The 72,089-nt window shown below is 42.8% G+C and overlaps 2 protein-coding genes across 2 annotated transcripts in view; one reads left to right on the top strand and one right to left on the bottom strand.

The window, feature by feature from the left end:
- The window catches only part of LOC124483949 (probable E3 ubiquitin-protein ligase HERC1), a 36,414-nt gene extending 32,580 nt beyond the window's left edge, over positions 1–3,834 (top strand). Inside the window, 7 exon segments of the mRNA XM_047044547.1 lie at positions 1–45; positions 260–425; positions 534–610; positions 711–963; positions 1,162–1,314; positions 1,526–1,831; positions 1,991–3,834. The exon segment at positions 1–45 is cut by the window's left edge and continues 125 nt beyond it. Of these exon segments, the coding sequence (XP_046900503.1) occupies positions 1–45; positions 260–425; positions 534–610; positions 711–963; positions 1,162–1,314; positions 1,526–1,831; positions 1,991–2,176 (1,186 nt within the window). The 3' untranslated portion in view covers positions 2,177–3,834.
- A 16,680-nt stretch (positions 3,835–20,514) lies between these two features.
- Positions 20,515–71,093, bottom strand: LOC124484773 (potassium/sodium hyperpolarization-activated cyclic nucleotide-gated channel 1). The gene is made up of 8 exons (XM_047045866.1): positions 70,635–71,093; positions 64,979–65,402; positions 48,300–48,461; positions 42,139–42,357; positions 38,077–38,223; positions 35,904–36,144; positions 31,712–31,876; positions 20,515–25,323 (listed from the first exon to the last, which is right to left on the bottom strand). Exons 1-8 carry the CDS (start codon positions 70,988–70,990, stop codon positions 24,281–24,283), a joined length of 2,757 nt encoding a protein of 918 aa, XP_046901822.1. The 5' UTR covers positions 70,991–71,093; the 3' UTR covers positions 20,515–24,280.
- Positions 71,094–72,089: the final 996 nt, after the last annotated feature.

The following is a 72,089-nucleotide window of genomic DNA, read 5'->3' as shown; positions in this document are numbered from 1 at the left end:
CAAGACCTACGGACCCCAGATCACCGTCAAGAGGATCTCCACCAGGTACATGGACCACACCCAAAGCTCCCGTGTCCCGTAAACCCTGGGTTCCACACCCCCCTGGGTCCTACACACCTGGGTCCTGCAACTTGGGTCCAATAAGCCGGGTCCTACTGTACAACCCCTTACATCCCTGGTTTCACACTGCTTATTCTGTTCATGTCTACCTGATCCCATCTCTGTAATCCCTCTGCATCCGTGCCTCCCCTCCCACCAGGGGCCGCTCCAGCAAGCCCATCTTTGTGCAGATCGCCAGGCAAGTGGTGAGCCTCAATCCCCTGGAGCTGCGCCTGCCGTCCCGGGCCTGGAAGGTGAAGCTGGTGGGGGAGGGGGCCGACGACGCGGGCGGGGTGTTTGACGACACCATCACGGAGATGTGCCAGGTAGGTGGAAGGCCCGGCCGATAGGGCCGAGGCTGTCGGATCGTTCATCGACCGGTGAGTCCATCTGAAATGTGTCGGACGTAATCCTATGACTGTTTCTGTGCCCAGGAGTTGGAGTCGGGCGTGGTCGACTTGCTCATCCACACCCCCAACACCTCCACTGATGTAGGCAGCAACACTGACAGGTACTGTAGCCTCTCGAGTCCACGACCCAAACCCAGATCCGCCCTGCCTGTAATTTTGAGGTTTTTTTTGATTGGCTGAAATCTGCCACCTCTGCAATAGGTTCCTGCTGAACCCTGGGGCAGTGTCTGAAGAGTACATGGTCCAGTTCCGCTTCCTGGGGATCCTGATGGCGGTGGCCATCCGCACCAAGAAGCCCCTGGACCTGCACCTGGCCCCATGGGTGTGGAAGCAGCTGTGCTCCATCCCCCTGGGCGGCGCCGACCTGGAGGAGGTGGACCTGCTCACCTACCGCTCCCTGCTAGGCATCCTGCACCTGGACAACACGGGCATCACAGAGGACAACTTCCCTGTGGTGAGAGAAAGGGAGAGAAAGGCTAGGGTCGCTAGGACGAGAGCAGCTTGCAAGTAGAAACTAGACCAGAAAGGAAGGTTTCTGTTTTTTAATCTTTGTTTCTGTTCCCCATCTCCTTTGCCATCTTCTCCCCTCTTCCGTAACTCCTCTCCATGGCCTCTCTGTCTCTCTCTCTCTTTCCTCCATACGCACCTGCAGATGATTCCCCTGGACTCGTTTGTGGCCCACAGCGCTGATGGGACGCTGGTGCCGGTGGTCCCTGGAGGCCAGCACATCTCCTTGACCTTCTCCAACAGGACAGAGTACGTGGAGAGGGCTCTGGAGTACAGGCTGCACGAGATGGACAGACAGGTAGCAGGCTTGCAATGTTCCATGGCGTTGGGTGTTGTCCTCCTTCATGTTTTTGTTGTTGTGGCCCCCATGGTTGTCATACACACGACTGCCTGACATCATCTTTTTACCCATTTGCACCTCTGCCATTTGCCCCACCCCTATCTCTGCGGGCCCAGATGTACCGGCTGTTTACCTGAGCAAACCAAGCTGTTGTTGCCATGTCCTGCAGGTGGCAGCAGTGAGAGAAGGCATGTCCACCATCATCCCCGTGCCCCTCCTCTCCCTACTCACGGCTCGGCAGCTGGAGCAGCTGGTCTGCGGCTTGCCGGAGGTCTCCGTGGAGATGCTGAAGAAGGTGGTGCGCTACCGTGACATCACCGATGGCCACCAGCTGATTGGTTGGCTGTGGCAGAGCCTTGAGGAGTTCACCAATGAGGAGAGGGTGCTCTTCCTGCGCTTCGTATCGGGCAGGTCCAGGCTGCCGTCCAACCCTGCCGACATCACTCAGAAGTTCCAGATCATCAAGGTGGACAGGGTAAGACCTTGTCTAGCGACACTCGCACGGTTTCATAAGCCACGGACGCCCGAGGACCAATCACAACCCCCAAAAAGGATACTTGGTACCACAAGAAAACATGACGGATCTTGAATCTGAGCTTTTAATATATTGCCTCTTTTCTTCCCCCCCTCCCAGCCCATCAATGGTCTCCCCACCGCCCAGACGTGCTTCTTCCAGCTGCGCCTACCTCCCTACACCAGCCAGGCCATACTAGCCGAGCGCCTACGCTACTCCATCCACAACTGTCCCTCTATAGACATGGATAACTACATGCTGTCAAGGAACACAGAGCCTGCGGAGGGCTCCGACACTGAGTACTGACTCTAGCTGACACACAGGAACAGGTCAACATGGCTCCCATTACTTGAAAGCACAAGCTTGCAGGTTGTCTTTTTTGTTGTTGTTGACTCCTCTCTTGTTTTCCTTATTATTGTTGTTAATATTATTATTAATAATAATGTTTTGGTGCAATATTCCTCTCACTGAGCACTCTGCCAGTGAGGTGACAACGAACTCGAGGGCGTTCTGATGGGACCCCTCCCTCCCAACTGTGCTCTGGTTGTCAACATACCTTTTTGTTGCTGTTACTAAGCATTTTAATAAAGGATTCAAGCCGTTTCTGCATGGTACAGAGTTCTATAGACTTTGTTCAAGGTCTTTTTTTTGTTTTATCAAGACGGTGCATACTCTCCTGAAACATTTATTTAAGGAAAACTGCACTAAGACATCGCCTGAAATGGCAAGAATTACTAAACCTGCTGGAGGAAATGTGATTCTATCAGTGCTACTATTGTGTATAGAAAAGCTGTGAATAATGACTGTCCTTTATTTCCATGGTTGGCATGACCTGACATAATGTCAGGTTCTAGACTACAGTACTGTGGTACTATGTCCTTGGCAGACGTAGAAAACAAAGCATACACCCATTTCTTTTTTGTCTGGTTTATACTGACCTTGTCAGGCTGCAGGCTTTAGAACTCAATGTCAGAGTGACATGCCTGCGGTATGGAAGTGTCAATCAAGCAATCATGTGACTGACACCAATGTCGGCGAGAGTGAGGCAGTGTTGACACACTGATAATGGGTCGAATCCCGATGGAATTTATTTTGACTGTTTGCGGTGTGTCGGATTTACGTAAGTTTGTAATTGAAACAGTGGATTTGCTAAAGCGGTGCAAACTCACTGGGCTGCACTGAGAGTCAAATCAGGTGCACCTTGACGGATGTGACAGACGAGTCAGTGCTGTTGCTGACATTAGGTGTGGAAGCCAACGAGCCTCAATCCATGTGAAGGGACACACATACATTACAAACACAATGTATTCTGACCTGTACTATGAATGTATGTCCAGCAATGCCACGCACATATGCACTCAACAGATTATCTTTTGCCAAAACTGTACTGTACTGTATAATTCTTTGTAGCTACGTGATCAATGGGTTTTGGCATTTCTGGCAGTTGTGAAAAGTATGGTGAAACAACAAATGCTTTCCCCCTACAAGGATGGGGGGATATGAGACGTATTTGAACACAAAGGTCAAGCTATAGGCTACCTATAGATTAGACTCTGCAGGCTTAGTATACCATTCAGTTTATTATTTGAAAGCTTGGTTTCAAACATGCGTGGAGATGAGAGACCCAGCCACCTCCTTCTGTATTGAGGCTTCAATGACTGTGCTGTGTGCTGTGTGCTTTATTATATAGTGTACAATTGAGTTTTGATATTTAAGCATTATCAGGTGTTTTCCCAGGAAGGTTTTGGAAATGTTTTCTTTCTGCTTTTTTTTCTCTTTCTCTTTTTTTTTTTTTTTTTTTTACTCAATGATTCGATGCTCCTGACAGAGAAACTGGATCTTTACATAACAGTGGAATGGATTGTTTTGGTTGTTGTGATGTAAAGTGTGACACACTTTAGAACATGTGTACACTTGCTTGTGCAGAACAAATATATATATTAAAGTGGAATTCTGACTTAAAACTGAAATTTGCTCTCCTTGCTCTCCCCCAACATTAGTGTAACATGAGGTTTCATTGTTGTTTTGAATCTGAATGCAATTGGGTATTATGATCATCACAGCATCAAAAGGATACAACCTCAGGGCAGCTAAGAATGCTCCAGTTCAATTCAGGGATACCTGTTTGATTGAATGTTTTTCTAAAGAGAATTATTGGCAAAAATCTTGTTTTGTTGGGCCGTATTAAACTTTTTCTTTTTTTAATATTTAAGGAATTCGATGCAGCTTTCCTGACTGGCTGTACGAAAATTTTAGTGTTCGGTTACTGCCTGAAAATGTTCCACAAAACTCGATCTGACAAGACCTCTCTGACAAGTTGGCCCCTGCAGTCCGGGATTCACAGCAGGACTCCAAGATGAACCGTAGAAGCCTCACGGAACACAATCAATGACCATGATGAACAACGGATCCTCTCTCCCTCATCCATGGCTCTCCAGTACTCCAACACGTCACCTCTCCATATGTAAGTGATTGAGTCAAATGGAATTGCTGCATCCTTTCCCCACCATGTGTAACCTCCACTCTCCTTGCAGACTAAATGATGCTCTGGTGCACGTCTCAGATCCATGGCCCCCTGTGATGGGATCACACTGATGAATGGGCCTGGCAATGAACCAATGAGAGGAGCAGAGCATGACAGAGGTGATGGCTCCTTGACTCAACACTTAGAATCATGGGTATGGGCAGGTAGTTAATACTGGGATGCATGACTAGTAATAGGTAATAGGTAATGTCTCCTCTACTGTACACTGCTCCACACTATGTAGACAATCACAGTTTGAAAATGTGGGAATGAAACATAGTACTGTGTATCAAACGGGCTCTTCTTTGATTTGTACATACTGGATTTGATCATATTTTAACCACAAAAGCTTTGTAAAACTTGTCAAAATGTTGCTATCAAATATCTAACACACACACACACATATGAGGGTAATGCGAAGTATAGCCATCAATAGCTTGCTCTTAATTCAATTCGTCTGAGTCTGATGGTATTTGAGGAAGCACGGTCAATAGTATGTCTGTGATTTGTCAGTGTGAAAAAGGTGTGCCATGACCTTATTACCCCCCCCCCCCCCCATGCAGTAGATGAAGCATGCTCTTACGGAAGATTCAGCTTGAATTCACAGGTCCATTTTCACAGTATGAATTGCTCTGTCCATCGATCACCTTAATTACAGCGTAACATTAAGAAAGTTAAAAAATAAATAATGTCAACAATGTATGTATGTCAAGGTGGATTGTAGTTAGGTGAGTTCAGCTATCAGCTTCATTCAGGGGCAAAGGTTAAAAGTATTTGAGTGGAGAAGCTTATTGTGTATATTTATATATATATATATATATACCACAGGGGTACTGGATAGTTATGTAGCTGTGAATGACCTTTCATCTCAACAAATAATCTGCCCCCAATGCACTGTGTGTGTGCATGTGTGTCGAGGGAGGAAGCTACGAGTTTTTGCTGGTTTGAAATTATTCAATAAAGATGGAGGTTTCTTTGTCCTTCCTGAGATAATGGAGGATTTAAACTTGATCCCGCACGTCAAAGGTTGTGTAATAGGCTATGAGAAGAATGAAAAAACAGCAGATGAGATGGCGTGCCCACTGCCCTCTAAAGATTAAAGTAGCCAACAGCTGGGGCAGCGTGCACACACACACACACTCAAAACCCTGGTATTACGCAAATGAATTATTAAGTCCAAACTTTTCATCTTATTTAGACCAGTAGCAGAACAGGGTAATGGGCTGACCTCAGATGAGCTTTGTTCTCTGAGGATCTGGACGGTCTATATTCCCATCTGTCCTCTCCTCCATAGTTATACACAAGACTGCCCTTCTAACTGCTGCATTACACATCAGGCGACTGATGTTGTCTAAGACTATTGACAAGGTGTGTGTTGCTGTGTGACCTTGACGGCCCAGTGCATGCAGTGGTTATCTCTACTGATGTTGATGGTCACTAATGCAAAATATGCATCTTCTGGTGTTTCGCTGATCGTGGCTTGATTTGAGAACCCGACAATATGAATAAAGTATTGAATAAACTGAGAAGGCTGAAAACACACCAAGTTGTGTTTTCATCACTGGCCACTGGAGGGCAGTAAAGTTATTGTGTCTGTGTATGGTGCTGTGACTCTCGGCAGGGTTTGTAGATGCAGATATACTGAATGCAATGGGAATGAAGAGACAGCTCCATAGCTCTGCACAGAACAAATATGTTATAGTGGACATGTTGGTTTGATCTTCAAGGCCGAGGGGAATTGCCAGGCATATGTCAAAAACAGAATGTAAGATGTTCCCTGATTCACACTGCTTTTGAATACATAACCAGTAGACCCCCACCTCACATTTTCTCTCTCTGTCTTTTTCCATTTCCCTCTCTCGCTCTCTTCATCCATCTGCCTGTAACCCCTCCTCCCTTGCTCCACCCCTCTCTCTCTCTGCCGGTCCCTGTGTCTCCCGCCCGCCCACCCTCACACACACATGCCCATCTCTAAGCCTGCCTTCCCCCTACCGTTCCTGCAGAGTTGATGATGCAGGTGAGTGACAGGCACACTGACCTCTGACACTCTGGTTCCCCCCTGTCAGCCAATCTGATATTGACAAATGAGATGCCTACAGCAGGCTCAGTTGATGTTTCAAAGCAATAAGTCTCATCATTTGATCTGTCCTTTGAACATGTATATCCTAAATTAGGTTGTGGCTGTGATTTCAGGAGAGTGTATTGACACCTTGGTAATTCGCTTGTGTAGGTCAACTTACTTTACCTTTGAAAGTTTAGTAATATATAGCATCATTAACATCAAAGCAGCTTGAGAAATGATTCCATTTTAATTTGCCTCTGAAAAAAATATGAAGGTTATTTACTTTAATGTTGTATCCCTGGGTAGATATATCTTGGCCAGAGAGATCAGTAAGTATATTCTGGATACTTGTAAGAGTGACTTTTAAACAATTAAATGTAGCATTCATCTTGAGAAACCATCAGTACAGAAGAAATCCCTCAACTACAAAATGCAGTTGTAGTTGTCTAGTGCTCTGCTACAGCACACACACATACACACCCACACACTCAGTCACGTTGTTATTATGAACTGCACACCGTTCTGTAGCAACAAACAGCCTGCTGTGGGGCCCTTGGGACTAACCAGCGAGGGCCGCTGGGAAGCCTGGTCATGGCCCTGGATTTGGGGCTCCTAAGTCTGGCGGCAAAGGCCCTCAGGGACTGCTCCTGTCCTTTCATGTGGGTCAGCTGATTGTTGGTGCTGCTAGCAGATGGTGAGACAGTGTGAACTCATACATAGGGAGCCTGCCAACAGTGAAAAGGAGCTGTCCATCCCCCTCCCTCTGTCCAGGTTTCAAACCCTCCCTGTTCCCTTCTCCCCAGGGGTCCACACCTGTGTAGGTCTAACAAGACGTGATGGGTTTAAGCGAGATGCCAAGACACATTCCCGAGCCAGTCTGGCGGATGATTTTTTAAAACATTTTCGTTGTATTATGTCTTTCCAAATGTTCGAAAGTACATTTGTTGCGATGAGAGAGGTTGTGTCTGGCCATAGACTTGATCTGTGTTTTCAGCCGGCCCTGCTGATGTCAAAGACCTTGGATTCAAACACTGAGATGACAGCTGGAAATGACATGATAAACTGATTGAACATCACGGACATGCAGGTTAGAACTTGAGGATTTGGACGGCCTTGCTTCTGCGTTTAGCGGCTGAACTTGTGGAGAGGCACCGACACCTGTCATCCTCTGGGACCGTTGGGAATCCCCCTCCAAAACAAAAATGATTGTCTATTATTATCTCTCCTTCCCTGTATCCATCATTCTTTCTCTCTCCGTCTTCTGCGGGACATCCTTCTGTTTATCTCCATCCCTCCTTGGCTCGTGGACCATGTTGTTTCGCTCTGCACCCCATCCTTCCTTTGTCTTCTTCTGCCCCATCTCTCCCCTGCTCCTCTTAGTGTTTTTCCCTGGGCGCTGGGTCCCACTGTGCTGTAATCAGGATCCCGCGCCAACGCTGATACGCCTCATCATCATTTATATTAGTTCTGAAGCATTACACAGAATTGGCCTGCAGTTTCAGTCTGTAAATGAACCTATTCATCATTACTAGTCCTTATTGTTTAGTGAAGGTGGGGGGGGGGGGTTTGCATTACATCAGGCCTTATTTCCCTATGTTGTCACTGCCTTTGTGATTTCTGCAATGAGAAGCTTTATTGACCACCCCCCAAGCATACACACACAGCAATTAGTTAAAAATTATGTTTCAGGAAACTTGCTGGTTCACTAGGTCCTGCATTTGTTAGACTATTGCTTTAAACTGGAAATGTTCTTTGATTGGTGTGTATTGAATGTGTACTGTTGTACAGTACACTGTTGTGTACTGTGGTACTCTTCTGTGATTACTCTTGGCAGGGACACATACAGACTACAGTACATTGCTTTTGGGTGCTTTGGTTTCCTGTGCGTCCTTTTAAATTGCTCCAGCTGGGATGCGTGCCCATAAAAGCTGGTCGTTAGCCAGTCCTGTTTGTGACCAGCAAGGAAGCGGGCAGGGCTAGCATTTTTTTTCTTTCTGTGGGACTGTGGTTTCAAATAGGGCTTGTTGACACACCTACACTGCAGCAGTGGGGCTGCATATGCACTCTGACCTCCTGTGTATCCCATCCAAACATCCATCCTTCCATTCATCCTTCCATTCATCCTTCCATTCATCCATCCATTCACCCTTTCATTCATCCTTCCATTAATCCTTCCATTCATCCATCCATTCATCCATCCATTCTGAAATATTTTTTTTTTTTTTAAGTGTTTGTGCTTCAAAACATAGTGACTACCGTATTTTGAGTCATCAATGGGGACATTGTATAGTTGGTGCTACAATCTAACAGTCAGCAGTTAACAGAGGCTGTGGCTGGGTAATATCTTCAAGGTCACACGGTGTGCTGTTTGATTGGTGTGACACCAGCTGTGGGTTCGTAACAGCCAATCCTTCATCTGGGTCTGTCCTGACCCTGCCTATCTGTCTTTACAGTGTGATGTAACCGCTGTACTGCCTTTGAAGAGAAAAAACATTAGCTAATCACATCATATGAATTTCGCTTTTCTCTCTATACAGCCATGGGGGCCAACATTGGCAACTCTCAGAGAAGCTGCCAGCTAATTCTAATGTTTTATTCCAAAATAATCTCATAATCTTTTTTCAAAATGCTTATTGGTGGCAAGTATAAACCTTTAGCTTTTAAACCTTTAGCTTTTAAATACTATGTAAAAAAAACACACAATTACTAAATTAGAGTCATCTTTTTAACTTGACTGACTGAAGGCCAGTACGGAGAGATGTTTCCCTTCACATACAAGCTGTCACATAACCATTGTATATAGGCTCAGGACAGTCAACTACAGAATGATTGGCACCCCTTGGCAAAAATGAGTATAAAGTGTTATGAAAACAGTAACCTTTTAGTAATTCATGTTAATGTCACATTTGAAACATGAGAACAATCCAATCTTCAATTTAACTAAATTTATTTTGAGAGAAAAAAATCTGTCATCAAGAAATTCATATTTTAAGTGAAACCATGTGTGCCACAATTTGTTGGCACTCCTACATCTAATACTTTGTACAAACTCCCTTTGCCAATAAAACAGCACCAAGTCTTTTCCTTATATCTATTACTGTAAGGTTGGAGAATACAGAGCTAGGAGTCTGAGACATTCTCTCCAGATAGTTTTGCCTCTCTTACCATTCTCCTCACTATGCATGGGGGCAAATAAACATGGGTCCTCTTCCAGGTACATTTGTAAATCCCAGTTGCTTTGAACTTTTGGAGTATTGCCCTCATGTTAGATGAAAAAATGTTTGTGTATAATATACTTTCTCTGTCTCCTGTAATTTTAACACATTTTAATTGTATGATACAAAAATGCTCAACTATCGCTCTCCCATTCTCTATCCAAAAGAAAATGTTCTTGACACATGAACACACACAGTGAACACCCTAGAGTCTCCCCTTCCTGTCCTGTGGAGCCTCCAATGATGCACATGCCCCAAACAAAGATTAAAAACCACTGCTTTCAGATCTGGAGAAACTCACAGGGTCCCTACAGGCTAACCTTAATCCCAGATTATAACTGACATCTGCCGACACATTGATGGGGCAATATTGATCTCGGAATCTGCAATTGACTGGGGAAGTCAAAATCCATGTTTTTTTTTACATTGGGAGATGCAGTCGTTTGTTCTGTTCCAGAACAACAGCTGTGTGTTCTCTACCTTCGAGTTCTGGGACTGACGCATGTGGTGGAAAGACAGATGTGATTCGCTATGCAGCGTGGGGGTAAATAATATGATCCCTATTATTGTTATAGAAACTCTAAAAGGGTCCATATGGGATTTGTTAAATCTAGGTTTTAAACGTGGTTGGATTGTTTAACGTTATGCAGCAGGATTTAGGTGTCACGTGCTGGCAGGACTTTAGATCTGGTCAACCCCCATCATTAATTTCACATCGGACCAGCATACAGTTTGTTACCATGATGAGTCATGAGTCAAGAGTCCATACGGAATGCAACACACATGCACAGTAACTACATTTAAAAACTCAAAATGTATTTACTGTCCTCAAATTTAAATAAATTATTAAGTTCTTCATGACACAATTTTTGTTAAACATAAGGTATCATACAAGAGTCTCTCCAAATCAATATATTATTGATTATTATTATTATATTTTAATAATATTATATTTTAATATTATTATTATAATAATAATTATTATTATTATTATATTTTTACCAGAGTTTTTTTTAATTAATTTTTTATAGTCAGCATTATCATGGACTTAATGTAAACCCTAATGCTGGGAAAAGGCAATATATATGAATTCAAATCCCTTTCTTATCTCTTCCCATGGATGAAATGTGCATAGTACACTTTTAGTCTGTCACATACAGAGAAAACTCTGTTTGTGCTAACAACACGTCTGACATATGGAACATTAGAATCTGTTTTGCTGGGAAAAGAGGCATGAATGAAAATTATGAAACAAGTATGTTTTCTTGTATGAAACAAGATTCATTCAAATGTTACTATATGTGAGGGATTGTTCTGTTTGGTTTACTGTAATCCACAGTCCACCAGTGTCCCAAATTGTGCAACCAAAATGTGTTGAATGTCATTCAGATACAGTCATATAACTCACTGTATCTGTTAATTGTGTGTGTTGCACAGTGCAATTACAAATGCCACTGGGGCAGTTCACAAAACAATGATATATTTTGTTGCCTCTTTTAGTCTCTCAAAAACATCAATAGTTTGTTTGTCAAGGAGTGTGTTAAGGATGCACATCAATGTTCACTGTTGTTGCCAACATTATTTTTAGCCACAATAACAGTGGTAGCGGCTTGCTTCAGGGACAACGGATTACTTCTTTTATTTCAACACTCAACTCCAGCTGTAGGCTACTAACCCCAACAATGCAGCTCAAAAGACCGGAATGCAATGAGACCGATGAGGCTAGCTTATTTTAATCAGGATAGCTATTCATCTTTCTTAATGATTGACTTTCTGGTAACCCTCCATGTGCTTGGCCTTTTATCATTTTAATGGAGAAAATATATTCCAAAAAGATTACAAGTTTTCATTTCTTGAATTAATTGGAAGGTCATTAACTACAATTAATGGATTTAGAGGCTGTTAACTAGGATGGGCTGGGAGGGGGTGATTGCATATCAAAGTCACGTGACAAATGTCTAAACTGTCCCCAGGCATTCTCCAGTTAGAGAGCAGCACTTGATCCAATGCATCTGCTGACGTGTGTGGCTATATGTCACTGTTCCGCTTCCGACCCTCTGCATCTTCTGTTTCAGTGCTTACGGGAACAGAGTACATCTGCTCTGATTCCAACTGACCTTTCTGGAAGTGTTGGCCTGCATTTCCACAGCACCGTCTGTTCACTGCATGAGCAGACAGCTTCTGGGACAACATTAGCATCGAAGAGTTCAAATGGATTTAAGTAGGACTGGGACCTGGATAAGGAAAGTACCTTATTCAGTTAAGGGATAATCTGACCAGCGAGACCTCTTACGAAGACCAAGATGATGTAGAACCACAGAACTAAGCAGATCCACAATCATCCCTTGTGTTGTCGACTAAGCTACCATTAAAAGTATAATTCAGGATGACGTTACAGTGATATTTTTACATACAGGGAACCATCTTTTTAATAATTGTAATGGTCACAGTCACCAGAAGGCTTGTGGTTCCTAGATCCTCGTAAAGCCTTTACAATCCTTCATAGGGGGCGGGGGAAGGGCGGGCTGGTATTTGTATCTGAGTGTTGTCCAGTGATGGCTGTGGTTCTGATCTCCTTTCTCTCCATATTGATGTCTATTAGACAGTTAAGAGTCAAGGCTAAAAGACAGCCATGGTGCTCTAGTCCAACCCAGGGGCAAAGGTGTAATTGATGTATTAAATCTGAGCCAGAGAACACAATGTGCTGAACGAAGAAGCTGGCAGACTGATTGTCAGCTGAGGGCTGTCACCATGTGAACCATTATAGCTCAGTGTTTCGTAGGCTGAGAGTAAGATAGACTCAGCAATACTAAGAAGGGCATTTGATTTGTGAAGATTGTACTATAGGAGCTGGGGAGGACTGTAATGCAATGAGTAGGTAGGTAGGTAGTGAGTCAGGTGGTTGAGCGGTAAGGGAGTCGGGCTAGTAATCTGAAGGTTGTCAGTTCGATTCCCGGCTGTGTCAAAAATGACCATGTGTCCTTGGGCATGGCACTTCACCATACTTGCCTCGGGGGAATGTTCCTGTAATTACTGTAAGTCGCACTGGATAAGAGCGTCTGCTAAATGACTAAATGTAATGTAAATATTCATATATCCATATCCTTTGGACATCATCCATACTTGTCCCTCTTTTTCTCTGCATTGTACTCCATTGCGTCCTTCTCTGTCCCCCTTGCTCCCCCACCTTTCTCTAAGCATACCTCACTTTAGCACCTGATAGATTCACATGAATGGGGACGCTGAGGTCCTTGGACAGATTGTGTGTTTGTAAGTAGGTGTGCTTCTGAGAATGTGTGTTTTGGTGTCTTTGTGTGTTTTGGATTTTTGCGAGTACAGCAGGCTAACAAGGAGTCTCGGACCTCTCTTGAGCAGTGTCAGTGAAGGGCGCCTGTAGTCACAGTGGAGGTTAAGTGTTCTGGTGAGGCAAGGTGGGAAGGCCAGAGTGACTCACTAATCATCCCAACCTGCTGCAAAAACCAATACGTCCATGTAGTAGGGACTTTATTGAACCCCAAAGGGAAATTGTGGACTTGCCAAAATGATGCTTTCATCCAGGGAAAGACTTGGCATGTCATCCAAGCACTGCACGTCGTGAGCTCAACACTATGTGGCCAAAGTTGGACCCTCCCAAGTGTCACTAAAAAGCTTAATGTTCTCTACTCTTTTGGAGGCTCCACCATGCTCAATGAAAATGTTATGACATATGACAGCCTGCTTGTTCCTCATGGTTCCTTTTGGAAATAATAAATACTTTTTGTTCTCTGTGATCCTGTCCCTCTCTGTGTTTGGGTCCACCTTGGGCACTTACGCTGCCACATGACTCCTTACTCTTTCAAGTGCACCTTGGCCCCACTACCCACATCACTTGTCATTAACGATGCATTGGAACTTGACTCGATGATGCGCCGCATCGCAGCTTGTGTGAATGCACCATACGACTCTCAGGAATAAAAGCTGGTACTGTAGAGATTGCACTACATCAGCCTGCATATCTGAACACGCAAGTTTGGGTGATATTACCATTTCAACAACCCTAGGAGACCAACAAAGGAAGAAAATAAAAAATGTTAGCTTCCTAATTTTTCCCTGCAGAGATCTCACTCCGCTAATCTTGATTGACTTGTCTGTTACAGACTTCATTATCAGGCTCAGATCAGAGTCCCTCATTCCCTGCTGTGCCCTTTGAAGATGCTGTTTAAGCCTCCACCATCTGCTGGCTGTGTTACCTCCACTCTTGGAGACCATCATAGAGAAAGCTGCGGCATGGGTGGACCCCGACTCACCTATTTCATAGACGTAACATTCACAAAAGAGCAGCTTAGCATTCAGTGGAACATGCACAAAAACAAGAGCATAAATAACTCTGTTGGCTACTACTCCATAAAGCTTAGTGCAAGTTCAGTCATACAAGCATCTCGCTATAAACTCCCCCCCCCCCCCCCCCACGCTACGCACGCTCTCTCCTTTTCCTCTTCCTCATTGCCTGGGGTGTCATCGGGGTTTCAGTGTTCGATTGTCTGCTCCCTTCTATCCAATTAGCACAGTGACATGCCTTCTCAGCTAGCCTATCGTACTGCTGCCGTGCCTTTAAATATTTTTTTTCTCCCTGCTTAGTTTGTCCATGCTATCCCTACACCAGTGGTTCCCAACCCTGGTCCTCGGGACCCCCTGTCCTGCATGTTTTAGATGTTTCCCTGCTCAAACACACCTGATTCAAATGAATGGTCGTTAAAAGGCTTCTGCAGAGCTGGATAACAACCTATTCATTTGAATCAGGTGTGTTGGAGCAGGGAAACATCCAAAACATGCAGAACAGGGGGCCCGAGGACCAGGATTGGACACCCCTGCCCTACACCTTCCGTCGCCACCCCTCACCTCCCCGTCTCCAAGGAGAGTAAAGCTTGGATATATTATTTTTCACACTCTTCTAATGTACACCTACAGCACAGTATGCTACATTTCCTGTATCATATCCATGCAACCTTGCACCATAAATTATTGGAGAATAAGTGAATCCACTTCCTAGATGCAGCTTTCTGTATGCCCCCCCTGTTTTTGTTTTTGCCCTGTCATTGTCTTCACCTGTGTCTCGTTGAGTGGTTTCAGTTCTCGTTAGTCTCATTGTGTCCACCTGTGTCTTGTTTGGTTCTGTGTATTTAGGTTCCTGTTTTGTGTCCAGTCTTTGTCTTTCCCTCACCCGATGTTGTTGTGAGTACCTTGTCTGTTTTCCCAGTTTGAATAAACCTTTTTTTTTTATGTAATGCCTGGCTACTGTCCTGCGTTTGGGTCCTCCCCTACCACTCAATGTAACAGAGTGTGCATGTCCGTGTGCTCAACACAAATGTAACGGAAATGCAGCATCCGGCAGCTGCAGCTGGATACAAGCTCTGCATTCTAATGCAGGTCCTCTGCTTTCTCTCTGCCCTTCCTCCCTACCTCCCTCCACTTTCCCTCTCCCTCCCACCCTCCCTCTCTCCACCCTCCCACCCTCCCTCTCTCCACCTTTCCTCTCTCCACCCTCCCTCTCCCCGTTCGTTCACGGCACCCACCGACAGCAGAGAGAATGATTCATCAGGGCTCAGCAGACACCGGGCAAACACAATGACTGTCTGACTGAGGAGAGGCTAGGATGGAAAGAAACACTGGGTGCATGAGAAAGTCGATGAGACAGAGGTGAGACAGTGCTGAGGAGGGAGAGCCCACACAGGGCTCACACAGCTGCAGATCAATCTGCAGAATGGAACACCATGGCAAATAAAAAGGTTGAAAGGATGCAAGGTTCTGGCTGGTCCAAATGACTCTGAAACAATTGATCATGTTGCTGTAGAGTAATTATGACTGGCTCATTGTGGTGTGACCTTGTATCCACTACTAAGAATTGTAGGACGCAAGTCAAGAAATGCCACCTGAGCAAATCGAGTCAAGCTCAAATAGGTTTGACACCTTTTGTCATTATTGTGGTTGTTGCTGTGTTTTGATCTCTGGAGATACATGTGCAAAGTCAATAATTTAAAGGAATTAGAGAAATATGTGTGTGTTGTAATAGAATAATGATACGAGTGTATAGAATAGTTGTCCAGGGTTTGACCTTTAGGACTTAAGAGACATTCCCCTTCAAGATTAAATGTGATATGCAAACCATCGCCATCTCTGAATTTCACCTATTGGACTTGTGATACAAAACTCTGCAGTGTATCGCTTACAGTATTGCTTACAGTATCGTTTACAGCCAGGGTTATTATCTGTAATCGTATTGCAACAGAAAATTTGGTACCTTTATTTTGACATAATTCTTTGAGGGAAGGGATATTTTGATTAAGTACAGTATGATCTCCAAGAAACCTTATGCATTGTAAAACATTGTGGTGTAAATGACTTTGTAATAAATGTTATAAAATACAGGGGCAAACTTAAACACACTAAAGATTTTATCACAGGCAAGCTGTTTCAAGCCAATTAATAAACTCAATGAGGGGCACGAGTGGAATAACTAATTAAACACCACACAGTGAAGCAACCCATGAATTCCATCTGCATGTGGTTTGGTATAAAGTCAGTCCAATAATAAATAAATCTCCCATAGAAAGACTTGGGTTTGATAGCCACCATTTCATGGCAAGCGCAGTTTCTTAAACGTATGACAAATTCCATCCCATAACCATCAATTAGGAAAACTAAGAATTCATAGGTTTTTTTACCCAGTGCCCTCTATAGCAAAACTGTCCTGTTGATGAAATCAATATCATGCAAAAAACAATGTAGAACTCAACCTTGGGAGCTTGCAGTGTCACATCTGTTTGTGGAGGTGATACCATGGTGAAGATAGAGGCCAACCGACTTTACTGTATCACCAACGTTATCACCAACACACATCAGAGCGGCCTGAATGTAAAGTGTATCCTCTTTAATGTAGCGCCCTGATGAATCAGCAAACCATCCACACTGCGGGGGCTTTGGTGTACTGTCTTTCACCATACTCTTTCTTAATTTCATCTCCTGGGGGGTCTTCACAGACACAACGCAACCCTGGTTTAGACAGGGATCCCCAGGGGCCAAACCTGAGCCTGTAACTCTATTAAAGTCTCATTTCAAAGAGCTAATGGTAATATCCTCTAATTCCATAGCAGTCATGTGTGGAGAGCAGTGAAAACCCCTTAGGTAGGCTTATTCCTCAGTAAGTTATTTCACAAACTGCTTCACCTATTGACATAATCGAAATTGCACTCATCAAATTGGTAGAGATCCAGTCAAGAGACCCAGGTAGTATGTTGCATGGTTTTGTTCTTGGACAGACACCGTGGTTTATATGGTCCTGCAACACGATAGCGCTCTGCCCAAGGAACCCAACCCAGATTCTGTTTTGACATCAGTGGCACAGAGATTAGATATCAATCAATCTCTTGACGGATTTGCAAAAACAAAACCAAAGGTTCTAAGGTTAGTCGAAGGTTAGAGGTTAAAAACTAAAGAGAGTACAAGCTTTGAGGAAATTGTAAAGTGTGCTTGTAAGAAAGTATACTTCAAGTTTTATTTGTAAGTGCACTTGAGTTTAGCATGGACAATATATTAGTAAACTAAACTCTTTATATACAGTGCAGAAGAAAAACTATTTACAAGGTTAAATATTGAGACTTTGTAATTGGTAGTGAAGTTTGTCCTTTAATTACCTTTAATGAATTGCCACTAATTACCATTAAGTTACCAAGTCAATCAAGTCAAATACCGATAATAAAGTTCAAGAATAATCAGAGTAATTATTACAATCTGTATGGTTCAAAAATCTGACAACAAAGTTGAGTGTCTAAGAAGATTCAAAAAATTAGTCCAGAATGATGAGCAGGTTATATAGTCCACTACAGCAGGTTATATAGTATCATATTTGATGAGCAGGTTATATAGTCCACTACAGCAGGTTATATAGTATCATATTTGATGAGCAGGTTATATAGTCCACTACAGCAGGTTATATAATATCATATTTGATGAGCAAGTTATATAGTCCACTACAGCAGGTTATATAGTCCACTACAGCAGGTTATATAGTCCACTACAGCAGGTTATACAGTATCATATTTTGGGTGTATATATATATATGTCTCTCTCCCTCTCGGGAGCCAGAAATGGAGGCCGTGTTGCCCTTTAGAATGAGCGGTACAGTAGTAAACTGCTCCAGAAGCAAACATAACAACACAGCCAGAATAAGCAAGCCCTGATTTATCATCAGAGTCCTTGAGGTTCAGTTTGTACTGTTAGAGTGGGTGACATTGGTTATGTGGTTGGAGGTCTACTGAGACTGTTGTCATTGCATGGTCCCAGTCATTCCTCATGGTTGGAGTGGAAGAGGGCTGAGGAGGTTCTGGCTGTATATTGCAGCCATCACAAGACTGATGAAGTAACAGGCCCAGGTTGACCTCAGCAAGGGCACGCTTTGGGAGATGGATGTGGATTCTCTTATGGATATGTTTGTGAGTGTACAGTTGTGTGTGGACTTACAGTAACCTACATTTGTTCATTAAAAAACATATTATCCATATTAGTGTGAAGGGATGACATAACTATCCCAAACGATTGTTTGAAGTTTTTACTCCTTTGAGAAGCAGTTACGGTGGGAACACACATTCTTAAAAAAAAAATGGGTCCGTCAGAAATGGTGACCTCTGTAGTATTTGGTTCTGTGATGACTCCAAATCAGAAAACATGGCTCCAGATTAGTGTGAAGGGATGAAATAACTACCCCAACCCATCGTTTGAAGTTTTAACTCCTTTGGGAAGCAGTAACGGTGGAGTCACACATCATTTCGATCTTTTTTTTGGGGTCACACATTCTGACGGCCGTCAGAAATGGTGACCTCTGTTGTAATGGCTCTGTGATGGCTCCAAATCAGAAAATATGGTTCCAGATTAGTGTGAAGGGATGGAATATCTACCCCAAACCATTGTTTGAAGTTTGAACTCCTTTGGGAAGCAGTTACGGTGTGGTCACACATTGGTGGGAACATTGGTGGGATGATATTTACAGTAATCAATATACATATAGTTTACACTTTTGAGATTGACGTCAGAATCCTACCCCTAGACAGGAAAGGTAACAGGGGAGGTGTAAGTCATTAAGCTCTTAAAGTAAGACAAACATTTTGAGGAAGTGCACTTCTTATAAACAACACATTGGATATTAACCGTAATCCCATGTCAATAAACCAATGTTAACTAATATTGTAAAAAGGCCATTAATTAATGTCTTTAAAATTCCTTTTGCGTGCTGTTGCCCTTAATGCAGCCCACAGATAATGGTGCATACATGAATCCATTAGAACTATCTTGTCTGGCCAGGCAGAGCTGCCAAATGTGTTCTGAGGGTTAAGTATCATTACGGCATACAGTGACATTTCACACAATAAACCAAAACACTCTAAGCTCACAGCAGATGCTTGAATATGTAGAACAATATGAATTGTTTTGTACTAAATCGTTGAATCTCACACATCCAGCGTCACCTACACACCTACAGAAACACAGAAACACTCTTAACTTTGACAGTGCTGTGGTTGCATTTTATGAACTTCAAACTCTCCCATTCATTAGGATGACCTTATGCCTTTTGGTTGGAATTTCTCTAAAAATCGATTTACTGGAGATGATAAAAACTATGAATATTTGATGAGTCAAAAAACCAACTCATTGTATCTAAGACATTGATGGACTACAGCACCAAGACTATTTATCTGATGAGCCACACCAATACATAATAGATAATATAAATGTTCTATGTATTATTATGCACATTTAATGTAAATAAATGGCCAATTGGGGTTCAATGTTTCGTTGATAATGAATTCACAGATCAACTGGCACCTGCTGGTAAAAGAAAACCCCTTTCTGCAACCTGAGCTGTGCCCAACTTTGTTTTTGAATGAGCAGAGAGGAATCAGGCTAGAATTGGTGTTATGTACCCAATGATACTCATCAGCCAGAGCCAGTATAGGTATGGTGTCTTTGTAAAAGGCCTACGATGTGTCTCACTCTCTATCACAAAATGACACAAACTCAGAGCTTAAATGACAACATGTCTTTTATTATTTTCTATATTTTAAAGGTTTATTATTTACAAACAAAATGAAACATAAAGTCAAAAAGGATCTTTTTGACAAACACCGTTTGTCTGCATATAGTTGTAAGAAAGTCTACATTTACCTTTCCTTAGTCTGTATCAAGTAACCAACCAATACTTAATTTAGTACCAAACCTTGGTTAACATGAATGAGCACAACAATGGTCATTTCATGTGGGGTCTTCAAGAGGAGTGGTGGAGGCTTGCTCCAGCCTCCCTCTCTGTCTCTGTCCCTCTACCTCCCTCTCTGTTTCTGTCCCTCTACCTCCCTCTCTGTTTCTGTCCCTCTACCTCCCTCTCTGTTTCTGTCCCTCTACCTCCCTCTCTGTCTCTGTCCCTCTACCTCCCTCTCTGTTTCTGTCCCTCTACCTCCCTCTCTGTCTCTGTCCCTCCCTCTCTGTCTCTGTCCCTCTACCTCCCTCTCTGTCCCTCTACCTCCCTCTCTGTCTCTGTCCCTCTACCTCCCTCTCTGTCTCTGTCCCTCTACCTCCCTCTCTGTCTCTGTCCCTCCCTCTCTGTCTCTGTCCCTCTACCTCCCTCTCTGTTTCTGTCCCTCTACCTCCCTCTCTGTCTCTGTCCCTCTACCTCCCTCTCTGTTTCTGTCCCTCTACCTCCCTCTCTGTCTCTGTCCCTCTACCTCCCTCTCTGTCTCTGTCCCTCTACCTCCCTCTCTGTCTCTGTCCCTCTACCCCCCTCTCTGTCTCTGTCCCTCTACCCCCCCCCCCTTCTCCGTTTCACTCTTTCTGTCTCTTTCTCTTTCTGTCTTTCTTTCTCTCTCCACCATGAACAAAACAAGGTTTGGTTTCTTTCTCTGGGCACTGTTTTTTGTTCTTTTTGCATCTATCAATAAAAATAAAAACAAACACAAAAAATACACAAATATATGTGCTGGTATGTTTAAGGTCTCCACACTGCTAAACTGTAAGCTTGTTCGTTCATGTTGCAGGTTCATCAGTGTAATGCCCTTTCCAGAACGCTAGCGGGGGTTGGAATTGTGAAAAAAGCACATATTTGGGAAGCTTTCCCTCAGAAGGCAAGTATCAAAAACAGCACAAACCAACAGCGCTGTTATCCATCTTGACTGTGTTCTATTGCTATACACTATGGCAGATTTAGGGTCAAGCACTCATTGTTAAAGAACACCTACCCTTGTTTAGTACCCTAGAAAGGGCAAGGGAGTTAAAATCTAGATGCTTTCCTTACCTTTAAATTTAAACTAGATCAAGAGTCTGGATCTTGTTTAATTTCTTTAGAAAGTGCAACAACAACAACAAAATAATAAATGATAAAAAATGATTTAGAATGTTTTTGCTTTGGCCAGTTTCATTGCACACAACATTATATTCAACCAAACATGAGTGGCTAGCTACAAAGAAAGTTAGAAAGGTGCTCCAAATTTCTACAATGTCTCATAACACATGATAGTATCTCAGGCCTACAGAGGCCCTGCTTCTTCACTGTACAGTCGGCACCCATTGCTCTAAAAGCTAAACTGAGGATATTTTCGCATTGTGTTCAAAGATTTCAATTGTTGAACTAAGACGTTTGGCCATCTTTCATTGCTTACATCATGCCTCTCAAAAATTATTGGACATAGAACACATATACTAACGAATGTATACATGTGTGCATATATGATCACACTCGTAACCCATAGGATGAAACATGGCTATAGTTTAGGCACAAATACTGAAGAATGTCCTTGTGAAAATCCAATGTTACACACAAATAACGGCTAAGAAGACAGACAATGAACAAAACATAATCTCACGATACACTTAACGTCAACATTTTAGATAGTATCTTTTTAAGTATTTGCGACAGTGCATGCTTTTCATGACGTCGGTGGGTGGACTCTGTATTGGTACAATATTGACACAAGTATTTATTGAAGTATTGTCATCTTTTCAAACTGTATTTCTAAGGCTTAGACACTCTGAGCTGAAGGTGCATTAGCATCCGGCTTGAATGAACACTTGGACTCTGAGCTGCCGTCAGGGTGATCCAATACACACCGCCGACACGCTGTACATGAACCCCTGGAAAAAAGACTCCTTTATACGAAACATGTGGTATACACTGAGTATGAACACTGTACTGACAAACTTCAGTTTGATTTACTAATGACCTTTTCTCTACACAACAATACAAAAGGTGAAGTGTGTGAACGATTCAGTTGATGGTGTTTGCTGTACACTCGTGTGATGATATCAAATAACTATGATGAATGTTGCATTTTGAAAACTTGATTGATTTGATTGACATTTTCAACACAACAAAGTGCTCTTTCTCAGGTTAAGAGTCACAAAATCCTGACTAGCCATGTGCCCCAGTGTTTCAACAGCTTAGAGTGTCTAGACCCAAATGTAATGGTTTACGCACGAAAGACAGAGAAACCTTAATGCAAACCAGCTATGTTCTGCTCTTGCTCCAGTGTGTACACCGAAACATGGCCATGAACACCTGAATTACCTTTTGTAGAGTTACTCTCAGTCTCCTGAACACAATTCCTCTGTGATTGGACCATACACAGTACAGTAATACCCAATGTACAGTTAACATAAACCCAAACCGAAACAGCATAAATGAACTGCAAAACAGGCATACTGGAGGGAAAAAAGATAGGGTTCTCATAAACAGGCTTGCATTAGGAAGACTTTAACATTAGGTTGAATGCATGAAAAAATATGACATCAACAATACTGTAACTAAGATCATACTGGACACACATAACAACATGAAAGGCAAATCAATAAGAAAATGCAAAGTAAAATAAATCTTACAAATAAGCAATTTAACATCAAAACCTCTTAGTAAGAGGCCTTTTACAGAACTAAGTAGATGAGGTACCAGGCCTTTAGATGATGACTAACAAAAAATGAATCTTGTTAATAATAATAATATCTATTGGTACTCCAATAGATTGGTACTCCAGGCAGGCTTTGTACATAATTTTAGCTTGCCACACACCCACTGTACCATTAGACCAAAGGTCATTAGAAACCACCTCTACTACACTACTAAGTACATACGTTATCTCAAAATGATGCCATTTTGTGTATGGGGATGCACAATGTTGTTAGTTAATGTGGAAAAGTTGATCTCTTCCTAAAACAATAAATGGTAGACTATAAAATGCACTGTCAAAGGGTATTACTGCATTGTGTAGCTTAATTATGTTGATAATAAATCAATGAAATCACATTTATACAGTACAATACTTGAGATAGACCAACAAACAGTAAAAAAAAAAAAAAAAACAGAGCTTATTTTCAGGTCCAGAATTACTTAATTATTAATGAAGTAATTTGATGGGAAATTAACACACACAAGAACAAATGCAATGCAGACCAAGAAGGATTCTCACTATGTTACTGTATCTCATCAGACCAGGCATTTCTCAGTATCGACTAGCGCTAGCCTTTGCATTAAGGTTTGCTTATCTCTAATGAACAGGTTTTTGTCACTTTTTTTTTTTTTACGCCTATAGATGATATCCAGGTTCCTGATAGAAGTAAGACATTGTTATGATTGAGAATGCACCACACAGGATACTAGCTATACAAAAACTATTTACAACACACATATAGATAATCTTTATATCACAGTCTATTGCATAATGGTGATAACCTTTAGTTTATAAATATTATAAATGTACACATTTCGTTTTTTTAAGCAACAATACATAACGTCTATCACTGTCGTCTGAAATCAGGAATAGAAAAAAACTAGATTTTCATCCATCCCTCTCCCACCACGCATCATCCTTTTCTACAGGAAACAAAGACAGCAGCGTTTCTATTGTTCTATTCCCTTTGGACCCATAACACTGTCATGGACTTTAAACAAGCCACTCTGAGAGGACTTGGTGGCTCAAGTAGATATATTGCTGAGAACAACTTAACACCTAGCAACTGTAACCTGTGTTGATTGATGAGAGTAGGGTCCTAAACATTTAGTAGTCAGATTTCTTTTTCGAGTGTGCTTTTTGACAGTTTCAAGGTTCCTTGCGTTGGTCATTCCACAGTGGTGCCACAGCTGCTTGCCTTGAAAAGAGCTTTTGTTTCTCTTCTCGCAAGTAAAAAAATGAAAGATAAGGGAAGTCCTCCTCAGTATTCATGATGCATTCCAGTTACAAAAACAAAAACAACCCCCACCCCCCAAAAAAAGAAGAAAAAAAATATTTTCGCAGTTTGTTTCTTTATATTTCTCAGGAAGGAAGACTCATGTTTATACTAGAGCTTTTAAATAGTCAATGCCAAATATTCTAGTTGGATTTACACATATATATTTATATTTGTTTAATATACATTCTTATATTTAGGGAGAACACGTGTCTAAAATATAATACAAGGGCAGTCTGTACAGGATTTCTATGAGGTCATCTTTTCAGAAGAAAAATTGGAGCAAACAAAAATACTGAAGTTCAACTTTTCCTTTTTTTGTATCTCCATTAGAAATGAATCAAAAACAAAGATGTTAAAAAAGTAAAATGGGATCATAAATTGGATGCAAATCTCATCTTGTCTTGCTCAGTCTCTGTACTGCTCAAGACTGCCGAATCTCTTCTAGAGCCGGAGGATTCCCTGTGCTGGGCTGTAGATGACGTTGACGCCGCCGCTACCACCACCGCTGCTCGCACTGGGGGCAACGCTCCTGACGACATCTGGCGGAACAGGTTGACCCGCTGGGGCACTGTAGTGCGGAGGCCACTCTGCAGGCCTGCCCCCTGGACGGCGGCCACCACCGGCGGGACGACGGAGGCCAGGGAGTCCCCGGACACCGGGTGCGTTCTGGGCCCTAGGGACGAGTCGTGAGGCAGGGAGGGCTGGGAGGCAGAGAGGTGGCGCAAGTCTCGACTCAAACTCCCCGACTGGAGAACCTGCGTGCTCTTGTGGACATCGCCCCTCTGGGGGGAGGGGACCTGCTGCTGCTGTGATGGCTGCTGTTGTTGTGTTGCCGGGGTGGCCACTGCTGACCCTGCCGACTGCTGCGAAGGTAGGGGCTGCGGTGGTGGTAAGGGCTGTTGGATGAGGGACAGCTGGGAGGCGGTAGGTGAGCCGTACTGGAAGATGCGGCCCGCCAGCGGGGTCTGAACAGGTGGGCTGCATACTGCCGCCGTGAAGGAGCACGGGGACATGATCGCCCCCTGCTGCAGGGGGGTCTGGGGGATGGGTGAAGCGGAATTCAGGTTGCCGTGTGAGACACTGGGGTTGGGGTAGATCCCCTGCGCTGAGGCCTGCAGGATGCGAGCAGAAGGGTTGATGGTGGCCGAAGCACTGTAGGTCAGAGGGGCGGACTGCTGGAACTGGTTGTTGCCCATGGCGGTGGCGAAAGGCGGCTGGGCCGGTGAGTTAATGATGGAGTTTCCAGAGATCGGGGTGGAGTTCATCCCGGTGACCGACTGCTTGCGGTCCACCATCATCACCATCTCCCTGTCCTGACGAATGATCTGCTTCAATATCTCGTTCTCCTGTGTGTTGAATACGCCGGCATTCAGATCCTTCTGGAACTTCTGCAGCAGTAGGGAGTTCTTCTTCCCTGTGGGTGGGGGGGTGGGGGGGTGGGGCATAATCAGAGAGAGGTGTAACTTCATGACAAATCTGGCAACCTAGCACAGCAGATCACACTGCAGCGAGGGTGGGTGAGACTGGTTATGAAGTGTGAGTAACAGTGAATGGTTGTGACTATGGTAATTAGAGGAAAGACTGAGTAAGAGGGCTGTTAACACATAAATGTTTAACTGACCATTTAAAACTACTATGAAGAGTGATAAAGAATGTATTCTGTAATAACGTATTAAACATGGAATTTGTAGTTACATTAGATACACCCACCAATTACAGAACAACAGGACAACAAAATTATAACAATCTATCTGTCAATCACACTTCTGCAACATGTTTACCACAACACTTGCCTACAAACTACCAAATACACAGTTGGAAGATTCAGTCACTGCTAACTCAAATCTATCTACACACTTCAATGAACTAATGTACTGGTTTGCCTTGAAAATACATACATCTTCTTAATCTTTGGCAGGCTCAGTTAACATTGTGTGTGCAGTTTAACTTACTCTGATGCTATACAAAATTAAGTGTATGCTTTAGTACAGTATAGTTTCAAGATGCCTCAGAACTTTGCTAGTCATGGATCCTGTTACTATGCTGATTACGTCCTTGCTTCTGGGGACAGCTGAATTATAGCGATTCATAGGCTAATACTCAACAACTTTCTGTAGTGTTATACATGTTAATTCGAGTTGAGAAGGGGCACTTGGGCTCCCAGGCTGCAAAGCTCTCCCCTCCTGTCACAATTCATAAGATCTATACCAAAGAATGACAGATGGTTACTTATAGATCATTAGCTTGTGTTTTGAGGCCAAAGCACTGGTAAAATCAGAGGGAAATCTCAGTAAATAACAAGCCCTGTTTATGTCTCAGTGGTGCTTGGGGCCATAAAAGCACCTAAATATTGATATGTAAACCAAAAATCAGTTTGACAATATATATTCTTCTCAAATGTTTTAAAATAACAATCTAGCTTCATCCTTCTTTGTGATTTATATAAATGAGAGACTTCAACATGTGTTTAGAATTTGCCTTTCGTTTTTGATCCCTCCTCCTTTGATTGATCTTATTCACCATCGCCATGAGTAAAACATTATTTGTTTGTAAGAATGACAAAGTAGGCTATAGCCGATCATGCTGAAGGCTTTAGCCACAGCCCAATAATCTTAAAAGACCGGCCTTGAAAACAGAACAGTTCTCCATCTTGTTATGTGCTCTTGCTTTCCAAAATGACGCTGTTAGGAATGGTTTTAGAACTCTAAATCTTTACACTTTTAATTGACATACTGTATTCATAGTTATCTTGTGTTTGCACTTGTGCACTTGTGTAGGAGTACAAACAATAAGCATCTCATATTTATGTATGTAATACACATAGAATACAATATACAAATATCACAAAGTCGTTATTAGGTAACTACAGGTAACTAAATAGCTTTAAAGTATGTATAATTGTGGTAGCGTTTACATTTTATATTTTCTACTTTTTTCGACATTTGTGACTCCATCATCTAGATGCTATATAAACATTCCATTCACATTTAATTGACGTCATAGTGAAACTCCATTTAGGTATTAAACATAGTTCTAAATCTGGTTTTGGTGAATGATACAAACTGTTGATACAAAGATAATCCTCAATTAGATTAAAAGTTTCGGAACACAGAACACAGACAATCAACACAACTATCAAGGTTCTACTGGATCAATGAAATGAGCTACATGGGCATCAGATCAAGTGTAACACCTAAGCTGTTTCTGTGTGAGGAGGAGGAGGAGCCCTCTGTCATTACGCAATCGTTTACTCGTTTGGCCCAACAGAGCAATCTGAATGGGTTCTAATTGAATCCTACAAGGATAGCTAAATACTAATACTAAATCACAAACAGTCACTGTTGGGCTGTTGCAGACTTACATGGCACATGTATATGAATACCTGAATACTTGTGGGTTTAACACTGGGGAATACAACACAATCATGTTATATTGGAAACATGTTATGGGGAGTTGAGGGGGAAGGGAGTGAGCTTGGAAGTCAGTCCACTGAATATCAGTCCATTCAACTTTTGGTAATGGTCAGGTTTTGAGAAGAAGAATCTACTTACAAAGTGGTATTTTTAACATAACAAAGAGAATAGAAAGAATACAAAAGTATCAGTGCATAAAGATAATATTAGGGTGTAGATTAGAGATTTGTATTTTTAGCAAGATTTTTACCAAACCACATTAACATGTTTTTGTTGTTTCCTCCTAATCCAATTAGAATACATCTTTCTTAATTTTACTTTGTTATCAAAGATAAACAATAACATCTAGCTTTAACACATTTAGTTAGCAGCAACCTGATTTCCACAGAAAACTGTGTACACCTTGACATGCAACTTTACTTTACTTAAAATCCATGGGAAGGAGAAGATGCATAACTGTGGATCCTGAAAAATATCAACCCCATTTTACAAGACCTTTATCAAACAACAGGATTATCTTCCATTGAACAATAATGGTAAATTCTGAATTTCAGAGGGAAAAGACAAGAATATCGATAAACAAAGAAGGGTTAGAATATAATTTACAAAAATGCAACTTAACAAATCATACACTTAAATCTTTCAATAAAGCCCACACAAACAAAGAGTAACAGAAGTTAAATAATAAGATGCTAGCGATGTAATCATACAAAATACACAACAAAAACCTTTACGGACACTTATTCTTTCCTAACCCAAAAAGCTTGGCAAGGGAGGCAATAGTCAAAACCTTCTTGACTTTATTTAAACTGTGACTCTAATAAATGTAAATAAATTGCCAATCCGAAAAGTTAATTAAAGCTAAATGAATGAATGTCTTCTCTGCTGGAGTATGGGTGTGTGTGCAGGTGAATCCTGGCAGAGGTAGTTAATGAGTGAGGCACACTGAGGCGTGTCCTTAGGGCACATGGAGCACGAGCACCTTGCCAGGTGGCATGCGTGACGTCAGTACACCCACAAAAAATAGGTGTGACATATAGCTGCTTATGGCAGTCAGCCATTCCTTCTTCACGTTGTTTTAACAAAGACTACATCATCTAAACAATGTATTTAAAATGCACAATCCATGTCACACAGTCAGAACAGATTTACTCTAGAGATGACAAACATGAAAAAGTAATGAATATGGCTTCACTTAAACTGCATGAGACATACACTGTAATCACTCATCTAAGACGTCTTCATTTTTGGAATGGAGTTTGACTAGATGGCAAGGGAATCATCAGACATCAACAGTTCAGGAGTCTATACTGTAGTAAATCAGATTACATGGGCATAATGGCCACAGAATTCATTATGGCAGCTACAGTTACATTGAATTTTCTAATTTCTTTTTTAAGTGCATGCATTAGTACATGTTCTTCCCAAGTTCAAATGAGTGTATACTTATTAAACCATATATCATTGTAACGTGGCAGTAAAGTACTATGAAACATGTCTTTACTATCAAAAGTGGACTAAGGTAGAAATTCAGCACTGAAATATTATAACATTTGTGAGTTCATGCTCTTGGAGAAGAAATGCATTTGTGAGCGAATCCATTTTGTATGCCTTGGGAGAAATTCTCCCACCTGTCTGTGCGAATATTATAATTGGAATAAAGTGTTTACCTGCTGCCTATTCGACGGCCAGGACACTCTTGAAAACGAGATGTTCTCATCTCAAGAGGAACTCCTGGTCAAATAATTTTTAGATAGAGATACATCAATTGTGCAACATGTTATCGGTTTCAATACATGTTATGTTCCTTTTTTTCTTTTTCTTTTTTTTTTACGAACCAGACAAGCACTTAACCAAATGCAGTCCATATAAACCAAAACATCCAGCACGGATCATGACATTGTTTTTCCCTTGTATGAGACAAAACCCCCTTATTTTGAAGTCCAAATGAACAGACTTAGTTCATAACACTTCTGTTTAGGAGAAGTGCTACTGAAGAGTGGGCGGCTCAGATTTGGAGTTGATATGTGACACACCGTTCTCAGCTGTTCAAAAAGCTGACCTAGCTTTTTAACAGAAAAGGGCAAATGTAGATCATAACTGCAAAGGTCTAAAGGGCATACACTTCAGAGGGTAGACAACCTCATAGTCTACATGGCTACACGTATAGCCGGCCAGTGAGTATGCATGAGAAGAACCTCCCTGTCTAACAGATGGTCTCCACGGAGGCATACCACATCTGAATATTGAGCTATATGGATTTATTGGGTTTGATTGGTCTATGGCGCCAATAAATGCTATTTTTTGATGCTGACTTGCCTGTCACAATAGTATTGCAATGTTGAGTCAATACTAGGGGTGCAAAGCAATTCAATATCAACATGCCTGAGTCAGGCAAATAAAACGTACAAAATCAAAACCAATAAACAAACACAAACAACAGGAAGTAAATACAGACCACAGGCTTAATCATATTTGAGACAACATTGGCACACTATCGTTGCACAAACTCAACTTCTTGCAGCATCTATTATTTACGAGTGAGTTTACATTGTCCACAAATACATTACCCTCATCTTACCTCATCAATTGCTTTAGCTTATACAAAAAATGGCATGGCCAACTTTAAGAAAGGAAAGTTGCACACAAGATAAGAAGGCTTCTTCATTCAAGAATTCCTCCAGCACAATTTGAACATGGGTTCCTTTTCGATGTTGTTTCTTTATTATAATAACTTAATTATATGATTATTATTCATTCATTATTATTATTATTCATTATTATATTCATTCTTTGAAACAGCTATCGCTTCTTTAAGTTTGGAGATTCATTTATTATCATGTTGAAATATTAGGAAGACCACAGTTTGAGACACATTCTTTTGCAAAGATGAAAATGTTTGAAGAGTGTACTGACACACAGTGGAACTAAATATAACTAAATATAATATCAATGTGCAACGTATGACTGGACTGTTGAGATACAGATTTAGTAAACAAGGTATCTCAGTTCACACATTTAAAAGAGATGCATTGGTGATCCTAAATTCACTACAAAATTATGTAAGAAGAAAATGTTTAGAAGATAAATGGCTCATCTCTTCAGTGTGCATTCAATGGCAGATTACCTCTTATATTACCTCTTATTTCTGATATGAATATGCAAACTGGCAAAGGCACTTAAGAATGTAAGAAAGTATAGCTTACCAAGCTATCGGCTGTATTTGTTCCTTTAAAGATAAAAGATACTTTACATGGAAACAGATAATGGTTTTGTAGAACAAAGAGTATGTATACAATATGACAGGAGTGATCTTAATAAAAGGATGCAAAATGTACTGTAGTGCAATATTCTACAAGCATAGATATATGCATTCTACTTTTATGCGTGTGGATTGATGTGAATATTGCAGGCAACCTTTCCAAAAATCCTCAATCTTCCTTATCAAGTAGTCAAATTAAGAGTAACAATTCTATGAAGTGGCCCAGGTTATTTTATATAACTTTAACACCTTTGTTTTGTATTATGTATTTATCTGCAATATTTATTTAAAAAAATAACATGAAGAAATTTACCAAGTAGAATATCAAAAAATGCCCTGCTACAATACATACATGTGCCCCTTTTTTCAAATGTATTTTTGTGTTTCAGTTTGTTTTATGTTTTTTTTGTTTTACTAATGAGCATGTTCCTCTATATGTTGTTCTAAAAAACAACAGAATTAAAGAAACATGATATTTAGAAACCAAAGTGATAGGTAAGGGACCGGCCAGTCCTGCCTGTCTGTCTACAAGCCCAAGCCGTGCCAGGTAAAGCTGGGCTCCTTATGGCCTCCCTGGTGTCACGATGCCCAGCTCAATGCCCCTCAGTAGTGGGGGAGGGGCGGGGAGTGGGGGGGTTAGTCTCTGGCTGGGGGGGGAGAGGTGGCGGGGGGGGGCAGTGCTGCTCATACCGAGGTGTGCAGATGGAGTGGAGGAGGGGCGGAGGCACATGCAGGTGAGGTTCGCCTCCGTCCACTCTCCGAGATCCAGTGTGGGGGGAAGGGGGGGTCAACACCAAACCGACAAGGAGGCGGACTGACTCCCTCCCAGACAGCGACATGCACTGCCTTCCATTTATTTATCAAAACATCCCTTTTTAAGCTATCAAAGTTACTGATATCAATATTTCCCCCAAAATGTCTTAGAGATAAAGATGGATAGGGAGGAGAAAAAGACAAACATAACACAAAGCATACATTTCATGCATACAAGTGCTGTGAATAGGGGAAGGGGGGGGGCAAACAAACACAATGGAAACAAGGCGACCAACGACATAGCACAGTGACATAGCAAGAGCACCAATCAGACAAACAGTAGCAGAGAGTAGCGGGGAAAGGGGGACGCTTACCGATGCGGTCCAATCGGTCGATGGCCACGGTCTCGAAGGCGCGGCGCATCATGGGATACTCCTCCAGCACCTCGTTGAAGTGGTCCACGGAGAGAGAGAAGAGGCGGCAGTAGGTGTCAGCGCGCACGCTGGCCGTGCGTCTCCCCTTGGTCAGCAGGCAGATCTCTGAGAAAGTGACGCACAAAGACATGCGCTCACTTGAATAATTATACTCCTGAACAAAGATCAGCTCTGTGCCATTTGTATAATGAAGCTCTCTAACTCAAGCGCTCTAACACAGATTACCATATAAATGAAGCTGGAGAGCCAAGGTATGACTGAGATGGCTGGGAGAACTTGGAAATGCATATGAATAAACCGCCAGACGCATCAGTGGGGCGTTCACTAGTAGAACCCACAGCAAAGTCTCTTCATCATGTTGCCCATGGACTGATGCTGACACTGTCTTTCAGGTTCATTTTGTTTCCTCAGCTTTGTACACAGTAGAGCAGGCAGAGTGTAGCCAATGTGGACTGGTAAACACACTCCTCAAGTATGTATACAGACCGACAGAAAATAGCTAGCTTTTTTGGGGGCGTAGCTGGTAAGGAGTTGTGCTTGCAAGTCAGAGAGGTCCCAGGATTGAGTACCATTGAGGGGAAAAATCGGGAAGACTGATGAGCAGCGGAACTACGACTTGTCACTGTAGCAAAGCACTTTTAATCATCTGAAATCGATTCAACACCGCAAGCTTGAGGGAATTCTGCCAAGTTTTATTCTAAACCTGGATTCATAATTCCTGAAGTTCAATGCAATTAAATATACACTAAAGGCTATGAAGTGTGTGTTTTTGTGCGTGTATTTGTGTGTGTGTGTGTGGGGGTGTTGTGTGTGAGTGAGTGTGTGCGTGTAAGGGGGGGGGGGGGGGGTAAGAGGGGTGGCAAACTATGGGCAGTGTAGTTTGCCCCTGCAGGTGCTTCATATGGCAATGAAAAGAGAAGTACTGGTGTCTTGGCTCAACCCTTTGTTGCCAGATGGCATGTTAGCCATTAGGACAGCAAGTACAAAATCTGCTCTTCTAATAACCTGATATGTACAACACAGGGACACAGGCATAATAAAACACCACAGTGAGCTACCTCCTCGAAATCTAACAGAAACCATAACCTTTGACTGCAGAGGATACGGTGTACTAAGCGTTCCTGCTCCGAACACAAAGTCATGTACGAGCAGACATGTTGTATCAAGACAGCATCAGTAAGCCGTTTGAGGACAATGCCCTTGACATTCTCCGGCCACATTTCCTCTGTGACGGGTGAGGAGGGAGAGGGAGAGAGATGCAGCCTTCAGAATGTGAGAATAGCGTTCTCAAGCTGTGGGTGTGAACAAGGTGTTAGTGCTGTTATAATGGAAAAAGCTGCATAAGTGCCATCTCTGTTGGCACAGGGTGAAAGAGAGAAAGAGAGGAGAAGAGAACAAATACAGAAAACGTCAGATGAAAGAGAGATGGAGACAGAAAGAGAATCGTGTGGTGCAACATGACGTGAGGGGGATGACACAGCCTTCACGACCCACTCTCACAACCAAACACCTCTCTCTAATTACTTCATTACCCTCTAGTTCCAACAGGAAGTAGCACACTTTCATATAGTCAGAGAAAGAGAGAGAGAAAGAGAGAGAGAGAGACAGAGTGGTGGTGGAAAATGGAGAGAGACAAAGACAAAGAGAAAGAGAGAGAGATAATGAGCTGCGAAACACAAATTGCAGTTACATCTGGAGTTAATTGTATTTCACAGTTTGTGGCCAACTGCCCAAAGTAGGTTAGACAATTGAGTGGATGAACAAGAGAAGGGGTTTCTGTCACCATCACAAATGAGTGCACAATGAGATCCTCCTGGAGAGAAAATACTCCCATCGTCATCCGGAAGAGCGAGGGCATCTGTGTCCAGGCTACCATGCAAGAAACCCTGTTAGCACTTCATGTGATGCAGTGTGACATATGTCAGTCGCCTTGTCACGTAATGTCACTGCCAACCCAAAGGGTATTGTGGGTAATCTGCCATCACTTAATGTGCCATGTTTATCTGTTTCCCAAAGTAACCCCATGCCCTTTGGCAAGAAGTGGAAGTCCCAATGACTTGCATGTAAAGTCCCTTGGGGGTGGAAACTTAATGACTGCCTGTTACAGTGTTGTGTCATCTAACGGTAGGGGGAATAGGCTGACTATTGTAAGGGGGATAATCACTAACTGCTTAAATCTATAATGTAAGCAGTTAGTGATTATCATATCCCATTACCAATAGGATCTGTTTATTAATGATTATTGGACAAGTTTATGTATCAACAGGAAATCTCAGAATTTATAGTTGGGTTTTCAGGATTTATCTTTAGATCATGGTTCTGTCACGGAAAATATGAATATTACAGCATATAAATAATATTGTTGATAATTGGTATAGGTAATTGGTCACCATACTGCGACCCAGTATGTTCCTAGAGTGCTATAGATAACCTGTGCCCCTCATCCCATTACCAGACCATGGTTCCAAACCCTGTCCTTGACACAAGATCAAGTTAATATAGTGGACCAGTTGATGGACTCTCTCTTTTTCTCTTCTGGCCAGAGTTAGGCCAAAGTAGCCTATAATAATACAATTCATTGAAGGGGAAGAGGAGATGGGGGTTCCTTACATGCCCAGCTGCTGCCAAGCCGGGCCTGATCTACTAATGTCATCCTCATGCAATGGGTAAAGATACCACCCACCAGCTGGGCAGCAGGATAGAGCAGGTGGCTGGCATCATCGCAACGTGTCAGGATGACTAGTACATCCTTCGTGCCTTCAGCAAAAAATAAAAAAGGAGCTTTGTTTTATTTAAATGTATTTTCCCATAAGTCCCGTGGCTAGAAAAAAACACTTGATCGTACTTTATACTGTTACCGAGGAGGGCTACAAAAGATTATTGATCCCTAGTAGAGATTGTCCGTGAATAAACTCTTCATTTCCTTCCTAATGACCCAGGAATGAGTTCATCAAGCTGCTTTGAGTCTGCCTGAAGCCAGCAGTAATCCAGTTTCCTCTAAGATCACCTGTACCTGTTTGTCAGCAGATAACAAATATAATCATAAAGCATGAAGCGTCAATTCAAAAGCCAATTGATTTTATTTGCCCAAGCATGATTGAATTATAACAGTACAAAAATAAGATTATTCTGAATATTGGAGTTGAGTCTAACCAAGGGACCTGAAAGAGTCTTCAACCTGCCCCCCTGTAGCTAGCCCTGACAAGGATACAATGGATTGTTAATCATTCCCGTCAACCACTGTTAAATCTAGTTACAGTACAGGCCAGTGATTACTCCCCAAATGAGACACAACAGGTAGATAACGTTTGTGTTGCCTTCTCTGTCTTGAGCAGTCGTTTTTCGCTTACTAAGGCTAATAGTGTTAAGTCTAAATTCAGTAAGAGAAGGCTCATTCTTTAACTAAATGTCCAAGGACTTACAAAAATATCTGCTGCAGTTCATGTGCTATATTTGCAATCATACATGTGCATTTAGCCTCTAGAAGTCAGATCATAAAGTCACTGCTTTCCAGCCTGTGCATGTGGCAAACGGAAACTATTCTTACAATCCTGAGGTACCTTATTCCATTGGGGGGGGGGGGGGGGGGGGGGGTATGATCCTCCAAAATACAAGAAACTTGCTTGATGACTAGACATCTGGGTTTTGACATAATTTGTTGAACCAAAATGTTAACTACATTTAAACGAATTGGACAGCTAAATATTGAAGTATTCTGGGGAATTATTCCATAAATTAGGAAACAAGACCAACCAGAGTTGCCATGGTGCAGGTTGTAGACAGATAACCTCTGTGTGTCCTTAGGGCAAGCCTGATCACCAGGAAGGCTCTCTCCACCCGCCAGATGAACCTTATGTAAGTCAGCTTGTGCAGTGGCTAATGAGAATCAACATCTACACTGACGGAACTGTAATGGCATCAAACAAATGGCTGCGGGCAAGAGAGTTCACACATGCATGTATTGTACAGTATGTAGCTACTGCAAGTGCATAGGAGTATGTGTTTCTGTGGTTATGGAAAAAAGGGAGATTTGTGGTAATTGTGCTGATTATCCAAACCTTTTAAAGTGCATATATTCAACTATTTTGGCGGATTGGAAAATGTTACTGGAAGATTTAACTGGGCTTTGTACCTCCAAAGTAGGATCCGTCGGTGAGCTTCATCTCCTTGTTGAGCTTTGTGATAACACTGGCCACACCGTGCTGGATGAAGTACATCTTCTTTCCGACCGTCCCCTCACGGATGATGTAATCATTGGGCTGGAAGACCTCAAACTTCAACTTGCTCAGCATACCTGTCACAAAGTTAGGGTCTGCATTGGCAAACAGGGGCATTGTAGCCACCAGTTTACGGCAATTGAAGTTGACGATTTCCTGAAAAAAAAGGGGGAGATGCGTTAAAAGCGGAACAATATGATACAAAAAAAGCCTCTGCAGAATGACAATTCCAGCAATTACCATTTCAACGTTCCATTCTGATGCTTACTGTTAAGATGACTTGATTAGAGAGAGGATAATCATTTAACCCACGAAAACCACGTAAATCATGATGATCTAATGCCTCATGTTTCAGTGTCAAATTGTCATATTTGATGCATTTTGCTGCTTGTTCCTTGGTATCTATAAATTGCTTCTCATCATATTTGTGAAACTTTCTACAGCTATTTTGCTGAGATGAGCTGGTTGCCCCCGGCACCAACTAGTACTGGTCCTCCCTGGTTACCTTAGAGGGCAAGAGATTGTTTCCTGTTTCCTGTTTCCTGTACTGCTCAGCACCTCTGCCCTTGTTGTTGTGCTGATTCCACCCTGTGTTTGCAGATTAAGATAATGTCTCGCTATGTTCCTGTGCAGGACGAGTGCTCTTCTGTGGGGAGCTGGGAAGGGGGACAACTAAAATCCAGGCTGGGTTGGACCACGTTGGGCTGTTCCGACTAGACTTGGCTTGGCCGGCCAGACCGGGTTGAGCTGGCTGAGCTGTTTGTTAGCTCAGGCTGAGATGGCAATCTCAGCCCAAAGCTAAAGGGTTCTGACCCCAATCATGTACAACAAATAATAAATTAGATAGCTGCCAGTGCTCAGCAAAGAACTCCAGTGGGAAAACAATCTTTAGACTTTGTCTATTTAAAGTAAAGTCTTCACATGGCAGGGCTGTAAAAATAGCTACACAACCTGCCCGGAGAACCAGGAAGAAAAAATGAAATGAGACATTAACTGTTGTTTTTTTAACCTAGACGTGTCATTACCTATGTACACACTCTTCTCCCTTGATACCTGCTTTGTCATGTCACAGCTCGTTAAGTTAAGGTGGGCTGCGCTGAGCAGGGGTTAAGGTGGACTAGCTTTGAGCTGACGTTGAATGTGTTCTGCTTATAGTACAATCAACTCCTGACACAATTCACAGTACAACACCTGTTGTATAGTACTGTAGTAGTATGTTCAGACGTGCTATTTGCGTCTTTGCAGCTGGGTAGACTGTGGGGTTCGGCACCATACCTCACTGCTCTGTGACTTAATGGGGCTGCAGAAAGGCAGAGGCAATTAAAAGTCCCGCTCCCCCTCTCCATCCTCTTCCTCTGCAGCATTAGACACATCATCTGCTGATTCAGAGGGGCCAGCCAGCCACAGCCAGCAGCAGGTAGACAAAGACGCCATGAAAGCAGCCGCTAGACCTCCAAAAACTTCAACCAGTTTTTTTTCCCCTCCGAGCGTTCTCCCTGGAACTCCAGACTTCCCAGCTAACAAAAGGTAACGTCTTGCTAAGGTCATCACCAGAGAACACGTCTTATTTCTGGGGTCTCACTCGAGTTCTACCCTTAATGAGGGTGAGCTGCCTGAGTGATCCTATTTAGGCCAATGATATCTTGCTTTATCCGGGCAAATTGTCCGTGCATGTGTTCCCTGAATCTGCAGAAAATTGATTTGTGCGGTGTGTTCTCTTCATTTGTTACAAGGTAGTTGAGATACTATGTAAACAGGTGAAGTGACGCTCAATGCCCAATTAAGGTCCAAGGAAAAATAACAAGCCTCTTCCTCAGAGAAAGATGTTTATTTTTTGTCATATGTCATGTCTTTGGAACCAATGAATGGTAAGAGAAGCAAAAATCATCTCTCTTTGCTAAAAGGTATTATGATGATACTAAAGAGGTATTACATGCTATAATTAGCATATTTAGAGTGATGTTGCCTTTTGCAGTAGTAAATCAACCAACTCTGAGTGGGTAATAACATAACAACCTTGTGCAGACTCTGTGTAGAACAGTATATAACAGGGATAAAATAGTCTGACCAGGAATATAACCTCCTCACCTCTTTGAGTGGGTCATTGAGCTCACTGAGGATGTTGTCCTCATCAAAGATCTTGCCCTGGTAGCGATGCTCGTAGTAGTCATGGATCTTCTGACGCATGTCCGCAGGCAGCTTGTGAAAGGACATGTACTGCTCCACTTGTTTGTACTGGAAGGTTGGACAAAACAGATAAATGTCAATAAACAGTGGAGTTAAACAACAGGCAGGTACAATGAAGTAGAATATAATTTGTTAATGTTTGTTGTTTCAGTTTGAGACATGAGAAAAAACAATATTGTCGAAAAGTTAATAAAAAGAAGTGGAAATAAAAGGTTTTGACAATCTGTGACTGAAAGATGCATTTGAGTTCACAATCATTTAATACAAAACCCTTTTTCAAAGGAGACAGAGGAAATGTTTGCGTCCTTGGCTCAATGGTTTCTTTCAACCTTGGTATTGAGGGCAGGCACAGCTAGGCTCATTTGCTGGGTCAGTGTGGAGGGAGGTGGCAGGTGGCAGTACAAGCCTGGGGGCGTATCAGACCAAGTTAAGAGCTCAGAGGATCTCCAAGGTGTCAGCGGGTTCTTTCTAGAGAGACACGTGATCTACTGTGAGCCACAGAAACAGAACATTTTCAATCACCCTTTTGTGAAATTAACAGGACTGAAGAGGTTAAAAAAATTTAATAATATATGGGTTTGTCTAGATGACTGGCCAAATACTGACAGTGTTTTGACCCAGCCATTCAGCAGACATGATATCTCCACTGATTCAACTCAACATAAGAACTACTTCAATCCACCCTGTTCCCAGGTTCGCACATTTGAATCCATGCATACTACTTAACTTGAGGAGTTCCTCATTGTACAGTATCTCTAAAGTTTCTTTGTTGAATCCTGGGTCAATGTCATTGCATTGATCCAAGAGCTTTGACAAGGCAATGCTATGGTACTAGAACATGAATCTGGTGCAGAGACAGCAGAATGGTCCAACTGTAGACATCAGAACCAAGAAATGAGTCTCAGAACCAAGAAATCTTGTTACTGGTAAAACGTAAATCTGAGAACACTAAGAATCTTGGCTATCAGATAAACGGTAATGCTAAGCTTTTTAACCATTATAATGTCATTATAACTGTATGAACTGACGGGAGTATTCAGATTCTCCAATTTGGTGATACAGTCGGGAGGAATGGACTAATCCAATTCCCGTTGACTTAACCAAGCACGTCGGCCCGGTCAGCCACCTAAAGGCAAATATTGACTCCCTGCCAAATGCACATCACAGACACTTTGCTCCTCTATTAGCTCAATGATGTATGTAAATAGAGGATGCTGCATTGTCTGCTGGGAGGGAGACACTGCAGCAAGAGAGAAAGAGAGAGAGAGAGAGAGAGAGAGAGAGAGAGAGAGAGAGAGAGAGAGAGAGAGAGGGCTACTTCAACAGCTCATCCATTTTAATCAGCTGGAGCTCTGCTTACTCACACAGGTACATGACTAGGGTATGAATTTAAACGTCCACTCAAAGGCCAAGCCACAAAAAATGATCCCTGGTAACTAGAGGGATGAGTAAGCACAGGCTCAAGTAACCAGAGGCACGAGTTATCCTCAGAGGCAGGTCAAAGGCAACATACAATTGCAGCAGGGCCACAATTGAGCCAAGGTTAGGCCGACATGGTCTCTTAAATGAAATTTGTCCATGTGACAAAAGCCTGTCTGCTCCCCATGTCTGCATTGTTTTCTGTACAGCTGCAGGGAGGAGATAAGGGGCCAGGCTTTGTTTGAGGGAAATAGATTCGGTTGGAATATGGTGCAAAGTTGGGGGACCTTTTAAGTCTAATACGAGGCTGAGGTATGACATCAGTGACAGCTGCTCATGTGTTCAGAATCTGTAACATACTATTCCTTATGTTATGACACACTGGATGGAAGGGCTGCGCAATCTAATAGAGCCTTTCTCACTTTGTTAGGTCTGCTGAAATGACTGCAGCTGCACCCAAGTTCAGCTATTGACCGGGGCCTGAGTATCACAGTGAGGGGGCATCCATTAGACATGGCTGCTATCCATACCCTCCCACTCTCTCCTTCCTGCCCTGTCTGCCTCCGTTCCTCACCATCACTTGGTTGGATTATTCCCTTTCCCCTTTCTCTCTCTTCCATCCATCCATCCGTCCATCCTTCTTCTATTTCTCCCTACGACCCTCTCCTCCATTACTCCCTCCATCCCTCTACTCTAGCTGAACCACCATCCCTCTCCTCCATCCTCGCCATCCATCCCGACGGCACATGTCTCCTCCATTCCTTTATCCATCTGCCCATCCCTCCCTAACTCCCTCCATCCCGCCTCCTTCCATCCCCCCCCCCTCCCCTCGTAGCTGAGACATGGTGGTTGAGATGAGCATGGAGCGAGGCCCTCAGCTCTGCCTGCCAGTCCTCCGAGGCCACTCTCCTGAGCCGCACGGCCGTGCAGCAAATCCTCCCAGAGGGGGCATGGCAGCCACTGTGCTTCACTGTGTTTGAGTCGTTACAAACATGGATTGAATCCACGGATGACTATGTCGTGTAGAGCGCACGCATTGTAGTACATGTCAGAGTTAACGCATTGACAAACCACTAGCATCATAAGAATCCAGAGTTTAACATGAATTGTCCAACATGTATCAGCAAACACATGAATGTATTGTAAGTCTGTCATGGAATATTATGGTCCTCAATAGCGTTCCAGTCCTCTGCCCGTAACAAAGGTTAATCACCCGTTCTGATCTTTGATCAAAGCAGCGGGAGGGAACCGAGCCGAGATAATGCTGCCGACACAATGCCAAAGATATCTGAGACAATTCATTATTGCTAGAGAATGAGTTCTTTCATCTTTAAAGGAGTATCAAGAGGATCTTAGTGATGAAACTGATGTTGGGATATTGAATAACCATCGTGCTACAGTGTAGGTGGTGCTCCTCCCATGAAGATGTTCTTATCCTCTATTGGTCCTAACAGACTAACATTGATCTATATTTGAGCTGTCTCATAAAATACAACTACAGCTATGGTATGGTATGTGGTGCCATTATACATATGCAAATGTATTCATTGATAACAATGTAAATGACATCATAAAAACCCAACAATATAAGGCAAAAGAATGTATGAACTGTTTGATCTATTTCTATTGACCACGCGTTGAACGGCTGTACTGGCAAGGTCAGGACATCATATCTAAATGAAACGATTTCAGCTAATGCTTTTAAACAGGCGAGACACAAGTTAATAAACTGCTTTGTCGATTTGGGTCCGGTCTTGTCATTGTCACCCACAAGGTGACTCTACTGATGTGTCCGTCCCTGATAAGGCTGCTGCCTACCTTGGAGAGGATCATTGATGTGCGTTATGTGTTCAATTCAGTTGGATGTGCGTCTAAGACAGAGTGTGTGTGTCTCTGTGTGAGAGTGTGTGTATATGCATGTGTATGTACATGGACGTTTTTGTACGTGTGTGTAAATTTGCAATACTGTAGCTACTGGATAAACAGTAGTTATTAACATGGCATGTAGAGGACAGAGCTGCATTGGTTTAACATAAGTGATGTTACTTTGTTCCCATGTGTGAGATCACCTCTGTTGAAGCTGACACAGAATCATCAGTGTAACAACGCAATGAGTGGTTCTAAAGTGTTTATCATTCAACTGTTTTTCTGAGAACTCTGAATTTGTCAGCAGTTCACACAGATGGTGGTTGCTAGGTTTTGCACATTGGATAATCACCTATCCTTGCAACTATGATGTAACAGGGATGTAACAAAAAATCTTCAATTCCCGAAACGTATTCCTGATAACACCCAAACAAACATGGCTGCCGAAGCGTCTGGCAGTCAACCTTTGCACCCTTGACGGGTGAGCTGGTCATCCGCTTGGGAAAATCCTCTTTGGTGATCTGTGAGTTTAAAACCCCTCAAACTCATCCCCAATCACGCAGCGATTAAATAAGCACTTTGTTCCATATGCGCAAATTAAAATACTTTGACAAAAAATGATCTTGCTGATATATCCATTACAAAAATTTTAAATATCTCAAGTTATGAACATCTTACCTTCTCCTGGTACTGCCTGCGAGAGGAGTCTAACGATTGGATGAGAGCGGTAGCGTGTCCGACGAACATGGCGTAGCAGGTGGCACCAACGATCATGCTCAGCATGGTAATCCACAGGTCGGACATGCTGACGGGTGCCCGGGCACCATACCCTATGCACAGCATGTGGCTCATGGCTTTGAAGAGGGCATACGAGTACTGCTTACCCCAGGAGTCGTTCTGCAGGGGGAGATATAGGAGGGGGTGGGGGAAGTTACGGGACAAACAGACACTCCAGTAGCAATCAATGAAAACAGACAGACTGACAGACAGGACAGCATGGCACATCCCTCTCTTTGATGGATCACTGAATCTCCACAGAAAGCTCTGCTAACACTGTCTGCATGCTTGAGAACCTCGTGCTCAAACTGAGAGGCTAAACTTTCTCCCTTCTCAACATCTCTTTCACTTCATCTCCCTCCCTCTCTCACTCCTTGTCTCCCACTCTTTCTCATGTGCCGCTGGGTGTATAAACAATCAATGGCTGGGATGTGCTACTAATCAACATACATAACTCGCATTCACTTTGGATGGCTGAAGTATTCAGACTCTGGCCCAAGAATCCTTCACCGTGAGCGTGAGTGGAAGAGAAACTGGCCTGGATTCTGGCTTCCCTGGTCGACTGTTACAAGTGTTTTAATAGGATTTAGTGTCAGAAGCAACGAAGCATAAACTAGGGACTGGCAGGGCGTCCTGTTTCAGTCCACACACACTCATCACGTCCTCTCATGGTCCACACTACACTACACATTCTGTATAGAAGAGAACCTTTAACTGTCTTGGTTTTTGCACAATACCATTTGTACCACTTTGTGATACAGTATATATAGCATACTGTATACTAAGCAGTGATCCAATGCAAATCCTGCTGTTCCTCCAGATGTCTCTGTATGTCTTGGTCATGGTTGGGTTTTGAGGTCTCCCCACAGGTATAAATCCTGCTGCCTGCTGAAAGACATGCAGTACTGGCGCCTGCTGCACCTGTAAAGCCCGCTAAGGTCCATTCTGGAGACAAATGTGAGCGTTTTCTGGTGCATCCTTGTAGTGGTTGCCGAGTTGCTGACTATACTGATTGTTTTCCCCCGTCTGTGAACTCAAAGTGCTGAGGGAGCAAGCTGAAGTTCCACACCTACACAGCAATACTTTACAAATGACACGCAAACTGTATTGTTCATCACTATGAACTATCGGCGTCAAACTATCTCATAAAGTATGTGATGTTGCCATTGTCATCTTGCACCTTCCCTGCCCCGTCTCTCAATACAGTCTGCTTAATCTGTCTCAATACTTGTCTACCACTCTGTGCGGTCCAGAACAAAGATGAGTTCTAACCATTGATTTTAATCAATTTAGATTTAGATTTTTGAGTGCAGGATTAGCCAAGAGTGGCAGAATAATGTCGCAAACCAATATAAAGTGTGCATAGTTTATCTGACCTTATCCTTCATCTAAATCAAAACATACCTTTCTGAATCTCTGATGGATTATCCGAATAAGGTATATCATCACTTCAAAACATAAATCAAGGCACTAAATACAGGCTAAAGTGTGCTAAATTGTTCAATCTGAATTTATATGGTTATAAACATCAAGTAATCTCCGGCATAAACAATTTTGCCTGCTATTTTTAAATGATAAATTGTGCAATTAACCAACAACATTTTCACTCCAGGGCTCCATAGAGCCCAAGACATTGAGGTAGCACAGCAAGGAACCAATAGGTTTTTGGATTTAACAAACTTAACATCAACAAAACAAGGATGGTTCGCAGCAGTATATCCGGACGGAGGAGAAAAAAAGTGGTGCAAATTATGACAAAAGATGCCTTGTTGAACTTGATGCAGATTTATGAATGTCTCTGAATATGTAATTGATAATAGATTGAGGCCTAATTACATTGTACAGTTAATACCCATACATTCATACTGAATGTTCACGATCATAATTTTGATTAGATTTAATTAAGTTAAGTTACATAAACCCTCTTGTGTGTAAGCCTATGATGCCAATCTGTGCCCACCCTCCTCCGTGGTACTGCCAGGAGAGATGCCCTGGCAATGCATCATAACAATGGTTATTTTCAATCCCACTGAGAAAAAAAAGCTCAAATTGTTTAGAAAACAAACCATATTTTCCGATCACAGTAATCCTGTCAGCAGCATTACATCAGAAACAATGTGATAACAAAAAATCTGCCACAGCTAAGCAGTGCCCAATCTGTTTCCAAAATTTTTGGCAGGAAAGAAGGCTACCAATGACAATTCAAAACAGTGGATATATTTAAGGGAAGGGGTCAAAAGTTTCGTTTCTCATTCAAAACAAGACATAAGATTCTAATGGGTTGAAAACGACATAGAATAGCAAAAATTGCTAAGCTCTAGAAAAGGGAAAAAAAGGCAAAGGGATTTCAACCGCCCATGTCCTCCCACGTCTGTTTATACATTCTGCCGCATAAACTGTTTACCAACAAGACTTTAACATTCATCCCCAAGGTCTCAACACCAGAAAACAATTCTGTGGCATCGATTCAGTGAAAAGCCATGAAATTACATTTCACACAGCAATGAATCTGCATTAGCATGGCGAGGAGGGCCCCGAACATGCCTCCTGAGTATTCACTGTGAGGACAGTGGGCACGGCCTCTTAGGAGGGGGCAGTGGATTTGCTAGGGATGGTTACGAAAGGGCAGAGATGTGCCTAAACAGCTGCTCACCAGGCCTAGATGGTTGGTGTTCAGAATCCTAGTTTTGATTTGGGCTGATTCACTGGAAGTGAAGGAATATTATGCACCCCCCCACACACACCCACACCCACACTTAACCCCCCCTCCTGCCACACACACCCACACCCACACTTAACCCCCCCCCTCCTGCCACACACACCCACACTTAACCCCCCTCCTGCCACACACACCCACACTTAACCCCCCCCCCCCCCCCCCCAAAAGGCTCCCCTCCCTCAGCTCATGGAGACAGCTTCATTATCTTGTCCAGTGATTAAGTAAATGCAGTTCCAAAGAGGAAGGAGCTGCTCTCATGCCATTAGTCATGTAGATAACCAGCCTATACCCCAAATCTATGCCACTCAGCAGTATCTTCAACCCCCCCCCAATCCCCGCCTAGGAGGGAAAAAAGGAGTGTGTGTGTGTGTGTGTGTGTGTGTGTGGGGGGGGGGGTGATGCAATGCAGTCCATATCTGAGAGAGATTAAAATACTCCAGAGGAAAGCACATTGAGCCTGGGAGAACTTTTGATCTGATGCTGCAGCGACAGTCACATCTGTGACAGGGTGAGCATGAAATTAAGTATTTATACCTACTGTGGCGAGGAAAACGTTTGTTCTCATACTGTATATCCTTCAAGTAGGAAACAAAAAGAATCACAGCACCAAGCAGGGCATTTAAGTGTACGTGGGGTGTGAAGGGGGCATTGACAATAAAATACAACTTTATTATCAACATCTTCCCAAGGAAACATGAATATTGTGTGATAAGTCAGGAGGAGCATGTCTGGGCTGGTCAAGGATTTGCACTTAGAATCTGGGAGGGTCCTGTCAGCATATTTCTGCCTTGCCTCGGGTCTTTTAGTAACACAATGTCCCTTACACTGGCAGTGAGACACAGAGACACATGTAGAGACACTGGCAAGCAGCTTGAAGTATTTTTAGACTAACTTTAGACCTCATATCATTATGGCAACCCAAGGAATGTCATGTTTAAGAGTAAAAAAATACGATTTTACAAGTGAAGCATCTGGTCCTGTTAGAAACTATCCCAACCCGTGTTTGATGCACTAGCCCTTTGTCCCTCATAGTGACCCTCTCCAGGAACCTCCGCTTAAAGGGAACACGCTGGGCTGCAGACTAGCCCTTTAGTTAATTTTCGTCTGTATTGATCTCTCTGAAAAAGATCAGGAAAACGGGTTCGCTTCACGCCAGGGGAACTATTGATCACATGTTGTGTGGGCAGGAGAGACAATGCTCCAGGCCAAACGAACTGGCAACGTGAGGTGAATCAATGCCTTTAATGGTTCACCAATGATAATGATTAATCACTTGACGTAATTACATTTGTCTAAGCCTTTAACTAAGGTTTTTGTCCCGTAATGCTTCACAGGATTCTGTGCCCGCACTGCCCATTCCACGGGTCATTAAAACTCATTGGGAAACAATGCAGAGGGTCAAAGTTGCTGTTTTAATTCTTGTATGAACAGCAAATGATCTATGGAGCACACTGGACGAACGCATTACTGTAAAGAAGTGGTTCTGAGCAGACTGACCTTCTAGTATGGACACTGATGAGGGGCAATGATATAATTCCACGATCATTTGGTTAAATCTTAAGTTCAAATGTCAAATTCTCTCTCAGGCTTGAGCTGGTTCTTTCACTGCCTTACACAAAAACAATAGAGTGGAATTGGGATGGGTGATACTGAAAATAGGTGGCATTTTCACTGCTAGTGTCTTGGCTTAGAGCAGTTTGTGTGCTTGTGAATCCAAGGGATACAAGTCTGGAAGGGTGAGATCCTCGGGTGAGCGTTTACAATCAGCAGTCAGGAGGCTAGCATGCCTACCAGTACTGTAGCTCAGCCCAAGCTCCCAAGGGCTTTTGACCTCCCTCGGAGACAGAGTGAGAGAGAGAGAGAGAGTGAGAGAGAGAGTGAGAAAACGATAGAGAAGCGGAGAGCGTGTGAGGGAGTGAGTGGGTGAGAGAAAGGGAGAGAGAGAGAGAGGGAGAAATAGAGAGAGAGAGAAAGAGAGAGAGAGAGAGAGAGAGAGAGAGAGAGAGAGAGAAAGAGAGGGGGAGGGAATGAGAGAGAGAAAGAAGAGAGAGAGAGAGAGAGAGAGAGAGAGAGAGAGAGAGAGAGAGAGAGAGAGAGAGAAAGAGAGAGAGAGAGAGAGAGAGAGAGAGAGAGAGAGAGAGAGAGAGGGGGGGGGGGGGAGGGAATGAGAGAAAGGGAGTGACAAAAACACAACGTATGACATATTTATACTTTAAATATATACTGTATATATCAAAATACGGTATCATGTTTTCCTTAGATCATCTTTAGAGGGCACCTTCAGATGGATGACAGACTGCATGCTCCCCTGCACCGTAATTGCAGCTGATGCTATGCTGCCGACCCAGCAGAACAAAATCTAGCACAGGTGTTGTGATGTGCTGTGTTGTAGAAAACACACTGCTTACACACACACAATCATCATCCGCTCCTTGCTCTGTTCCAAACAAATGTTTTAATTGCAAAATTAGCTTCTACCACCAACACCAGATCAATAAACATTGTCAACCTCACCTACTGTCATCCTGTCAAACATTTTTCCAAAAAAATGTATTAAGAAGGAAAGTAAATGTAGCAGGTTTTCCTTGATTATTGCTACATCATGGAGGTCTGAATTCAGAGCCATTGACCTCCCCTAGTGCTGAAGCTGTTGAGAGTCTGGCTCTGCCTGGAGAACTGCTAAATGAAGCCTGCTGTTTGGCCAGGCCAGCCCAAACATTTATTTAAGACTGATTCAAAAGCAACGTCTTTAAATGATTAGGACACCCAGGCCCATTTATTTTCTTCTTTATTTCAGTTCATGCCTATCCATTAGAATCCACTTGTACTGCACACTGAGCACTATAAGGAAACATTGCGTAACTGTGTTCAGTTCCCTCTCAACCCATGTTACCTAATACACTGTTCAGCGAAAGACCTAGAAACAATGATGTATGGAATCATCAGAGAGGAGCCATATCCTTCAAAGTGCATTCTATCTGCTTAGCATGCTTTCAAAACAATCTAATCTCTGGGAGGGCCAAAGATGTCACGATGACAAGGGATAATCAGATGGATGATTAGTGCACTGACATTCATCCATCAGAACTTACTATGGTTCAAGCATAAAGGGGATTTATCGCATGTTCACCAAAACAGCTCATTTTGTACATTTGTTTCCACTTTTCCTCATCCCTCATTGGAAAACCTTTTCACTATCCAACAGTAGAAGTCATACCAGCGCTGTCCACAGTGCTGTCTTGCTCGCAGGATACTGCCTTACACACACTCAGCTCCAGAATCATCACGTCAAAAACAAAACAAAAAAAGATCAAAGTAGATAAAAAAAGGGCATAATACTTACAACCATACCGTTTAGCGACACCCAGCAATCCGGAGGGAAATCTTGTAGGAGAGGCACCAGGAACTGGAGACATCCATCCCAGTGACAGAGGAGCAGCATCATCCCTATCAGATTAAAGATTCTTACCACAGCACTGGCCAGGTCGTAGGTCATATGGAAGATCTGCCAGAAGAGTGGGAAAAAAGAACAAAGACAATGTAGTGGAAATTTTGGTCATATGCATAGATTTATGTGTATGAAATCTATAATCTTCTATGTTCATTGGTAAGAGACAGGAAGGGAAGATAATTAAGTTGAGTTCAAAGGAATGTGAGGTGCTGATAGCTCTGTGGGCAGCTTGCCCTGGGGGATGGATGAAGCATTTTATATGGCCTTCTGTCCTCTGGTCACTGTAAGGGGTCAATGAGACAGTTGCTCTAAACTTTGGCTAGAGAAGGACTGTGTCCTGTTTCATTGTTTGTGGTAATTAAAAGTATTGTTTGACGATGGTCACACAAAGGACAGTTGACCATTTGACTGGTCAACCCCTGTGGCTTTATTATCTACTGCCCTGGAGAGAGATGCCACATCAAATAAATTTGGGACACTTGGTATGTTTCAAACTGTCACTAAGTTGAGTTAGCCAATCACGGAGTCTGCTACATTGATTGATTGACCTTATAGAATGCCATTTGATCTTAAGTTTATATAAGGCAGTGCATGTGTGATGGTTGGCCATCACTCCTGCGAACGATCTGTGTGGATGGCACCTCCTTCGCTGAGACTGATCGGCAAAGCTTTGTTTAAACATATATGTAATTGTATAGTCTAAATAAATTGTATTAAAACCATATCCCTTGACTATTCAGATCTACACAGTGCCACTCGAATTCTTCCTTGACAACAATCACTGTCAGTCCACAAGCAGGCTCCTTAACATGAACCATTCTCCCCTCTTTATCACACTGTACCCTCACTGACAAAAGATGTTAGAATGACTAGGAACAACTGGCAGTTTGCGTACATCACTTCAGATGATCTGGAGATGTGACATAAGGTCTGTGGACGTAACGATGCAAGGATATACCATTGAAGAGAAAGGAGATTAGTGGGCTTTCAGCACGAGTGCTCGGAGACAGGGGAGGGAGGATACATCTTGTAACCCACACAGCATCCAAACTCACATGGCAGGAAGGTAAGGTGTTGGCCAGGGGCATGGACACTGACACGCTGAATAGGGAGAGCAGCATGGAAAGTACGCTTGATTGACCACCTGAGACTGCCTTCTCTTCCAGAGAACTGTGTAATTCACAGATGTTGTGCTGTTCATAATTCAACATGGACGCCGTCCAAAGCAAACTGACCAGTGGAGCAAAAAGAACAGACCAGTACTCGAAAGAGAACAGATCAAATCCTCCTGAACTACAACTGACCTATAATCCAGCTCGAGGTTTAACACACAGGTTTCGGTTTTGAATACAAAGTGTGACGCTCATCTCCTTGGTCTCATCGAACACAAAACGCCAAACATCAAAAATCTACCAAAGACATTGGTCTTAGTTTTAGAGAACTGTATGTCTGAACCTCAATGTGATAGGAGCTACCAATTGGTCACTCTGCATCTTTGGTAGAGATGTAGTAGAGGTGACAGGTTGAACTGGTTTGAGAATTAGCGAGAAATCTCTGACATTGCCTTTGAACAAAGAGAATCTCCTTCCACATGCCTCAGTGGCTGCACGGCTAATTCAGCTGTTCGTGTTTGCATGAAAAACCCATAATTTCTTTCCTGGCTGGTTATTCCATTCTATCTTTTTTTGGCCTGAGCTCAATTCCTTTCACGAAAGAAAACTGTGAATGATTCCTGGTGACAAGTGCCAGTTTTGCATGATAAACTTGCCATCAACCATTCTGTGAAGCTCAGCGAATTGTAGAAATGGTCCCCCTGTGCCCAAATGAAAGGCTTATCTGAGGCCTCAGGTACTGTAATGGTTATCTATTTTTAAGGTGATGGGATTGCTCTCGCCATAAACTGCTTAAGTCACTAATGCATGAATTTAATGGTATTTTAATAGGCTCCTATGGTATCCTGTAGCAGACAGCAATGACGGATTAAAAAGTTAATTTTATGCTCAACAAAATTCACAGACAGTGAGAGATGGTGACCTTTTGTTTCTGGGTAGTTTTCTAAATTATTGCCTTGGGATATGACCAGTTGCTCTACTGTGGATTCAAGGTCAAAAAACTGTCATTATAACTATTGGGGGGGCATGGTATTATTCTTGGGTTATACAGACCTTGACAAAGTTACACACCCATGGTAATTACTCTATTACACAGCATACTGTATACTATAATCCAAGATAAGACCTTTCAGTAGTAACATTTAATGTTTGTAAATCTACTGAGCTTTCAAAATAAAAACATTGAGGTATGTCTATAGTAATAAATACGCAAATAAATATGTCTGTCAAGAAAGAAAAAGGACCAGATGAACATTTGTTGGAAACGTTTGATCCTAACAGGTTGGAGGTTCTCCTGTTTCTAGAAGAGGACAGTTTACTAAACATGGATCATATCCTGCTGGAGTTATAGAGACATGGAAAGACAACAAGGATACTGTTTCAAAGATGACACACCTTGTCCTTCAGAGGCAGTTCTTCAAGGTCACACAGTTATAACATTTCACATACAGTTGATTAAAAACCAAGCTAGTAATGCCACATAAGTTTAATGATAAGGGACAACAATGAAAGAATATGACCAATTGAACACTATATCAAAAAAAACATTAAGATTATTATAATTAGTTAGATGACTTTATTTCTGTAATTTGTCGTGATAGGTAATTGAGAATCTATTGAGCATCTAAATTGTACCAGTTTACCACATAATAGAGCAGTGACTATATGGTCACAGTAAAAGCAATATGGTGGTCAATCTCATTGATTAATATGAGATTCAATCTCACCTGATTAGGCAATAATAGAGAGCCCAACGAGAATCCAACATTATTATGTGTCCAGCTCTGCTGTTTCTCAAAAGAAGCTGGCTAAGCAGAAAGGCAGTCTGGCGACAAGCAGATGGGCCAAGAGAGAGAGAAGGAAGAGAGAGGAGGAGGGGAGAGGAGCAGTGAAGAGAAAGAGCAGAGATGCATAAATTAATAAGTCATACATGGATAACTGAGAGAATGCCGAGAACGGAGCCTGGCGGCTTGTGCACTTACAGCACGTAAAATCACTCAGCGCTTTTCGTGTCACTTAGGGGCGTAATTTTCCCTCAATTCTGTACCCAATTTCTCCGATTACTCTTTGACCTGCAGGATAAGAGGGCATGCGAGAGACAGATAAACACAGCCACTCTTGACAAAAATGTTCATGCACAGATATGGTCCTGGATAGACGTCGATACTACAATCGACAAAGTGTATGGTATGCAGCTTCACACCTTTCATTAAGACTGCTAAATGCCTAATGCAGAACACCAATCTTTCGCTAACCCTTTTACTGACCTACAGGCTCAAATTGAGGGTTAAGTAGCCCCCAGCTTCTAACCAAAATGTGATTGGGCATCTTTTCTCAAAGTCAGAAAGCACGATGCATTCTATGCTAAGTGGACACAGGTTTCCTGTCAAGGACAGGTATGTCTACAGTAATAAACCAAGACACAAATAAGTTCCAATTTAATACAGCTGTCAATACAGACAATAGGACTGTCCTTCAGGATGAGATGAACAAGTATTGGAAATGTGTGCTTGTAGCAGACAGAATGATCTATTTTTGAAGAGGACAGCTGGCTGGACACTAATTGTTAGTTATGAATAGAAGGAAAAGCAAGGACACCTTCTACACCAACCTCAGTTCTTTAAGGTCACAGAAGGGCTGTATGACCGTAATCTAAAGTAGCATTATCAACTCTTTGTTGTCTTTCTTATTTCTAAGTTGCTACTCATGGGGAAATGAGAGGAGTGGAGAGCAGATGAGAACTGAGGAGAGGGAGTGCTGTTTGTTTCCCTTCCTGACTGCCCAATCTACTCTGTGGCAAGTAGATGGATGTAGCTCCACCTACAGTTCAGCCAGATTCCTTTCATCAACCCAACCGTTGGTCTGGGGTGGTGGGGATGGAGGTACAGGGCACGGGCGGGTTAAAGATGGCACAAGGTTGGAGACGTTTCTGAATTGCGACGCAGGCCAGTATGGTCTATGATATTTTACGACTAGGATCAACTTCCTCCATGTCACAAGGATGGATCTGTACTGGGAAGAGAGAAGAGCAAGTGGATGTGCTGATGCTCGGATCTCTGTGATTCAGTCCATCCATGGGGATCCACAGGGCGGAGCACAGAAAGGCTAAAATTAGCCATTAGCTCAGAGGATGCCTGTCTCAGTGGGCACTGACTCGCTCTTGCTTGCTTCAATCCTCTCTTAGTGGCATGGTGTGACTGTGTGAAAGGGTATACGTCAGTTCTCATTGCACAACAAGCACACAAGCGCACAGGCATGTGTGGAAAACATACAACGATCAGACATTACATTACGACCACCTGCCTAATATTGTGTAGATCCCGTTTTTGACGCCAAAACAGCCCTGACACGCGAGGCATGGACATCACTAGACCTCTGAAGGTAGGCTGTGGTATCTGGCACCAAGAAGTTAGCAGCAGATCTTTTAAGCCCTGTAAATTGTGAGGTAGGCCCTTCAGCTTTATTGCCTAATATATCCCACCCACTGACAGGTGCCATGAAACCAATATAATCAGTCTTATTCATTTCATCTGTCCGTGGTCATAATGTTCTGGCTGATTGATGTATATTTCTGCAGGACTGTGGGAGAGTGAAAAACAGAAGATAGCCCTAGTTCAGTGTGGACCATTTGAATTGCTAATGTTTTACACAGTGCCAGAAATTGCAGGGGCCTGACAGGCTGTCTTAGCATTCCTTGTCAACAGCACCTAATAGAAAACACAACAAAAGAGTCAAAAGAGGTGAAAAAGTGAGAAAGACATGCTTGTGGCTCTTGTGTTAGCATGTGTTAGATTATGGGGATTCATTTGCAGGGTGCAAATATATTCTGGCAGGTTGAATGTATGGAGGTCCAAATCCACCTTGCTGGAAAAGCTCTCCAGGATATGCTATTGCTGCAGTACCTCTACCACAGACTGGCAACACCGTCAGTATACAGTATACAGTTCAGATGTGTAATTGTCTATAGATACAAATCACTTGAAGTTGAAGGATCTCTATCCCTCCTTCCATAATGGTCAATTGAATTATTTAAATCCTGCTGTTCAACGGGACTTGTCAGAGATGTTGTCAGTTCTGCTTGCTCCAAACAGATTTGTGTGGCTATAACCTCCCACTAATCCTAATTAACAAGTTCATCACACATGCCTCCTCTCTGAGCTGAGGAGTGGAACACCATTAACAAGATCATCGTTACTAAAGCAGGGCTTTCCTCTCAGGCTATATGTACTGAATGTAAAGATTTGGGGAGGAAGATATGGGGGAACGTTTTTGCTATCAAAGCCGTAAACCCACCTCCATTGTAAAGGGTGTGGCTGCCTTTTCAGCAGAGACATTTGGAAACACGTTTCAGACTCAGACATAAGGGAATTAAGCTTCTCTTTGATGGAGAGACTGCAATCCTATAATGAGGTTACCTGTCCACCCATGACTTACAGTAGTCTGATAAGATGAGGTTGCCCCTAAGCTATTTACAACAAACTTCTGTTTGTTGTGTTATTGCGATTTGTGCCCTCAGAGCAAACTGCATGTGCAGGAATGTACAGCACTCTGTACCATAGCTTTGTCAGTTTAAAGGGCCCTAATAAGGCGAGTAGTGAGAGGTTTTTTGTCATGCTGTACCGTGCATAACACACAATTTTAAATTGTCCTTTATGCATCTTTAAATTGGACATGGCAATGAATGACCTCCATAGCCAGGATTAACAGGACACTAATTTGAACGGATTAAATTCATCTCGCCCTCACAATGAAGGATGACAAACTACTTCCAGGAAAAAGTCTTCTGCTTAACATTGTCCTGCAAGTTGTTGTTGTTCAAACTACTGCAGCTTATTTCATGATAAAGTACTGAACATTAGCTTTTTTGTATTGTGTTTTAAAGTGCTTATGTTTGCCTCTTCCTGAGTTTGGTAGAGACTAACAGGAATTCCAAGCAGATGATTTACACATCTAATCAAGCTTGCCATAGCAAGGTTTACGTAGTGTCTTTGTTTACCAAACAATGACAGCCCACATGCAAACACACCTGTCATCCTTTGGGGGCATCGATTTGTGCAGGCGTACCTGGCAGTCAAAATGCCACATACTCTCATTTGGTTATGGAGAAACTGCCACAGCAAACATTGAGGAATTAATCTACATTCCCCTGCCTGCCACAAACTCATGTCTGCTTTGCTTGACACATTTCTATGATAAGTCCTCCCCCCAGAATACTTTTGTACTATAGGACTATTTATGTGAACAACTAGCATGATCCCGAGACATAATGACTGTAATAGCCAAACTTCAATAACATGAAACCTGAACCCCACTTGTATGTGACTGCAGCAGTGTATGAATTAAGTGTTCTTGACCTGTCCCAAGACCAGTCGGCACTGGGTGTTATTTTTGTCCTCTGCCTAACCCCAAAAACCTAACACAGCCACACACACCCCGCCTATTGTTTCAGCTAATGAGAGGGCCCAGTAATTTGTAGCTGGAGACTTAATTAATTAAAGCCCAGGCAGCGATCGATGAGGGCAGACTTAGACCTCTGTGCAAGGAGACAACTGGGGCATGATGCCATAGTCAAACAAGCAGAGAGTACGTATTGAGGAGAAGACTGTCAATTGGATACTAATTGAATGCCTATTGTGTCCAGGTACAATCAATTACATACAGAAGACATAATAAAACTTGCCAGACCAAACAGGATTCTGACAGAATATTGCATTCCCTCTTAATTTGGACCAATGCCCGAACAATCCAGTAAATAATGTCTATTCTATGATCTATGTACTACAGTATGTCAAATACAGTCAGATGCAGTAGGCCTAACAGTTGACTTGTAAGGTACTGTGGAAAGTTTAGTAACTGCAGGAGCTGTGCATTCATTCATGCAGCCCGGTCTGAAGGCCGGTGCTTTCCACGGGGGACAGCAGAGAAATATTCTTTTCTTTGAATGTTTTGGCATGAATGCTGCCAGTGGTGTAGTGCTGAGTGTATACACAGGTATTCCAAATGACCCTCCACAGACTTGAAAAGGTGACGTCATTTGCTAACCATGCTAGGAAAATCTTGATAAATGGCTTTAACATGAAGCTGTGCCGCAACACCAGTCTACCTATCTTGCATAAAAAGAAGAAAAGACAAGCCAACTCCAATTAACTCACAGCTGTAACAAATCCTGTCCTCAACTCCTTTGGAGTGATCCATAGCAACATAAAGTGCAGCTCAACATGGTTACGTAAGCATTTATTTATTTATTTATCGCAAACCGCTTTTTTCAAACAACTTCACTGTTGACAATGCATGTCCTTGGATCTCTCTCCCTCCCTCCACTCCTCCCTCAATCCATCCATCCCTGTCCCAGAATCCTCTGAGAGTCTCTGAACACTTCTGTCTGAACCCTGCTTTGGGGCTGCCTCTGAATCTATTTTGGTCAGGCTAGCGTGATAACCTCGACACTTCTGCTCTGCCTTAATCTGTACACTTCCAATCGGAGTAACTTCCCCATGAGCGGGACACACTCACTTGGCACAGACTGGCAGCAAAGAGTCAGTCCTTTGTGCTGCTCAGGCATAAACTTATGCCTTTTATGTAAGGCATATGTTTCTGCCTTAGATAAAAGCTTATACCTATTTATTTTGTATTAATTTCTGTATGATGTATGAACAATATAATTAAATACCAACAGTGTAATCCTGTATCAAGAGCTCATGATTGTGATTATGGTTAAAATAGAATCAGTCATAATCACAAAACAATAGGAAAGAAATCACAATCTTGGACAATCAGTGTACCACTTCCTTTGTTAATGTTTGATTGAGGACTCTGGTCCTGGCCCTTGGCTCTGACAAGCTAATAAATCCATGAGGTAAATCAACGTCTTGCTGCTTTCAAAGAAGCCAGGATGAAGAGGCTGCATGGAGAGGCCTCGTGTCTGTCAAGGCCCTGCCATCCACCAGCACCAAACCGACCCTACAGCACATTCAGCTTCCCTCCTGATTATAGCTGCTGCAGATACAACACGTCAAATATTCAAGAAGGGGAGGAGGGGTTGTGTTGTGAATTTAAATAAAATGTGTATGGGCATTGAACACTGCTGAACACATAAGTAACAACGTATCAAACAGACAACTCTTGTAAAATTGAACTTAAACTGTGCAGGCTATTTATGTAAGTTGGTTTATAGTGCTAGAGCGAGAGGCCGGAAAGAAAATGTGTTTTTGATCGTTTTTATTGGGGGGGTTGTGTTTAAGTATATTTCTATGTAAACTGCCAATAAAAAGCTGGGCAGTCTCTTTTACAGCACTTTTCTAAGCAACAGGAAATGAATCAGGATATGACACATACATACAGGCTTTTCAGACACCGTCTAATCTTTCCCCAATTCTAATTTGAGGACGAATTCTATTAAAGTTAAGTGGTGCTGTTATTGGGGTTTAGACAAATCCCCAGAATATCCCTTTTCTGGCTCTGATGTCTGCAGTCCAACAAACCAGAATGTCTGGTGGGATAGCAAAAGAGATCTAGAAAGAGAGGAAAGAGAGAGAGAGAACTTGGACAGGGTTGTGTGTGGTCAGGAGGCAGTGTGGGAGGATTATGACCCATGTGAGGGGATTTGATTGACTGGATTGAACCATATGACCCGTTATGTCTGTGTAAACAGTAGCAGTGGCAGGTCCTGGCAGTCCAGCCTACCACAACCTTAACTCACCTTTAAGATTTTAGATTCATTTCAAGCATTAACCATTTTTGTGAAACTGTTAAATGGTCTGTTAGTGGTCTGTTAGACTCAATAGAGAATTACAGTACATACAGGTAGTGATAATAATAATCATTGTAATTATTATAATTTTTATTTTTTTATCAGATAACACAGATACTGTAAGCAAATATAACACACATCCACATAACACACAAGGAAATATAGCGGTGTCGGTTTTGCCCTTTGTGAATGCAGACACCAGAGCATTAACTATGACATGAAAAACCCAGAATCCTTAATGCATCAGAAGATGAATTAGTGGATGCGTCATCTGATCTTCTCTGTGGTCGTTTCCCACGCATGTGATTACCCTCCCTCGTTTCCTTCACTGTGGATCAACACAGAGCAGAGCTCAAGCAGCTCCGAGTCTTGGGTGATCTTGGCTATCTAGAGGATCACTCATTTCTGCTCCTCTCTCTCTCTCTCTCTCTCTCTCTCTCTCTCTCTCTCTCTCTCTCTCTCTCTTTCTCTCTCACACACACACAAACACACACGCACAACACCACACACATACACAACACCACACACAAGCGCAGTGAGAAATAAACCAGATTACAGTAATCCCATGATTTACCACCTCCGAATGGCTCTTCCTTGCCTTCCTTCAATGCCGTCACTCTAACCACAGTACAATGTTAGCCTTTGGAGGATCTTTTTCAGCCCCTCTCAGTGACAGGCATCAGACATTTCACCCTGATTCTTGATGGTAGAAACCATCTTGGATCTATTTGATTTTGTTGTGTTTCGAACCAGACTGCGACACTCAAGTGCTGTCAGTCAGCACCACCATCAGATGATGCAGTCTGACACTCCTACCGACAGCCAGGCCAGGAACTCCCCCACACTCCGAGGGGCACCATTTGGTTTGGATTGACGTCATCCGGCAATTTTCCAACTTTTATGAGAGCCAATTGAGACCTCTGGTGATATTCTTTCGGCAACACTGGCTGACATTATGCATAGCATAATTGACATTATAACACCAGCTGCATCAGGGCAAGGGCTATCTATAATTCCAGGAATCTGTGTGTGTGTCGCCTACCTCATCTTGGACAATGAGCACTATGCTTAATTCCAGAAATCTGTGTTTGTGTGTCTCACCGACATCTTTATAACCTACTGCATCATGGGCACTGTGCACTAGTTTAGGAAATGGTTTTACCAGCACGCCTGCATTTTTTATTAATTTGCTATGATGTTTAAAGTATTTCAAATAAGTTGAATCTTGATTGAAATTAATTGGACAGGCAAGTTGTTTGTGCTGCAATGATGTTCCATTGTGTCATTGCAGTATATTACTCTCTCTCTCTCTCTTTCTCTCTTTCTGTCTCCCTCTGCTATGATGGCAGGTCTGTTCACGATACAGACACAAAGAATAAATTGAGATTCCCAGTGGAAATGAAGTGGAAAATAAATAAAGCTGAATGATAAACACACTTTGTGCCTTAAAGCAAACAGATGTCAATAGAAAGAACTGCAGTATTTAGAGGAAAAACAGAGAATGCTATCTGCAATGCCAGTGCGTGTCACCAAAGGGAAGTTGGGATCAAAGAGCGTCGGTCGGAACATGACAGTATGACTCAGCATTTCAAGCTCTCTCACTCAATGGACGCCAGAGTGCTGGTCCTACTCTCTTTCGCCAGCAGGGTGTAGGAACTGTTCTTCTGAAATGCCGTGGATCACAGATGCTTAAGAGGCACGTCTCAGTGGAGATGGGGAGACAACTGTGCCAGAAATAGACGAGTGTTCCTAAAAGGAAAGTGCCCAGGCTGCACACTACATCCCCTAGTTGGCAGAGGCCCACAGTGTGATCTCCAGAGGATGGAACCCAAGGAACATTTCAGAAATTGGATCTAGAGCATGGAGAAGTGTTGTCTCCTGCAAGAATGTCCTTGTAAACATACAGTCTCTGCTCTCTGGGATCTAGGTGTCTTCAGATTCCTCTCTCTCTCTTTTGGCTTTTTATTCATACTTGGGGATTAATTGATCATATTATTTTAACAGCTTAAGACAAAACTCTCTTTCTCAAGATAATTCATCATTTGTCAAGATAACAACAATGTCATGTATTCTCCATTCTCCATAATGCATTTGGCTGGTATCTCCTTGAGAGGCCTAATCTCCAGGCACAGGGCTGTGAGAGCCTGTGTGACCTCCAGCTAGAGTGGGGGTGGGACATGTTTCCCTCAGAGAATAGGGTAGGACTTCACGTCCAAGCACAATTCTCCTCTTCGTAAAGCCCAGAAGACATACACTACGACAACAAGGGAACCCCTAGCTCTTGTTGTTTGTTTTTGCAAGACATAATATGACTAAGCACTAAACCAAGGCAGTGTCTTTGTACTGCCTAGAGACAGCGGCAGTTTTGGGAAGATGAATTGCCCATTGGGATGAAATGAACGGAAAATTACATGAACACCATGGTAAAAGAGAAGTGTTTAACTAATGAAATAATCTACATTACAATAGTCGGAACTGTTTCTACCCCAAGAACAATCTCTTCCATAAATCTACTTAAGAAAAGAGACAAGAAAATTGCTTTGTTTTTCTGTCAGCTACAATAGACACAAGCCAGACACATGCCAACGCATACGGTAACTTTAAAAAAGAACAAATACTGGGAGATTTCCCAATGCTACACTACAAAACAGTACACAGTAAGAAATGGTATCAAAACAGTGTTAAAATGGCCAGCTGCTCAGCTTAGATAATATAGCTGCTCCGCCTATGTGCTGTAACTAAGGAATTGCCAGTAAATAAGCCAGCCCCCTAGTCGCACACATCAACGCGTGACAGAGGTCTTTAGCCTCCTGCAGACTGCGGCTCTCTCACACGCGCAGAGGGAGAAAGCAGATCTGCTTAAGGCTCCCCATGCATGCCCTGGATGTAAAGCTACAGCTCTGCACCTTCCACACACACGCACCTTCCACACACCAGCACAGCACAGAGCCCCATTGGTGCCTGAGCAAACAGCACTGCTCCTATGCACCCATTAGCATAAACATGCTGGTGTTCATCGCTGTTCCTTATGTTCCACTGTCCCCCCCCCCCCCCCGCCCCCGCCAACGCTCCCAAGAAAATAGGAGAGAATGGAAAATGAAGTCAAGTGGAGTGCTTTCCGTTGTTCAGGGTGAATTTAGGTTTGCCTTTCTTTTCGAGAAAGGGGACAATCACAATTATCTTACGATCATTACTCAGTAATTACATATGTTTTATGTTTCCATTCATGTTTATGTCAACTGTCTTTTTAAAACTGTAATGAGCAAACAAGAAAAAGGCATACATGACAGGATATTAATTAAGGCTATTCACCGCAGGAAATGCACCTTTTCACCATTTAATACTGGCACTCATACACAAACGCACCCACAATACTTGCTGAGGGCCAATGTGACTCAGGTGTGTGTGTGCACCGGTGACCCTGTGGCTTTGAGGACGTGGCATGACACAGACCTTGTGGCAGGTGGATGAGCTGTATAGCTCTCTAAACTAAACTAACCTAATCTCCACTTTGGAACAAGACAACGTCTCCCGCTGAGCTGGCAAAATACATAGTTAACCTCCGAGCACCTCTCTCCTGATATACACCACAAATCTCTTGATTGACTACACAGAGCTCTTTTGCATCTTTATCTAGGGTAGAAATAGTCAACAGAGAGAACATGTGCATTGCTAATGGACTTTCAGATGGTGTTAAGAAAACATTCACAATCGACCGACAATAGATTGATGTGGAAGAGCACAAGCTTACAGACTTAAAAAAAAAGGCAACTATACAACTGTGTGTAACCGTAACCTCAATCGGTACTGCTGAGATTAATCTGTCTACTACACTACCCATTTTGTGTGTATCTGTGTGTCTGTGAGGGGAGGAGAGAGGGTTCGAAATCTACATTCAAAAACATCTAAAATGTCCGGCAAACTGAGGACAAAATGGGGTTGGGCCGTAAGGCAAACAGAGATCTGCAATGAATTCTCTGCGTTTAAACTGTCCAGTGGCTGTCCTCTGTTTCCACTCAGTTAACTAGACACCTATGTCAGCCAGCTCACATTTCCCCCATCAATTTACCTGTCGAGTCTCAAATCAGGCAAGTGCCCTCGCTCACCACACACCACACAGGGACGCCGTTCAACGCTTTAATTAAACGGATCAGTTGACTCACGGAACCTTACCTTTCCCACAAAAAAGTCTGACCTCAAGTGCTCCTAGTTTATTTATGGCGGTTACAATGCGGGAAATAAGGGTCACCCAAATGGTTACTCAATTCATCAACTCATTTTCATCAAAAGTACATCCCTGAGCTGCAAGCTGAGCTTCATGTAGCGAACAGTGCTGAATTTGTGATGAACCGGTGATCCTCTAGTCTATAAAGGTGCTGCAGATGGGACCTGTCCGGTGCCAAGCACAACCTGAGCTCGTTGGCCCCCCATCCCTCATGCTGGGCTGGTGGCCTGGCAGAGGTGCTGGTGGTGGGGATGAGCTTCAGAGCGGGGCCAGATGTGTCCACCTGAGCCATGGGGATTCTCCCTTCAACAGCGAATCCCTCCCGCCGTCTGCTCTTCAGCTAGCTGTCGCACCGTTGCTTCCTCCTATGCTGCAATCTCTGTGGGCAATCTGGGCCAGACGACATGTCTGTTGTTCACCCTCCCTTTTATTTCTCAAATGTGAAAGACCAAATTGGTCCCCTGGATAAAAAAGAAAGAATTATCTCTCTCAAATACTGCATTGTAGTCCCCAACAGTCAATAAACACCATCAGAATATCTATACTCTCAGGATTCTAAAGGAACCAGGATCCCAGCTCTTTAAAGATAGATGGCCTTTAATTTCAGTAGCGTCCATATTCTAATGAGATGACAATGTAAAGTGCATTGGTGTGCGTGTTGACTGATGAGGAAAAATCCTGAGTCGGTTTTAATGGATGACAATAATAGATGTCTATTATAGATGTAATCTAATGCTACAGTTTACTAATGGACCAACAACAGCACTAAGTCTGTTGCTCAGTGCATGAGTTTTTGAATGGAAAATGACAATGATTCAGTCTGGTGTCTCTGTTCTGTGTTGGGCAGCAGCCCCGACAAGATAAGAAGAGCCCTATCTGCAGTCAAGGGGAGGGAGGGATGGAGGGATGGAGGGAGGGATAATGAGGAGGAGTACAGGGCAGCCCAAAGGATGAAAGGAATGCGGTATGGAGAAGACTGCAGGCCGAATTATCGAATATGTCCCTCCTCCACAGTAGAGAAGTAATTTAATGATGGATGGCTGAATCCAGCCCATTATGACAGTAGGGGACTGTGTAATCCTCCATCCTGCAGCTAACATGCTGTGACAGCTCTGGTGTGCAACTCGCTGCCTTCCCTTTTCTTCTCTCTGCTCCAGCCAGGATGGATGTGTGTGTGTACAGTGTATGGCCGTGTAACAACAGAACATCTATGACCAGGGAGAAAAAGGGAGAGGACAGAGAGAAGAGGCCAAAAGACTTGCGGCAAAAGCGCCAATTGACAGGCTCGTCTGCCAGTACAATTTTGAATATTTCGTCCTTTGTTTTGAGTGTCGAGTGTTTCTAACCTTCGGATAGGTGGTCTTCTGACACACAGCTGTCCAAACTAGTTAAAGAAATGGTGTGCTCCTTTCCATGAAAATATAAAACCCATTCCAGCATGGAGAAATGGGCAGATATATATAGTAACAGGCGTCTTTGTCCTGCAGATCGACGCGGCAGAGGTCATCACACCTGGCACCCACACTAGAGATGCACCGGCTGTGCCAATGTTCCTCCACTAAACCATAACCACACAGTCCGCAGTGGGAGGGGACAGCACTTCAGTGTCGTGGTTTGAACAATCCAACTGTGTCATGGTAATCCAAGCCTTAATAGTGATGGGGACAATCTGTCACAGCCGAGAGTTGAGACCTGGAGTAGGAACACGAGACTGCAGTCCCAAGGCTGCAAGAGAGGCAGGGCACAGCAGGTTGTGGTGTGTGTGTGAACTGCAACGCCACATCACAGGGGTCACTTCCAATGCTCTGTCTAAGTGTCAAACAGCCATAAGAAATCTAAATGATAATTGTAATTCTATTAGCTTTAGAATCAAATGCTATGTTCATGTTTAGCTACTAAAATCATACTGCCACCTAGGGTTGAAAGTTGGAAACATTCCGTGGGAATTAACGGGAATATGGAAATTAGCTGGAATAAATGGGAATTTATGGGAATAAACTGGAAGTTTGCACAATTGCAGGTTAGAGTCTAACAGGGAATTTAAATGTGGTTGGATAAAACATCTTCCAGCATAATCTTAGTTAAAACAACCAGATTAAATGCAAATGTATTCCCTGTGCATTCCCTAATCACATGCACACATCACACTACTTACTGCAAGGGCTATGAGGCCACACCCCCGGCATGCACTGTGCATTCCTCCATCGCATGGACAGGTAATTTCTAGAATCGTGCACACTAGAGCAGGACTATTTCCAGTCAAACATTTTCATTCTAATGCAATATTCGATTAAAGTTCAACTCTCAAAAAAATCTGTTATTTTTTTATTTTATTTTTTTTGCGTGCATGTCTGCTTATGACCAAAGACAATTGTTAATTTATGTTCGTATATGATACAGTTTGTATATATTACCCCAAATTTCCAATGAATTCCCTTTCATTCCCATATATTCCTTTTGAGCTTCCAACTTGGAATATTTCCAAAATTCCAGATCTTAATTTACCATGGAAGGTTTGCGAACATTTTACAGAAATGTTTCGCCCCTGCCACTTCATACAGTCCAGCATGCAACAGGAATGATACAATCATGACTATTAATAAAAATGAACTTCCTTCTTTTTATGCTGTTTATCTATTGTATGCCAAAACCAACAAAATCTAATGTCACCACATTTCCTCTGGTTTGACAATCTCTTCTTTACACATTTGTGATGCATGCCTCTGACCACTAATGAATACCCGTGTTGCCCTCCAAGACTTCTAATTGGTTTAGCTTTCAGTGTGTTCAGATTACAGTTGGCAGTATGGTGTGATGAATTGATCAGGCAGTGATTGAGGAGACGAGAGGAAGGGAGAGAATGAGAGGGAGAAGAGGAGACCGTGTAAACGATGTGACTCACTGTGTGGAATGAATCAACGGAAAGACAAAAATGGTTACATCTCAGCTCAGGGCTACGTTCAATGAAGCGAAACACTGTGCCCATAGAAATGGAGAGCTCAAACACCTACCTAATGAAAGGCCAAAAGAAATGGAGTTCTGCTCTACCAACCAACCTTTCTGATCTACTACGTCATCCGACACGTTCGTATAGTACGCCCCCCCCCCGCCCCCCCAACCGAATGTGACTCTTTTTCTGTCATCCTCCGATCGTTCATAGACAAATGTATTTTCACCACCTTGTCTGCCCCTGCTTCGATTGAGAGCATAATGCCTTTTAGTTCACAAACCCCCACTTTTAACATACATTTCAAATGTCATTAGACTGGAGCTGATGGTGTCACTGACACTCACCTCGAGATAAGCCTTTAGTCGGTCAAGCAAATGAGTTTCAGTTACAAACACAAGAGGGGGTTTCTTCGAAAACACCTTACAGGGCTTAGGCCCTACTGCCGATGTATTAGGAGGGTGAAAACAAACACAACCCCCCCCGCCGCCCGCCATCCACATACTCAGACACGGACACACACAACGTCTTCCTTACCTCTTCCCACTGATGGATATATCTGATAAGTCGCGAGAGTCTCAACAGACGGAGGAGACTGAGGATTTTAGTAAACCTCACAATGCGCAGAGCCCGGGCTGTCTTGTACACCTCAGAGTCAAACCCTTTTTCCACTATTAGAAAGATATAATCCACTGGTATGGAGGAGAGGAAGTCGACCACAAACCAGCTCTTCAGGTAGTTCATCTTGATGATCTTGGGGTCCAGGATGATCTCGGAGCTCTCCTCATTGACAATCCCCGTCCTAAAGTTCATCACCAGGTCCACCAGGAAGATGGTGTCTGAGGCAACGTTGAACACCAGCCAGGTGGTGGTGGTCTGCTCCGAGAAGAAGGTTATTCCCACAGGAATGATGATTAGATTTCCCATCATCATGATGAGCATTATCAAGTCCCAGTAGAACCTGGAGAGATGCAAACAAACATGGTGTCACAGGAGGAACAGCGTTTCGTAGAGGGTGCTATACTCTGTGTGGAAGTCGGGTATTTCGGTGATGAGATGCAGACTTGGGCAGAGTATACATGTTGACACCTTAAAATTGTAATGTATGGATTTCAGTTTGCAATAAAATGACTGCCACTTTATTGCTATGCGCTATTTGAAACAAATATATTTGTGCCGGGGGGAATGTGATCATCAAGGAAGATCACAAAGATTGAAGTTAATGTTGACATTAAATGAAGGCATCTTTCAAAGAGATCTGCTCCTCTTTCCCTATTTTTGCATTCGATTCATTTCTGTAACATGGAACAGTTAACTGACAGCTCATGAGATTCTGGGAACGTCAGAAAGATGCAAGAGAACAGACAGACTCTACAGTCTCTGCTTATCTTTGAATTATCTATTTCCCAGCACTGTTCTCTGGAAATCCAAAAACCTTTTTTTCTCAATGACAGTAAACAACTAAGACCTCAAGTAAGAGGCAGGAACAACAAAGCCCGGATCTAAAATGAAACAACACTGAACTGTTTTGGTTCTGTTCTGTTGCCTTGAGTTGTTGCTCTAATCTGCAGTACTGTATCGTCCATGAGAAATGTTACTCGATGTTGACGATGAGAAATGTCTCACCTGGTTGTCAGTGAAATGGACTTACTGTCACCCACCTATTTGTCTCGGGTATGTGTAGGCTTGGATATGTGAGCCGACTAGGTTTTTTCGAGAATAAGCCACTACCCTACATAAGTCCACTCTTCTCTGTGGGGATGCTGGCTAAAGTAGGTTGTGATAGGACTAGGCTCTGCTGGTCTGGGAGGGACAGAGCGTGTTAATGTGCCTGCTGTGTCTTGTGATCAGCAGAGCCAGGAGTGATTCATGGGCGCCCAGCCGGGGGAGATCTTCACAAAATGTCCCGGCCACTGATAACGGTGAACATCCATCAACTAAAATAGATGCTTTCAGGAATCCTATCTCATTCTAAAAACTCCCGGCTGACGCCACTGTCAGTAGCTGCCGCTGTAAGATGCTGTGGCTGGCTGGCCAGTAATGGATCTGTTTAAATAAATGAAGCAGAGGGCCTTGCTTTATAAATATCTAAGATCATGTGTCAGATAATCGTCTGCACTTCAACTAAACGACGGACATCTTGCTGGTAATAATATCCACGTGAGATATTTTTGACACCAGGATATATCTCTTTCGTATCGTTATTGAGCCGTGATTCTCATACTTTGAGGCTACTTTGAGACCATCAGCATAGAGATCAACAGAAGGAGATCAACAAACCAAATGAGTCAACATTCCGACTGTCAATAAGAGGCAAACAAGCATTTCAATGAAAGCAACAGTGAGACTCACTTCCGTTTTCCTGAAAAAGTCTGATCCTGCAAAAAACACTTTATAACACGGCCGACTGATCTTCAGCACACAGTGAAGGAGTATTGCTGAGCCTACACAGTAGGTGTCACACAGATCATTATGATTAATACATAAATATCTATGGAGTTCCTGTTATAATACTGGAGGATAGCCATGACCAGGCAACAGTGATGTTGGCTTTATACAGGAGTCTGGTGTCAGTTTATGTCTGAATCACCAGAGGCTGGATACCTGCTATGTTGTCTGAGTCATTTTTTTGGGGACGTAGCTTTGTCACAGGTGGGCCTGCTACACCACATGACCTGTTGTTTGATCTGCTGGCCCCGGAGAAAGTGGGGGTCTGTGCCCTCATCAGTCACTTCTGACGCCTACCAGAACCCCCGGGGTCACCGCCCGTACACATGCCCTGTCCTTTGTTCTCATGTCTGTCTCGTAAAAAAACAAACACTGAACACAAGGTCTTTCAACGCAGCTGCGGTACGCTGTGTCATCAGCAACTCTCTGCTGAGACCAGGATATCAAACGTGACTGGGAGCTGGACACAGAAGAGATGGGGTTTCTCAACATCAACATGTAAGTGAGGACATTGTTGTGTCTTGTGAAGAAGAAGACAGGGCTGATGAATAACGAGCAACAGGTGGTGTGAAGTCCTTCAATAAGCCTGAACGAGCCTGTGCAGAGCCCAACATTGAACCCCGAAATGGTTGTTACATGTTGTCCTACAAGTATAAATGTTGTGCTTTGTAAATGAGAAAGAGAAAAACATTCAAATTCACATGGGAGATTTAAAGCTGTCTGCAGTAAATATAAGACTAATATTAAATAATATTTCTGTCATTGAACAGATTTGAAAGTATCGCAATCTGGTTGCTGACACTAAAAGGATGATTTGCACTAATTACCGTTTTATGGCATAATTGCCTCTTAAGGGGTGGCTAATTCAAATTGTAGCTTGATGCTCAATGATATTGTGATCAAGATTGACCAATACTAATACACAAAGAAGATGCCTGCTATGGTATATAACAGACTAATTAAAGAAATTATATGAAAGACTTTCAACCAAAACTAAATATCCATGGCCACACCAGGCCAGGAATAGGCCCTTACTGAAATCTATGAATAATGAATATTACTAACCTGCCATTAAACTTTCAACAGCTTCTGTATTACGAATATGGTGGATATTGGGTTGCAGATGTTACAACAGAGGCCCCACAAAGCGCACGTGAACTGCAGTGTCATTCACGTGTCTGTCATTGTGTTATGTTTTACATTGACACAGTATCTAGTATCTAATTTTGCTTTGGTCAGGAACATATTGGAACAGACTTGTTCCGTGTGCTGTCATAGAGAACGGTGCTGATGACGTTTCTAAGTTACATAACACCATGGATACAATCATTCTTGGCACACACCGTCTCAGACTTGATAACAAAGACAAAGTCATATGCTTGAAGCTACAAACAGGAGGGCCCACCAAGCAAGTGTGCCCTTGTGTATCCTGTAGCACTGTAGCATGTAGTGTCGGTTTAGAATGGCTCAACAACATGGTGCTTTAGGCCCCAAAACCAGAGTTCTGATATGGTCATCGGGTTCTTTCTTTATGCTGGCCCCATGCACAGCAAACAGACTTCCTCTGATGTTCTGCCAGTGGAAGTTGTCACAGGTTAAAATAAGGGAGTGCATCACGGTTAAGGGGTGGGGGCGTGGGGGGGGTGGGGAACAGGTGCAGGCGTTGGGGGGTGGGGGGGGCAGGTGGGGTGAGTTTAGGAAGGGGAAACGCTGTCCATGACGTACAGAGGAAAAGCAACTCGCCCAGCGGAAATCATTTTTCGTGTTCAGAGTGTTCAGAGTTCATTCTGTAATCGAATAACTTATATAAATATATTTTGATGTTGTTGTTTTGTTTGTCTGGAAATGAACCCTTTAACTATAGTCAATAAACATGTCTCATGTCTGCCACTTGTGACTTGCAATACATTCAAACTACATTCCTGGACCTCAACATGCATTATCAGTCAGTCACTAAGCAGTCTATCAGATCTTTAAAGAACATCTTAAAGTTATCTATTTAATAACCACTCAGTTGCCATCCCTTTTGCCAGAGTAGTTTGAACTTGTCCTTAGGATTTGTTCTTGAAAGGTGGATCTGCTTACATAATTGTGTTGGGCCACTGTAATCTTATTGACTGTCGTGTTTTAACCCTAATCCCGGATCACCTTCTTTTCCCAATTTGAATACTGTAATTGCATTTGATATTGCACAACATTTAGCTAAATGAGGTTTCTATACACTTGTTTGATATGAGTATAGTGTTATTTAGCCAATTAGTCCAGCTGGTCAGTACATGCTTCTTGTCAGGCAAAACAAATGGTGCCAGGTAAAACAAAAAGTATACCATCATGTCTTAAAGGAATGGCGCTCAATTGAGATTTCATATCTTAATATTGCCTAACTTATGTTGTATTTTAGATACTGGTGCTTGGCAGAACTTAATTCAAGCGCTGGTTTTGAGACAGTTACTGTGACCAATACCCATCGGTTTGCTTATGGAATTTGATATCCGATTGCATAAGCGTCTTCGTCTACAGAAGCAAAGGCTGAGCAGCAGTTCAGCACCCTGGACAGCGACGAGTTAAATTAGAAATCAACAAGCCTCAGGACTCGGGGCATTAAAATGGGGTGTCACCATCAAACTGTGCCAGGGGACACAAAAGGAAAAGGCACAACAAGACGAGCTGCCTAATACGTAGGCCACTGGTTGTGAAGCGTACCTGGAATGTTGATTTACGCGCATGTCTAACGTCAAACATGGACACATTAATTATTTCTTCATTATATTTGAAACCCCCAAATTAATCACTCTATGCAATTTAAAAGGCTATTCAATGTTTGTGTTTGCGCTATATCCCTGCTCTGTCAATGCGGAAATATGAAATAGTCAATGTGGACGTGATGTTAGGCCAAGTTGCCAAGAAAGATTGGTAATATTATAGCGCAAAAACAGGACCTGACGAAACACTATTAAACAGTAGCCTATAGCGAATACCCCAAAACTATCAGTAAAGAGAAACAATAAAGATTGAGATGAACTCTTGTACTGTGTTAATTCGCTTAGAACCGATCACATTCCTTTACGTTTATTATGTGATGTAGGCTAGTCTACGTTCATTTTTTGCATTTAATTGTACCTATTCATTCATTGATCTCCCGTCTATAACTGAACAAAATTCCATAGCTGTTATATTTTACCTATTAATTTGACGGACATATTTAGCCATACGGTTTTAACGTCTATGAGCATTCAGAATTTACCGCATTAATTTTTTCTGAGAGGCCATTCTCATTGATCGTCGTCTCATTCTTGCAGGCAAGGCTGCTATTGAAATGTTTACATTCATTATGTACCACATGTTTTTGTGAAGAACCGGTGATCGGTTTAAGGAACCTAACATGTTGCAATGAAGACCATCTCATCTGTGTTGTGGTGAAGCAATTAGTATGTCTGTGTTTAACTCGTGACATTCACCATCCCTTTTCCAAGGACATCTCGCTTAGTCATATTTTTCTTTGTTCCACTTAAAGATAATGAAAATCCTTCAATGAAAAATAGATACACGATCACAATGTGAATGGTTACACGATCACTTCCTTGTAATTGCTTGAATACAGGACTAGATTAGCCTATGCGCTTGAGGGCGATGCGTGCGCGCGCTGATGAGAGAGAGTAGATGTGAGGTGGTGGTGTTTTGCGGACATGAGTGGGGTGACATGGGCATGGGAAGAAGAGAGAGAAGGTGACTTTCCACTCCTTACCTAAAATCGCTATAGGGATGAATGATCCAGTATCCAGCCGTTTGAACCCTTTCTTGCTCTTTCTCCACGGCTTTCTGACTCCCGAACATTCGCAGGGAGAACTTATTGACACCGGGCTGCATCATAGCCCCAAATTGTCGCTGCATAAACCCATATGGCCTGGATCCCCCATCCAAATCGTCGAACCCGACCATGGCTTCCTCCCGTTCCCCCTTAAATGACACCGAGTTTCCGTGGTCTTTCATGTTCTGGCTCCCCATATTATTTTTCTGTATCGAGTCTTGCCTCTGAAATACATTATTCCCATCCGCTTTCTCCTCCTTGTTGCTGGCGAACGAATTCGATTTGTCTTCCATGTTTTTAAAACGTACTGTCTCCTGTTTCGGAGGACAGGCTACGCGCAAAACTCAACAGGACCCGCTGTAAGCTCCCCTGTTTCATTTGATGTCCTTCAACTGCTCAGCTACGCTGCCTGCTCTGTGAATGCTGCAAACTGAGACAGACTCCCGGTGAACCTGGCGGATCAGGTTTCTTGGGTTACCGCCCTCTACCGACTGGCTGGGTTTTAACATTCAGCGCCTAGTTCGCGCGGCACTGCGGTTTAACTGGCACAGGCTCGTGCACCTAATTTCCATAATGTGGCTTATCGCCCCCCCCCCCCTCCCACCCTAACATTTTCTTAGATTTATCTTTTCAGTTAATAATTTTCTGTCGATAAAAAAACCTAACATACCTTAAGTCAGTAAGACTAAATAAATGTTGCTATTCTAGAGAGAAAGCTCAGCATTGATCATCCTCAGGAAACTTTTTCACACCTGGCGTCTCTATCAGATGGATATCCTAAACATCAACTTTGCATTGGGATTTGTGTATGATAAATAGATTTGACAGTTTTAAAGCGGTGCAAATATAATCTGAAACTGTTCCCACATGCACACTTCCATGTGTCTGACTCCCCTATAGTACTGTGCTGTCTCACCGAGCTAAAGAACAGAAAGTCAGGGAGGAAATACAAGTCTGCAGCCGTCAGCCACCCACTCTACCACATCTTGGCTCACCAACCGCCTCAGTAGCACATGGTTTTTGCCTGCTCGACTCTCCATGGGCTCTGTGCTTGTCATTCAGAGAAAATGAGTACAGTAGATTTTTAGAGCAGAGTTGGACTGGCTTTTGTTTCTGAGGGCACCTCATACATCAGGATGCTTTATGCTGGCACTAAGATGGAGCGAGGTATGATGGATGGATGGATGCTTGTCCCCCGTGGGCACCCTCACCAGCCAACTTTCCCCAGTCTTTCCCCAGTCTTTCCCCGGTCTTTCCCCAGTCTTTCCCCAGTCTGTCCCCAGTCTTTCCCCAGTCTTTCCCCTGTCTTTCCCCAGTCTGTCCCCAGTCTTTCCCCAGTCTTTCCCCAGTCTGTCCCCAGTCTGTCCCCAGTCTGTCCCCAGTCTTTCCCCA

This window comes from Hypomesus transpacificus, chromosome 22, assembly GCF_021917145.1.
Source record: "Hypomesus transpacificus isolate Combined female chromosome 22, fHypTra1, whole genome shotgun sequence".
Lineage (NCBI taxonomy): Eukaryota > Metazoa > Chordata > Actinopteri > Osmeriformes > Osmeridae > Hypomesus > Hypomesus transpacificus.
Note: the sequence above shows the minus strand (reverse complement) of the source record. Positions and strands in the feature narration are given on the sequence as shown.

What these genes read in the sequence shown, in the direction of transcription:
- LOC124484773 (XM_047045866.1), bottom strand. Translation starts at nt 70,990, where the DNA reads ATGGAAGACAAATCGAATTCGTTCGCCAGCAACAAGGAGGAGAAAGCG. An exon ending in ATATCCATCAGTGGGAAGAG is followed by an intron (nt 48,462 to 64,978) that starts GTAAGGAAGACG and finishes CTCTTCTGGCAG; the next exon opens with ATCTTCCATATGACCTACGA. An exon ending in GCAGGCAGTACCAGGAGAAG is followed by an intron (nt 38,224 to 42,138) that starts GTAAGATGTTCA and finishes CCAACCTTCCAG; the next exon opens with TACAAACAAGTGGAGCAGTA.